The 66,850-nt window shown below is 40.6% G+C and overlaps 3 protein-coding genes across 5 annotated transcripts; 1 reads left to right on the forward strand and 2 right to left on the reverse strand.

Annotated features, from left to right (window-relative positions):
* Positions 1 to 794: 794 nt before the first annotated feature.
* ccnj (cyclin J) lies at positions 795 to 5,472 on the reverse strand. The gene is made up of 6 exons (XM_033612854.2): positions 5,335 to 5,472; positions 5,010 to 5,099; positions 4,196 to 4,406; positions 3,810 to 4,109; positions 2,117 to 2,276; positions 795 to 1,838 (listed from the first exon to the last, which is right to left on the reverse strand). The coding sequence occupies exons 2-6, from the start codon at positions 5,076 to 5,078 to the stop codon at positions 1,481 to 1,483; spliced, it is 1,098 nt and encodes a 365-aa protein (XP_033468745.1). The 5' UTR covers positions 5,079 to 5,099; positions 5,335 to 5,472; the 3' UTR covers positions 795 to 1,480.
* A 7,979-nt stretch (positions 5,473 to 13,451) lies between these two features.
* On the forward strand, positions 13,452 to 18,607 carry znf518a (zinc finger protein 518A). The gene is made up of 3 exons (XM_033613581.2): positions 13,452 to 13,663; positions 14,566 to 17,256; positions 17,392 to 18,607. The coding sequence occupies exons 2-3, from the start codon at positions 14,580 to 14,582 to the stop codon at positions 18,051 to 18,053; spliced, it is 3,339 nt and encodes a 1,112-aa protein (XP_033469472.2). The 5' UTR covers positions 13,452 to 13,663; positions 14,566 to 14,579; the 3' UTR covers positions 18,054 to 18,607.
* Positions 18,608 to 18,615: 8 nt separating this feature from the next.
* Positions 18,616 to 54,288, reverse strand: blnk (B cell linker). Of its 3 annotated transcripts, none has more exons than XM_078176249.1 (24): positions 53,999 to 54,288; positions 53,657 to 53,719; positions 39,010 to 39,056; positions 36,105 to 36,170; positions 35,447 to 35,493; positions 31,523 to 31,560; positions 31,314 to 31,431; positions 30,898 to 31,001; positions 30,641 to 30,713; positions 28,907 to 28,990; positions 26,966 to 26,991; positions 26,837 to 26,871; positions 26,666 to 26,722; positions 26,528 to 26,555; positions 25,610 to 25,661; positions 24,812 to 24,872; positions 24,697 to 24,724; positions 24,559 to 24,580; positions 23,678 to 23,753; positions 23,510 to 23,538; positions 23,337 to 23,392; positions 23,160 to 23,243; positions 22,893 to 23,048; positions 18,616 to 20,338 (listed from the first exon to the last, which is right to left on the reverse strand). In XM_078176249.1, exons 1-24 carry the CDS (start codon positions 54,065 to 54,067, stop codon positions 20,222 to 20,224), a joined length of 1,536 nt encoding a protein of 511 aa, XP_078032375.1. In that variant the 5' UTR covers positions 54,068 to 54,288; the 3' UTR covers positions 18,616 to 20,221. The 3 variants fall into 3 exon arrangements, with proteins under 3 accessions (XP_078032375.1, XP_078032376.1, XP_033469474.1); XM_078176250.1 differs by lacking the exon at positions 53,999 to 54,288 and adding an exon at positions 53,809 to 53,838; XM_033613583.2 differs by lacking the exons at positions 39,010 to 39,056; positions 53,657 to 53,719; positions 53,999 to 54,288 and adding an exon at positions 36,442 to 36,599.
* Between the last annotated feature and the right edge of the window lie 12,562 nt (positions 54,289 to 66,850).

Consider the following 66,850-nt stretch of genomic DNA (forward strand, 5'->3'; position numbering starts at 1 on the left):
CCCTGCTATAACATCTGTCTTTATGAAGCTCATAATGTTCTGTGTAACTCAGTTCTGTAAATTATTGAGGTCACAGTTCCCTTTTCATTAACATGCATGAGGGAGGCAGAGTAGAAACACCTCTCAACAACGCATTCCAGCTAAACACCACCACAAACTATGACCTCAATAATAAACATAATTTAAAGGCAAACTATGGTGAATTGCTTGTGAACACGCTTGCTAACAAAAGTGAAAGTTAAAGCCAACACCAGATTCACTCTCATTTGGCATTTCACCTCACTATATTTGTTTTTTCAGTACTGTCTCTTGAATGCCTGCTGCTTAGTCTGGCACCTAGATGCAACCTTTTTGTGAAGCCCCCACCTCACCTGAGGTCACGCCCATAAATGTACTGAACACCGAAAATAAGAGGGCAGACTCTTTGCAGATGAATACACCGCCACACACATCTAGTGAGTCATAAGTAATAATTGAGAGGGATTTCTGCACGTGTCTATACATTAGAAATGACAGAAAACGTCTAAGTTCCACACCTTTGGGCCACAATAATCAAAAATCTTCTTAAAACTGTTTCAGCTGCAGTGAATGTTTGAGACACCTAAAAGATTTGTTTGTTTACAGCAGCACATCTACTTTTCTCCCATGGACACTTAAAATAGTTGCTGACTCAAGGCCGTCCTCAGTTACCCATGTCTTCGAGTTTTGTTAGTGCGATGTAATTACATGATTCCATTTTAAACCAGAGATTCTTTTTAGGCAATATAAAAGAAATCAGCGGGGCGAACATCTCATTTCAACTTACACAGATTTGTATTTTATTTAAAAATGTCATCATAGAAGTGCACAGCACTGACTGAAATCCTCTATGTGCAGAAGAGCTGCAATTTTCTCTGCAAATAAATTGTGAGGAGTATTTCTTTTTTTCTTAGTTTTACAAGTGACACACATCAAAACAAAACAACAACAAACAAAAAAGTTCGAGGTACAGAACACCTACACAAAAAGGGCTCTATAATCTCACCCACAAACCAACGGAAGTCCCTTTATGCAAATGCCCTTAACTTAAAGGCTATAGGCACGAGGTATTTGTACATTCAATACTTCTGAGGTAATTTGGCTCAAATAAATACAGGACTTTTGGTCTGCAGCTAAATTATACAGTAACACTACTCGGCACAGTGGTGCAAACTCTGCTTCTGGCAGCCTCACAACAACATTCATAACTGATATCTCAAAGAAAACAAAAAAACAAATCAAATCAAATATCCTAATGCAGGCTCTCCACAGAAAATGACAGCAAAGTATGCATATTGCACATTGTGTACGCCTTGTCTTTCAAAGTGCTGTACCAATCTCATCAAGTCTATTCAAATTAAAAACACTCTTTCCTTTGGTGAATTCTGTTTTGTTCAAGAGAAATAGATCACATCTCTTATCTCTTCTTCCTCAAAAATAACTACATCTATCTGAAAATCTATCATCTATCAAAGCATGGAGCAGCGCAGGTGTAGTGCATGCTGACTTGATAAGCCCTGTTGGGAATGCTGGACTTTGGATCCTGGGAGGCAGTGATGGCCTGGGTGTTGCCATGCTGGGGGCCATTAGGACCCTGCAGGCTGGCGGTGGAGTGGCTGAGGTAGGAGGCAGGCCTGTGGTTAGGGGCCAGACCCGGCTGCGGAACCTGCTGGGGGTACTGCACGCTGGGCCGGTGCAGGTACTGGGCCACAGTGGCTGTCTGACCTGAACTGTGGTACACCGTCTGGCCCTGCTGCTGCTGCTGGCCAGGCTTCTGGCACTTCTGCTTGTTGGCCTCTTTGACGTCACTGTCATGTGCACTGGAGAAAAACAAACAAAGAGTTGCACCCTGATTAGTGGAAAAAAATCAGTGCTGTAAGGTGACGTGCTCAGTGTGTGACTTAAATGTGTAATCTACTATCTGTAATGTGTGTGACATCCTATTGTCCTTGTGTAATGTAGCAGCATGCACTGTGTGTTGTGAGTATTGATCTTCAAGATCAACTCCTGTATGTTAGATTGTCCTTGGTCACTACAGTTATTTTCATTAGCGGTCATGAGCATGTATATATCATCTCAGCAACAGACTAATACACACATGAGTAGTTTCTCGGCACATGGGACTAGGTTCTCCCATGTGTAGCCTGTGAGGCGCTGCAGTCGGGGTGGCCATGTAGGGGACAGGTGGAGGACGAGGCGGGAGGTGGCCACACACGCAGCAGACACCAGTGAGGGGGCAAAACACAAAAACACATGATCTGAGGGAAGAAAGAAAACAGCAATCCATCATCACATGGAGCAAAAACTGCAGAACTGGTCAATACAGAGTTATGGTCCGAATCTAAGTTTTTAATGATTTTAATAATTTTACCCCATAAAATATTATTATTTCATTAACATTTCCATGGAAAATGCATATAAAATCAGCTGGCTGTTGAAGCTGCTGTTGCACCTATTGTCTCCCTGCCATAGACAGACAGACGACGACAGCTAAAACAAGAGGGTTATACCAAGTGAAAGCTAGCTAGTGAACTGAACATGGCTAGCCTTCGCTAAAGCTAAAACTACAACTACATTTACTTCTTGATTTCTCCCTTGCTGTTACCTGTAAATAAAAAATATCCTTTTTCACAAATCAATATTTTTCTCACAACTGCGTGTTTTTCCACATAACCACATAAATTCAGTCATGAAACAGAATAAAAATCTAGCTAAACATATGCTAAAGCTAACTAGCTTAGCAGAGTATCAGCAATTGCCAGCTCAGATTTTCTTTTGTTATGGAATTCACATGATTTGTTGTGGTTCAGCTGACTTTAAGTCACACATTTAAATGTTTTAAATTGTGAATCAAGTTTTTATATTGATTACAATATATTAGAAGGATACTTCACCTGCAAAATGACCATTTGCACATCAGTTATTCATCGCCTGTTATGTTGATTTTGTATAAAAAAGCTTTGTTTTTCTAGAGTTTAAACGCATGTGTCCAGGCCCGCTACGTGGCTGTGCATGAGACTGTTTGTACTGAAGTGTTTGCACATAAGATTTTATAAATGAGACTTGGATTATACCCCACAAATTGCTTGACAACTTGTAAAAAGATGTTTTGATATAGTTTTGCTGTTGTTAAACATGGTTCCCATTGACTTAACTTAATAAAAAATTGTCACCTTTTTTGGATTCTCCGTTCACTGCAGAGCATGCAAGAAAAACAAGGTTTTCTTTATAAATTAAAAGGTAACACATGGTGAGTAACTGATAAACAAATGGTCATTTTGCAGGTGAAGTATTTCTTTAACCACAGATGGATGGACACAGGAAAACAGAGTTACATTTAATTACTATAGACTGTAAACTATCTCAAGAGCTTTATTTTCTCATACCATCTGGATGAAATAAGGAAAAAAGCTAAAAGACACATTTTGTGGGTCGACATTGTTGTTCCCCTTGTATTCTGTTAAGAATAACCCAAGGAGGTATTTTTTTTTATACATAAAATAATCAGCCAAAAAAGACAGCATTAGAACATTTGTGTTTTTCACACAGGTTGCCTGCCAGCCTTAAAAACCCTTTAAACTCTCATTTGATTTCCTTACAGTATGTAGGAAGGTATGAGTGGTGATAGTTAAACCTATGTCATTTGTATACATTCTCAAATCTGCATAATATCTTTTGAATTAAATTGAGGGAAACTGAACTCCAACTTAAGGACCCCAGGACCCCTGTTTGTCTTCTGATCACACGAAGGAGGGCCATTTGTAAGACCTTATGGATGGAATGAAACTTACCTTGCAAGGAAACCTCCAGGAAGTAATCAGCATACTTGGCCATGTATAGTTTGGTCTTCTCCAGGAGGGTCATGGGCCAGCCATCATGGAGGTCTCCCTCGTGGACAGCAATGGACAGGTAGTACTCTATGAAATGAGCAGCAGTAGGCAGGTACAGGTTCCACTGGAAAGTTTCCAGCAGGAGCAGCTCCATGTGAAGTAAACCCTGCTTGGTCAGGACCAGGTTCATGGAGCTCATGCAGCCAAGGCTGTTCAGGGTCTCCAGTTTAGGCACCCGGTCCTCCCTTTCCTCAAATTTACCTGCAATGAAAAAAAGTTACAAAACATCACACCATGCAGAGACTGAGCAATCACATGCTGGAGTGGAGGGTCAGCTACAGACTTACTGGACAAAAGAAGACATGAGAGTGAGATCATGTGAAGCTGCTGCACCGTGACATCATAACGGTCCATAAAGAGGTCCAGCAGGTAGACTGCCAGGTGTCTGGCTGCAGGACACAGCTTGAAGCGGTTGCTGACGATGGCTATGAGGTCTGCAAAGTACCGTCTGAAGTTGAGCTGAGGGGACTGGCCTTTGTAGGGAGGCAACTTGAGCTCCTGTTGGACAACATGTCAGACTTGACGGTCAATAAATTTTAGTTTGGTTTTCTGTTTGAATACTGAGCACATCCATCATACTTGACATATTGACAGGTATATATTGGCAGGTAAGTCACAAGACACTACAGTGTAGAGCTATCAAAATGTGCTTTGCTTTGCATAATTCAAAAACTGTCTCCATAATTTTGTCCACCAGACAGCAATTTTCATTTTACACTGCAACATTTTTCTCTTACTTTCTAGTTACATATTGTGAGGAATATTTGTTTATGTTATGCTTTTATCAAAACAAAACAAATAAAGAAAAAAATCTACCAATGCATCAGATATTTTTATGGATTTATTTGGTATCTGCCTAAAAAAAATCCAAAACAGAGACATACATGTTACAAAGAACACAGATTCATCTGGGGGTGGCAAATCTACATAAAGACAATAATAACTACATAAAACAGCGTGACACAAAGAAAAGATGTGATGCAACATATGCAAAAGCAAATAAAGCACGACAGAAGTTAAAAACACTTCTCTCCATAGTGGTTAGTGGTTTCATTTTGTCTATTATGGCAGCCATCACTGAGTTTATTGTGTCACCCTCACTTTGTATCGTAGCGCCTGGTATATATCTGCAGCGAGTTGTCCTTTCCACCATTGGTCCTCTAGCTCCATTTAACACAGTGCTTTGAAACCCTGTGAAAGGCAAATCATATGAAAGACAATCAATCCGAAGACAGACTTTGTTCTGAGGATGATCTACACATAGAAAAACTATCTTAACTTGCTGAAGTGTCCTGTAACGCCACATAACTGTTCGCGTTAGCGGATCAGGAGTTGGCCCAGTGATCAGTCGCCTATCGTTCATTGACTTTTTCCAAACTAGGAAATAAAAACCATTGAAGCTGGCGTATGAAAAGTGGAGACTCACCCAATTAGCACATATAGTGAATATTACAGGCAGTTTCTCTGAAGTAAACTTCAAACTAGCCGGCCCTGCTTGCTCAAACTCATTGTTGTAGTCACTGAGGCTATTCGCCACAGCACGAGTTCGGCAAACACCACTGCTGCCTTCACGTGCTTCAGGAAACGCCAGCTTTATGTCGAGGACCCGTTAACAATCCATGGAAATGAAGCGGAGAAAGCCAAAAAGTGGTGTTAAGCGGGTGAACAACACACAACATGTTCTAATATGCATCATTTTTGCTACAAGGCTACATTGTTATTACATCTTATAATGGGTTTAATTTTTATCAATACCGCTCTAGTACAACCGTCGTCATACATGGTTTATTCATTGTTGAAATAATCCTCTAAGTTTTGGTACAATTTCATTTTTAACCAGAAATACTAAGTCCGATTTTTCTACTCTCTCCCAGAAAGTTTCTAAAGTGATTCAATTTCCCGATTAGCACTTGAAAGCATTACTCCATTCCCAGGTACCGCACACAGGACGCAGCCAATCACAGGCCTGATGCAGGCAATCCATGTGAAAGGGAAGTTGAGAGGATCCAGTTTTCCACAGCAGAAATATGCACATGCCTCTGATGAGGGAAACATTAATAGTGATTGAAAATCTGGCCAATAAAAAATTAAGATTATTTTTGAAAAACATTCAAGGTGAATTTATTTAGTTATTTTTCATTTCACTGGCAACCTTCACTCTGTGTTCCACCAGCTCTTTGGTGTGGAGTTCTGATAGAATACAGGTCACACTGCAGAGTGCAGGGGGTGCTGAAATAAATATGGAATGATAAATGCAATGTTGTTTATATACACGGGGTAGGTGGGTATGACAATATAAGTGTTCCTGACATATATTTACAGTGTTTACAATGTTTATACTATAAAAGTATATACTTTACTGGTAAAGTGGATGCTTGGTGTTTCAGGGTTATTCCACAGGGACTGTTTCTTGGACTGCTATTAAATGGTAATCATAGTGATTGCCTGTAGCAAGAAACTGCTCCTCTGTTTGGCTGTTTTTGCCATAGACTGTACAGACGTAGTTACCATGATGTCACCCATTGGTTTGTGGACTACCATTTTGAAACCTTGAGTTTGGCATTTCAGCTGCCACCATCTTGTTTTGTTGATGCCAGAAATGACCGGTGGGTGACAGGCTGGGGCTGTGGGGGAGTAAGTGGTGGATCTGACTGAGAAGCTGAGGACACTATCAGTAGCCTGTCACTCAAAGCGACCCGCCCTTAATCATGCGTAACTTTAAGCTTTAATATAATTTAAACAGGTGAGTCATATAAAAAAGTTGTGCATTTTAACATGGGGGTCTATGCGGATTGACTGGCTTCTGGACTGTTCAAGGACTGCAGTTTTTGGCACTTTGTGTTGGCTTCATTTTTCAGCCCCAGAGGTTGCCTCTTGGTTTTGGCGTACAGTACTCTGTTGTGCCTATCAGAGGGAAGAGGTGGGAACAGGAACAGATTTTTTCAGCAACCCTGAGTGCCTGTTGTTGTCTGTTCCTGCCCTGTTTGCTAGCCAATTTAAACCACACAGATGTGCAGACAACAGACTGGAATGGCAGAATTGTATCCACAGCTACTGAGGCAGCTTGAACTTCCTGAGCTGGCCAGGAAGTACATCCTCTGCTGGGCCTTTTTCCTGGTGGTGTCATTATTGTACATCCACTTTAGGTCTTGGGGGATTGTGGATCACAGAAACCCAAAGGATTCTGCAGAGTGCTGTTCAGTGTGGGTTTTAGGGGCACCAATTCCTCTGTCATCTCCACAGATTTTAAAGTGATGAGCTCCATGTTGGTTTGACAGTACCAGAGGGCTAGCTATTCAACCTCCTGTCTGTGTCCAGATTCATAGCTGCCCCGAATCAGGCCGATGACCCCTGTGTCATCTGCAGATTTCATGAGTTTAAACAGATGGGTCTCCTGAGGTCCAGTCGTGGGTGTGGAGGGAGACGAGCAGTGGGGAGAGCATACATCCCTGGAGAACACCAGTGCCAATGGTCCGGGTGCTAGAAATGATTTTTTTCCAGCCTTACCTGCTACCTCCGATCTGTAAGGAAGTTAGTGATCCACTGACAGGTGGAGGCTGGCACAGTGAGCTGGGTGAGTGTGGAGTAGAGGACATCTGGGCTGATTGTGTTGCATGTTGAGCTGAAGTCTACATGGCGAGACTAAGGTGTTGCAGGATGTACAATGTTGACTGCCGCATCCACTGACCTGTTTGCCCTGTAGGCAAACTGCAGGGGGGCAAGCAGGGGGACAACACCAGTCTTTTACAGGAGCCATGACCACAGACATCAGGGTGATGGGCTTGTAGTCAATTTATCCTGTGATGGAGGGTTTCTTGGGGATAAGAGCGGAGCAGTTGAAGCAGGAGAAAACTTCACACAGCTTCAGTAATCTGTAAAAAATCTGTTTGAAGATGAGGGCCAGTTTGTCAGCACAGACATTCAGGCAGAATGGAGACACACCGTCTGGGCCTGGAGCCCTTCTGATCTCCTGTCAGTCACACTTCCTCTTCACAAATCCTAAATGCAGGTGGGGGGTCAGGAGTGAGGGGTAAGTGGGTGACAGAGGGGGGGGGGTTCATTGTGTGACTACATCCACACTAAAAATTTGTTATAAAACATACAGCTATTTCTACATTTACACCTGGCATCCACACTACTCTGGCATTTCCGAACCCCTAAAACAGAGAACTTTGAAAACGCTGCCGACCTCGATTGAGTTTGAAAACTCAACAGACACCCATGTTTGCTTCCTGCTTTGGTATTATCATTTACAAGTTATCAAGCCAAACTGTTATAGATAGGTCTACATAACTTGTGATTTGATCCTTCTTGTGTGGCTACGCCTTTCCCATTGTCATGTCTTCCTCTGACGATGGATAATACTCCTGGTACCACTTCAGTGTGTTGCCATATTTGATCTGCAATGACTCCCATTTTGTTTTCCGCTGCCTTGTCCACCTTATACTCATCATACGTTCAATAACTGTTCCACCTCATTGTCGGTCCAAGCGAAGAAATCTCTGGTCTTAGTTTTCGCCATCTTTGTAGTATTTTCTGTAACCAAGCAACCAGCCAAGGAGTAGACAATCTACTTCCTGTTTACACTGGCATGTGCATGCCCAGTGTACATGAATGGTCATGTGATTTGCAATTTTAGGCATGTTGGTATGGATGGAAATTATTTCTGAAACAGTGCTGAAATGCTTGTGTTTACAGAGATTGTTTTAAAATGAAAGCGTATTAGAGTGGACGTGGTCTGAGTCAGAGAGGGTGAGGGGTGTGAAAGTGGGTTTATCAAAGCTACAGTAAAACACATTCAGATTGCTGGCCAGTTGATGGGTCTTCACTAAGTGTGGAGGTGGTTTCCTGTAAAGAGTGATGTCCTACAGGCCTCTCCACACTGATGCAAGGTCGTGGGCTGAAAACCTGTGTTTCAGCTTTTCAGAGTATCTCCTCTTTGCTTCTCTGATCTCCTTTGTCTGTGTATTTCTGGCCTGGTTGCACAGGAGTCTGCCCCCACTTCTGTATGCCTCCTCCTTGGCCTGATGAAGCTGTAAATAGTGGTTACCCTGAAAATAAACTGAGACATGGTTTTCATGTGTTGGGCTGTAGATATCCTATTTGTTTTAAACTGATATTTTACTACAGTACATAACATTCAGTGAACACCCATCTATCACTATCCCATTTGTCTTGCTCTTTTGCATTAGCCCCGAGGCACCATGAGCATCCCTCAGCTCAGCTCATCATGATGCTGGTTTAGGCTGGATGATGCTGGTGGGGATTTATCTGTTTTGTCCCTCTCTCTGTCATGAAGTACAAAGTGGCAAAATAGTTTGGGAGGAACTGAAATCTACAGTAAGTGAATCCATGTGTGAAGTGTTGTGTTAAATGAATGAAATATGATGCAAGTCTGACAAAAGGCAAAGAAATTACATGTGTACATGTGTGTTACCATGCATGTTTATGGGTAAATTGCTGTGAGAGCAGTGTTACATCAAGGTAAGGTTACAAAAAGCGAAATTACCTTTTTTTTGGCGCATTTCCTATAACCAGACTGGTTTAATCTACTACTTATACCCTTTGACTCTAGCCTGCTTGTTCATTTAAACTAAATGAGATATATAACAATATAAATACTTTATGTGTACTACCTTTTCTGTACTATTTTGTATGTAACTAAATGTATTCCTGTGCATGTTCTCTCCAGAGAAGACACAAAGTTTCACATTGGTAAAATAATTCATTGAGTCATTTTTTGTAGTACAAATTCAAAGTGGGTCACTCTGCCCCAGCAGCACAGCACAGTTCAATTTGACCCAAATAGGTTAAAGCGACATCAATGTTACAATGGCTTCCCTGTCTTTCAAAAGCAAAGGAACTCATCTAATGCACTGTGCTAGAGAGATGTCTACTTTGTTAATCTGGCAGCATTAGGAGGAAATGAGCTTTGTAAATGATTCTAAATGGTAAAACTAGTGTGTCGACTCCTCTGTGGCTTCCAAGAAAGTGTATTCATGGAGCTAGTATGATCCAGCTGTGTCATATCCATTTTCCAGTCATCTTGTAACAGTGGATTGGTCACAAAATTCCTCCTGTAAAGAGTTTTCATAAATACTTAATTGAATGTGTGACTTTGAAAACACTACTGAAATCTAGGAACTATATCTATAATACTGTGTCATCTGCTAGTTACATTTCACTATAATTTTAGCAGCTGTATTGTGCTGGAAGCTGCTTACATTCTTCTGTTCTGCAGGGAGCACTGGTGCACAGACGTCAAAGTGTTTCCATGTTGTGCTTTAACAATATATAACAGCAGTCCAGATATTGTGGCTGCATGCAGGGGGTGAGTCTTAAGAGCATTGGTAATGCTGACTGCTCTGTGGTAAAGGCTATTGAGGTAGTGGGTAATCTTGTTCTTAATGGGCTGGAAATGTCTCCTAGAGGAAGCAAATGGTGTCCTGGGTGGAGGGAGCTCGTGTCCGTCCTTTCTGTGATTTTCATCCCCGTGGTGTCATGCAGTGCCTCGGTGGAGGGCAGCTGACGGCCATTGACCTGCACAGGAATGTGAACAACCCACTGCTGTTCTTTCTGTGAGCAGACTGAGAGAAACACCAAAGCAGAGGATGTAAGCTCTCTGTCAGTTATTGATATAACACTGGATCAGTACCGGCAGTGTGGGCATCATCTTTAGGTCCATCTACATCATCAAAGATCATGAATGACTCACCTGGTTTCTAAATCTGAACCATTGATTTTTTTTTCTTCTTCTGTACATCAGACATTCCTTGGTCAGCACCAATGCTCATCTTTACCTTATCTAAGTTTTGGGAAGGCTCTGTTCCAAGCCATTGACAGCACAAAGGTCACTCTCCCCATATAGACTCATATACATAAGATTTAATAACAAACTAATTAGTCACACAGAAATGATGGAATGCATATCCATAGTAATGTCTGACAAATTTCACAATAAAAGTCAAGAAATTGCAGGCTGCCTTAGAGTTTGTAAGCTGTAAAGTATTAGTAGTAAGTTGATCCAACACATATAACGCCAGTAAATACAAGATGACACATTTTTAAGTACACAAAGTTACATTTTAAAGGTGCCGTATTTATGCTTATATCACCTCTTTCAGGTTCAGGTTTCAGGTTCATACCTGTACTTTGGGTTTCTATTAGATCATGTTTACATGCTTTACTGGTCAAAAAAGACATTATTGTTCTCATACTGTCTGCCTGAATATACCTGTATTCACCATCTCTTTGAAATGCTGTTTTAGTGCCTGTGTCTTGAATCCTCCCTACTGAAAAAGCCCAGTGTGCTCTGTTTGGTGAGTGTTTCTGGGTGTTCAGCATCTGAGCTCTTGGTGTCTTTGCACCGTCATTGCAGCTGGTGGAACTGTAACAGCACTTTCGGGTCATTTTCAATCTTTATAGACAGATTCACTGGAAATGTGTTGCTAGGCAACAGCTTGTTTACTTCCTGTCGTCTGATGTCATCCACATACAACATCGCAACATCAGTATGTCATTCAGAGTAGGCTCTCATCACCATGCTGCCTTTTGGGGAAAACAATCCGGCATTCTGCTCAGACAGCATCAGTGTACACAGAGAAGGTTGAAACATGTTTCCAAATGTCTACTTTAAACAAAATGGTTTAAGATAAGCCGAAGAGTTGCTGTGTAGTTGGTTGCGCCAATATAAATCCAGAAATGCTGATCTCCAATTTGTTGATGTAAAGTGATTTGGAGATATCAGCCCTGGCTTTGGATCCAAGTTATAGCCAGACGGGCCAACTCTGTGTCTGCTTTTGGGGGAAAGAAATGCACTGTTGAGAACAATGTGAAAATGCACAAACACTCTTGTGTAGTGGGTAACCCAGGCTTTCACACTGAGATTTGTGGCACACAATATATGTGAACATTCACCCTCAGAGTGGTAAAGCTCTAGAAATACTCTAAGGGTATACAGTAGGCTATTGTAACATCACAACTTCATAGAAATCCTGACAGATTGTTTAAAGACACAGTTGACTGTGTGCATTTCTCTGTGACTTGAGCATTCTGATACTCTTACAGTATTCTATCTATCTATCTATCTATCTATCTATAGATTAAATAGATTATAAATTTACTAAAGACCACTAAAAGGTCACTGGATCAAATTAGTCTACAGATTACATCATCTAGATGCAACAAAGTGTCTCACATTCACTGAACTCAAGGCTAGTGGCCTATTTTTGTGGCTGTTATTGAACTGTGTGGAGTAGCCCGTCATTGTATGTTAATGTGATTTGTGAACTGCAGAGATGACCCAAAGGTTGCCCTGTTTCAAGCAAGAGTAACCTGCAGCCACACTCCCTGAGTAATGGTCATTACATTACTACTGTATCTCCAGCGCTGGCACAGCGTGAGATAAGTCTGGCTATGAGAGACTGAATGCTGGGAAGTACAACATGGCACATAAAAGAGTTTATGTATTTTCTTATAAACAGTTTCCATTTAAAAATCGTTCAGTTTCATGTTATAGTCTTAATGCTCCCTTGTTGAACTCATTGAACTCTCGCAGATTTTCTCTGTACATTTATTGTTATGAGTTCTGTACCAAAGTTTGATTATGTGATATTATAGATCATTTATAGATTATTTAAATTGTACAAAATGTGTTTTTAGTTATTTTTTTCTTTCAATCTGAAGCCTTTTACCTCCAATGCCCAATTTAATGCTTTATGTACAGAGGCTGGTAAATGTATGTTGCAGCATGTTTTAAGGGACTGTTCATTACTTATGGAGGGGGAGTATGTCAATTTTTTGTGAACTGGGGTGGGACTTGTGTTTTTTATTTTGGCTTAGGGGAGGGGCATACAAATTTATAGGTTGCATTTTGTATTTATTTTACTTAAGATTTTTTAATATATTATAGCCAGAAATTGTAAAAACAGAAATTATTGCTGGATTTTCAAGTTTCAAATGATCCTTGGACACACCATGTGCAACAGAAAAAAATGAAATAAAAATCTGAGTTTAAAATAGTGATATTTTATGAAAATCATCAGCTTGCATAACAAGAGTGAAAAACCAAGGCTATGTTCAACTCCAGGATTTCGTCTTCGACGTTTAACTTTTAACTTTCAAACATCAAAAGGTGCGTTTTTAAAATCTAACAACTAATTTATGGTGGAGGGAAGGTCATTCAAGGGTAAAAAAAAAAGAAAAAAAAAGAGACTTCAACCCCAGCCACTCCTCTCCTCTGATAAGTAAAGAACAGTCCCTGAAGGCTTAACATATAATTCAGTGGTCCACACTTATCTGGGGCAGATACAGTGCAGGGGGCACAAACTACTTGCCTGGCAGCTTGTACACTGTATTACTGTGGTATTTGACAATGACATATTAATGTTTCAGTCCAACAGTTTACCATCGTTCACTCTCCTTTATGCAGCATACAATTTTAACTTGAGACAGTTTATTTGATGGATGTAGCTATCAGCGGATGTTAGATTGGTTATTTTATACCGCTTGGGGGTTTCTTTACTTTACACTGACACACATGAAGTATTCCCATGTGAATAAATCTGTACATGAATGCAATGTTTGCATTAAAACAGCTCGGTGTTTGTGTAGAGCTGTAGGCCCAGGACAACTCGGACTGCTCTCTCTGTCGGAGGCACAAGGCTAAAAGCTAAAGCAGCTCAGAGGCTGTAATCCCCGTATGAACCATCATGGCTGCCACTCGCTGAGCTGTCAAGCTCCCCACAAAAGAAAAGGTAAAAACCAAGACAACTACACACACAACTACAGCTTTATGATATGTCTACACAACCCGGCGGGTTTATCTGCACTACTAACTCGATGCATGGTTGAAAAACTGTTGTGGCGTAACTTTGTTGCCACGCTGTTTATTCTCAAAGTTATTTCGTCTTTGTAAGCTCTCGTCGCGTCACGTTAATTCAAATCACACAAACGCTGTTTCAGAAAACGTTTTAACAGTTAGCTCATTTGTTAAAGAACAACATGTGCTTTCATGCTAAAGGTGAAAGGCTGTAACGGTATCATGGTGGGATAGTTTTATCGTAACTTCGCAATTCCCAGGGCGGTCGTTGCTCTTTACAAAGGCAGTCTCATCACTTTGTTGTGGTCAACTCAAACTGCACAATGGCCGCACAATTCACCGATTAATCTGCTACAAACAAGTGTTACCTCAAGCCTTTCTTGTCTTTTTATTTGTACCTTTGTTGGTTTTAGGAGGTTTTTAATATCGCCTCCCACCGTAGCGTGTGTAGCTGTGTTTTCAGCAAGTTCAAATCTATTGTGTGGGCAGGTGAGTTAAAGTGCAGTTTCCTGCACCTGGGGAGCAGATAACAATCTGAAGTCGTTGTTTTAAACCTGGTTTGAGTGAAATGAATAAATATCCATGCACAGGCATTTTGAACCATAGCCAGCAACAGGTGGACCAACATTAATAACATGCAGAGTAGGACTGTGAAAGCAGCCTCTTTTTATGGCTTCACTGTGAATAATGAAACAGCAATCTAAACACACAACATGCTGTTCATTAAAATGAAATTTATGCCAAACGTAAATGCAGTTGAACCAGCACCCCTCCATTTGTTGCATTTGCCTTGAGGCTGCATTATTTTGTCGCTGATTCTTGCTTTTTTTCTGTCAGAGACCTGAAAAAACATGGATTTGGTGGATATTTGCGCAGCTACCTCCAGAGGAGATAATAAACGGCGCGTCAACAAGAAGAATACAGTTTGGCAAAAACGGCCCCACCTCAGGAAGACTGCCGTTCAGCCTCCAACTATGCAAAGTGAAGATAAGCATGGACCAAAGAAGATAGCAGAGGAGTGGGAGCAAAGCACAGTGTGGCCTTCATCAAAGAAGCCCCCACAGGGAACACAGCAGGGTCAGCACAGGACAAATGACAGCGGCAATACACTCAGGTTCACATGCTCCCAATGCAGGGACAACTTGGAATATGTTCCCAAAGACTTAGTGAAACACTTTGAGGAAAAGCACAGAGGGAGCCCACCAGTTTTTTCCTGTCATCTGTGTGCTTTCCGTACGCATGAGTTCTCCTTCCTTCAGGTTCATCTATTAAGCCACAAAGACACTTTTTCTAGTTGCAGCATTTGTCATGACAATGTTCAGCGCACATGGCCTGAATTCAGTGGACACCTGACTATGTATCACTGCCAAAATGGCAAATATGCATGTGACATGTGTCAGAAATTCTCCACAGGTGATGTGAGACTATTTTTAGAGCACACATATGCACATGATTTGTGCAGAGCACAGAGAACAGAGAAGTCACTGCAGCTCTTGGGCCTGGAAGGAGCTAATGATCTATCGCTTCACGTAAAGGGCGAGAATAAGTATGGTCCCAAAACAACCACTCGATCTTTACGTTGTCAGCACTGTGACTACGCGACTTCTCACAAATGGTTACTCACTAGGCACGTTAAAGCTATCCATTTTTGCCGGAATGGTAATCGGAGCAAGAGGAAGAAGAAAGAGGATAAATGGACCAAAGCTTCCGAGACTGATCTGGACGACCCCTCTGAAGCCATCGCTTCCAGTCCACAGTCAAAGCCAGGGGAAGAACTAACCCCCAGTTGTGCTGCAAAGCCAATGGGGTCCAAAAACGTGGACAGAAACACGCCTGTCGTGCTCGAAGGCTTGCCATCATCACATCAAGAAATGCAAGATGACACTGAGAAGTCACTGCAGCTCTTGGGCCTGGAAGGAGGTAATAATCTATCACTGCACGTAAAGGGTGAGAATAAGTATGGTCCTAAAACAACCACTCGATCTTTACGTTGTCAGCACTGTGACTATGCAACTTCTTACAAATGGTTACTCACTAAGCACGTCAAAGCTGTCCATTTTTGCCAGAATGGTAATCAGAGCAAGAAGAAGAAGAAGAAAGAGGAGGTTCGCTCCATAGCAATGAAACAAAATGACCCAGTCCCAAAAATTAAGCCTAGATTAACAAGAAGTGCAGTTAGGGAAATGTGCTGGCTGACAGAGGACTGTCTTTCCCTGCCAGGGAGAGAGTTCCTGGATAAATACTGCCATCTGTCAGATCCACAAACAACACTAGAGGAGACTCAACAGTTCTTGATGAAATCTGTTGCCGGGGAAAACGGTAATCAGAAATGGACCAAGGCTCTTAAAACCGTTTTGTCAAATGTCCCTCAAGACATGAATCTTCACCCGAGGTCAGAGAATGGCATCGTGTCTAACTCATCGGATCTCACCGTCCTGACTGTCAAGAACAAGATAACAGTGGCTCAGAACGGTGCTACTTACGCCAAAAGGTTGAAAATGATGACATCATCAGACAAGGAAACCCCTGAAAGTACTCCTGATGATGCTCGTTGTGTAGTCGACCAAAATGAATGTCAGTCAAATCTGAGCAATCATACACCTTGTCCACAGACTGAAACCAAACTAAATAACATTGTCTCAATGCCAGTCCACAGTGAGCCATCTGAGTGCACTCAAATGCAGGAAAACAGAGAGAATCAGGAGTTAAAGATTGATCAGGAAATCAAGGAATATAATAAAAAACCAGAGGAGCCTATGCATGAGGATGGGATTGATATCTCCAGTGAGCTGAAGCTGACAAATGACAGCGAAGAGCAGATTCATAAAGTTGCACCAAAAAAGAAGAGACGAAGACGAAAAAGAAAGGCCAGACCTAGAACGGTGGCTAAAAGAGCATCAGGTGTGGCTTTAAAGATAGTGTTGAAGAAGAATCCAGTGAAGGAGAAGCAGTGGGTGTCTCAAAGCTCTTTGTCTCCATCAGGAGGTGGTCTGATGGATGAATATCATGGACTGCCAAGCCCTCATACGACAACAGAGGAGACAGTGCAGGTTCTCCAAAACAAGCTGCTAATAAAAGCACACCAGAAGAAATGGACCAAAGCTTCTGAGACTGATCTGGACGACCCCTCTGAAGCCATCGCTTCAAGTCCGCAGTCAAAGCCAGGAGAAGAGCTAACCCCCAGTTGTGCTGCAAAGCCAATGGGGTATAAAAATATGGACAGAAACACACCTGTTGTGCTCGAAGGCTTGCCGTCGACGCATCAAGAAATGCGGGATGACACAGAGAAGTCACTGCAGCTCTTGGAAGCAGAAGTTGACGAGAGCGGTTCAGCTTGTATGACAGCCCAGTCAGATGTGAGGACTGAAGTAGAGATGTGCCCTGAGAACGTACAGCTCCGAACATCAGGCAGTGGCACAGAGTGTCATGTGTCAGACAATGAGATGAGTTCAGCTGCTGATGGAGCGACTCCCCATAGCAGTTACACCAAGTCTTCCCCTGTTTCCCAACCTGTTATTACAGCACATGGTAAGATGGCAAATTACTGTTCCTGCATAGCCATAATGGCTAAGGTTTTAACATGCAGTGGCATCTTCTTTACATACATTTGCAATAGCACACCTGTCTGTTTTGAAATGAGTATTTTCAACTTTTGTCTTGCAGGTAATGCTCTCATTTCAGAGCACAGTGACCAGAGTGTTGAGGTGGTGAGAGACAGAGAAGTGCCCACTGACCCCTGCCCAGATCTCCTCAGCAACACCAACTTGCCTGCCGGAAAAGCCATCCTACAGGATCCCTCACCAGCCCCTGTGCATCAGAGGCAGCCATTCCCAAAGAACCTGGAGAGGACCCTGAAATTAGTAGCCATAAATCCATCTCAGTTGGTAAAGCGTCCAGCGGGAGACCAGCCTGTTGTGGTGCTAAATCATCCAGATGCTGACATCCCCGAGGTCGCCAGGATCATGGAGGTCATCAACAGGTACAGAGGAGAGGTGCAGAAGGTCGTACTGTCACGAAGAACTATGAACGCTCTCTCAGCCATGGACGGCAAGGTCCCTGAGATGAATGACTCATCGGATGCCCAGCCTGATTCTCCAGGCTGTGCTGAAAATCCAGTACAGGAGAGATTTATGTTGAAATTGAAACTTCGTAGGCTGAGCAGGAAAAAGTATGAAGTTGTCGGTGCGGTCTCTCCCAGCGGGGATGTCGCAAGGAAGTTTCGTTGCTGGTTTTGCGGCAGGGCCTTTGCAAGTGAGGAAACGTGGATGGTCCATCGGCAGCGACACCTGATGGAGTGGAAAGGGCCAAACTGTGAAAACTCATAATGTCGCACACACTGGATGAAAAGCAGTCTGGAAAATCATGACTTTTCAGTACAAACAAAACAATAATGGAAACAGTGATAGCCAGTCTCCTCAGTTTTTTTTTTAAGTCTTAATTTTGTTTGGTTGGTTTAGAGGAGAGTCAAATCATTCTCACGCCTCCTGGAGGATTCACATTCTCAGGGTGAACATTTACCTGTTGTCTCTCTCACAGTTGGAGTAGCTTGATACAAACTCTTCGTACATTAGTGATTCTTCGTAAAGCCACAAGGATGTGGTGTTGATAATTTAGTTCTTTGTATTGTTTGTACTTTGTCTACGCAATAGCTTTATTTAAGGTGATTTTTAAGTACACTGTCATATGGAATCTTTTATAGAACACTGTAATATGTATATTTGCCATACCATCTGAATTATATGAATCAGTTTATGTACGGGTAGGCTCTACAGTGTGGTAGCTATCATATTTATGTTTATGGAATGGGACGCAGAGACCCACAAGTTACTCAGATATACCAAAACTGTGTGTTTAAAAAAAAAAAAAAAAAAAAAAAAGAATAAGCTGTTTTATTCATCATTTATTTATGACTCTTAGGTTTAGCCTTTATATGCTTTTCTTGATGCTTTTTGGGGGCCATTGGAAGAATCAGTGTATTTGTAAAATTTTTGTATCAACTCCAAATTATGTTTAAATAATAGTATTATCTGTAAGAGGTATATTTTCTTGCATTAATTAAGTGGAGGCAGATAACCCTAAAGACACGATTAATTTAAAAAAAAGTAAACCTGTGTTTTGTGATGTCAATGAAATACTAAAAGTTTTTTTTAAAGGTCCAGTGTGAAGGATTTAGAGGCATTTATTGGCAGATATGGTATATAATATTCATAACTACGTTTTCATTAGTTTATAATCACCGGAAACTAGGAATTAATGTGTTTTTGTTACCTTAGAATGAGCTGGTTATATCTTAAGACATGGCGGAGTCCGCTACATTGTTTCTGTAGTAGCCAAGAGTGGACAAACTCAACACTGGCTCTCGATGCGGCTGTTTGTGTTTTTGCGTTGGCTAGCATAGTTCTCACGACACGCTTGACAGATGGGAGAAGTTTTAGTTCTGCAACCTCACTGCTACATGCTACTAAATCCTACACACTGGAGCTTTACATCTGGATTCAAGAGGCCTAGATGATTTGATCATGTGGTTTTTTTTCCTCAGTAAGTTTCCTCTTTTGACTTGAAATGATAATCTTATCTTTTAATTGCACTATGAAAGGAGGATTTATATTTCCCATTACCTCACCTTATCAGGCCTGAGCTTTCGACAATCTCAACCAGTGTCCTACTGTGGCTCAATATTTCCTTATGCAGCCATGATCCCTCAGTATTCACAGCAAGGGAACAGTGTGTGTGAGTGTGTGTGTGTGTTTGTTAGATTATAAGCATTAGACAGATATACTTGTCCTATATGTACTGATATTGTGCATGTATCCCTGTTTCTGGAGTGCACATTTCAGTGTCAGTAAGTCACTGTATATATACTTTTTTCAATTTAGATAAAAGATTTATAATTGTGTACATAGTCCAGATAGAGGTACTGTAAAATATTACCTGAGAATTTTCACAAAGTGCCTAGGAATTCTTGTTATGCAACACCTATGCATGAGTATGATAGCATTACTTGTTGACCAGACAATAAATGAACCAGTCTGTCAGTCCCTGCTCGCATTTTGTGATGACTGAAGATGTGAGCTGAGTTATAACAACACCAGAAAAAAAGTTTTATTAAAAAAACAAAACAAAAACTTTGTATTTTTGGCTCCCCAAAGTATTGCTGTCATAAACAAATTCTTTGTCTACCTGCGTCCTTCAGCTACAGCCTCACCGTCTCATTCCTTGCATTAATTTTAACACACTGTTTACTGACTGAGCATTAAAAAAACATCTTAATAAAACACAAGTTAAAAAGTCATCTGAGTCAGTGCTATTTTGGCTCTGCATGGCCAGCAATGCAGACAAGTCCAGCATACAATCCTGCTGACAGGACCGCAGATCAACACTGAAGGAGGAGAAAAGCGTCGCACAGTGAGTTCTGTGAACAACAGTCTGACGGTACACGCAGCAGGTTGGGATGCACAAGTTCAGTCGGCTTTTTGCCACCAGCAAGGGTCATCTAGGGCCTGGCAGGGTAGCACAGTTTGGTGGCATCCTTGGTGTTACTCTGGCTGTCGATCAACACCAGAGGATGCTTCTGGTGGTTCTCGATGATGTGGGAGACGCTGCTGAAATACTGCAAAAGAGAAGGATGGTGATGAAGTTGGTGTCAGAAGTTTACATGTCCGTCTTAGTAGTCCCATCATCAAATCATGTTAATGAGGTAAAATTTAATATTTTCTTAATCTTCCTCTAAACATTTTAAATGATCTTGAAAGTTGATTTACAAAACCATTTGTGGAATAATCTTTTGATAGTCTTGGCATTGTGCACACCAGCTCATTAGCTGTGTCTGATATCAAACCCTATTTATTATATAGAGCACTTTATTCACTGTCCATCTTTTAATTTGAGCGTGGTAAATCTCAGCGTAAAATGTATGATCGATAAGCGTCCGTAAAAACTCCACGTCATGCCATAGATAGATATGAAAATGACTGTTATGACAGACTCCACAGCTGTCCATAATGACTAGCAAATATTGTTAGAGCCTACTATTTTTAAGTTATATAACATAGATAGGGTAGGACTTTGGCGTAAACAGCATTACTAATGTTTAAACCGACTTTTATTATCCTTTGCTGGAGTACAGTTAACAGAAATAAAGTTAAGCTCACAAATTTGCTACATTTGATTTCACATATTTCATAATAATCTGGGCTGCTCTAATTGGAAATCAAGGATCCCCAACAATGTCAAGTAAATATCATTTTCAATACTCTGATTTAGATAACAGAACAACAGAATAACTTTTACTCAAATGTATTCAATTTCTTTAGGGAATAGTTTAGGATAAACCACCTGGACATAGGGGTGGGAGACACTGCCCTAAAATAATATCATGATATTTCAGGGTATTCTTGGCAACATTACAAATTACTAAAAAAAAATGTTTATTATTAATTTAAGAAAATAGAATTGAAACAAAATAAGTGATATCGTTTTACATGTTAACCTAACAATTTACCTTCAAATATTCAGTAAAAAATGAGCTCTCATTTCTATAGTTTGTAAACAACAGTAACTCAGAGTGAAATTTAGATTCTGTTTACAATAATAACAGTCCAACAAAATAAAATTTACCAGAAATTACACATTAAAACAGCTTCCAAATACAAAAAATTAACCCTGGGGTCTGTATTTATAAATCATTTGTGTGTTTGTCTGTCTTTTGTAATGGACCTGGAGTCTAAATAAAAAGGTTGATTGATTGATTGATTGAAATCAACAGGTGATTTCCTTCTTTTAGCAAAATCCCAAATGACTGAGTTGTTTTTTTTTCACCTGGACCTTTATGCTCTCTTTATGCTTCACATTTTTTCGTCAAGCTGCGATTGTCAGGTTATGTGTAGCTTTACATCACCAAATTCTTATGACAAAATCACTTGAAGACACTGATTCCTATGTGCACACAGCAAGAGAGGAGAGGGAGAGACGCTGTGCTGCTGCCGGAGAAGCCGCTGAATGAGTTCATTCTGAGTGGTAACTCGCTAAAAGAGAAGTCCGCAGCTGTTCATAAAACATTCAGGACGCTCAGGTCTAACAACCCCACAGTTTATTCCACACTGCTGGAGCTGCTCCTCTTTTTGGAATCGGTAAAAATTTGCTTTCAGCCATGCTTGTTGTTGCCATGCAGAACAGTATGACGTCAATATGACAACAAGCGGGAATACTGCGAGTATCATGATGTGAATTTTTCATATCATATCCTCCTGAGACCCTACGTCCTACTATGAGGACATCACAGTTTGGGTTTACTTGACCTTATACTTCATTCTACTTAAGTTAGATCTGTTGTCCTCATTCATGGTCACTTTTTTGCCATCTGTAAAAACAAGATGGCAGCCATCTCTGCCAGTCAGTTTGCAGCTGAACCCGACACTACAGTGAACCTGATCAAAATATATGGCTGAAACTTGTTTATGTTTAATGTTTCTAGTTTAATATGGCAACAAATTTGACCAATTTTAGCAACAGTAACAGGCTAAGACTGTTAGGAAATACTCATTAGAGGACACTGGGACTTTATCATCATCTTGTTTGAGGGCATGTACTGGGACTTCATTATCATTGACAATGTTTAGTTTTTTCCACACTTATTGGGTTATATTGATCCCAAATAACTAGGAGAAATTAAAAATACATACCAAACAAAAGTTCAGGTCTCAGGAGGATATTAAAAATTATACCGGTATTATCGTGAACAATATGGCACACCCCTATCAGCATATATTATTATCTGAATGACACAAAGTTAATGGTATTTTAAAAACCTAAAATATTAGGGCTTTTGAGAAAACATTGAGGAGCCTTAGGCCTATATGCCACTCCTGCTCCGCTTCTGGTCTGCTGTGAAAAAAGCCTGTTGGCCAGGCAATAACTCTGAGCTCTGGTGCAGTGTGATGCGGAAGTCCTTTCTGACAGAAAGTCCTATCTGACAGAATCTATACATTCTAACTCAACCCCTAACCTTATCCTAGAAATCCCTTTCCGACAGAAAGCCTGCATATAATTAGACTCTAACTTTTTTTTTTAACATTGTGCAAAACATTGATTAATCCCTATAAACTCCATTTTGTCGTCAACAACTGGGCCACAGTGGCAGTCAAACTGAGAAAAATAAAGAGTACCTCCTCTCCTCTCTTCTCTCTTCCCAGAGCGTACTGCTGTGTCGCTGGTATGAAGCGGATCGGGATGTTGTACACTCTGCCCTTGTAAAACACCACTAATGTGTAGGGCTGCTGTGCATCCTGACCGGAGCTCTTCCTCACCATGAACGCCCCATCCTGAAACAGAAAGCACTCACAGTCACACCCACCTATAGGGGAGGTTATGGGAAACAATGCACATACTACTCATTTGGATGACTGTGCTCTCCCAAATAATGCGATCCTCACTTTGTTTGAGCGACACAAGGCATCGTCAGCAGTCTTGCGGTCACATTCGCTGGCATACCAAGTTTTCCTATAGACATCTGCGTCCTGAAAGAAAGTAGATGGAGGATAAAATGTTAAGCTATCACTGAAGATGCTGTATAAAAAGGTTCATCTTTCCAATATGATGGAAGTGCACACCTTGTCTTGGTCTATTGAGTCATTTTCAGCAGACACACTTCCTCTGTCAGCAGGTTCTGGGACAACAGACAACAACATTATAATAATGTGTGATATGCAGAAATGTAATTGTTTCTGAATTTCTTTCACTGTGCATATAGTTGTTGTGAGACTCGAGCAGGAGCTGTACTTACTGTGGGAGGTCAGCTGTGGAAGAGGAATTCTGCAAGAGAGACCACAAACAGAGCAGACCACAGTAAACACACAGCACCAAGCTGTGATTAAAGGCAATTTTCCTCAGTTGAGGAGCATTAAAAATGCGTATGCTCAGTGGACATAAACGTGTATGTTGCATTTCTTACTTTGGTCGTTTGAAGTCCAGTGAAAAAGCTTTCGATTGAGGCTTCTGGTCCATTTGCATCACAGGCAGTGTGTGGCCTGTGGAAATCCAGACATATGGTAACGAGACTATGTTTGCTGTTTAGTAATGAGTAGAAATTGAAGACACATTCCACAAATGAAACATGTAAATAGGTTTTTTAGTTGTTTCAAGGCTCATAGTGTGCATGTTTAACTGCCAGCTTTAACTTGAATAGGTTTAATGTGGAAAATCTTTAATGACTTGGCTTCAATTTACAGTAAGTCATCAATGTGCTGTACTGCATATGCAGCATGTGTATGTTTGTAATTACAGCCACTGAGTAAATGAAAGGTGCGGCCATAAGCAGATTATGAGACACTGGGTCCCTGAGCACAGATAAACAAAAGGCCCCACCATCCCTCTTACATGGGAGCAAGAAACACAGACTTTGTGGGTTTTAGCAACCTTTTGTGGTTTTGTGTTTCTCTGTGGTAATTTTGTGTCTTTTTTGTGTCATTCTGGGTCTCTTTGTGGTTGATTTGCCTCTTCTTGTAATCATTTTGGGTCTCCTTAGCAGTTCCTTTGCATCTCTTTGTGGTCATTTTGAGTCTCTTTTCCTATTCGTTGGTGTTATTTGAGTGACATTTTGCAGGGAGGGGCTCCCAACACTTTTGGACCCTGGGTCTGTGGCTGGTGGGCCCATTCAGTAATCCATCTATGTATGTGGTGGTAACAATATAGGTGAAATAGTGTTTCAGGAAAATATCTCAATCAGAAGTGGCTGGCACTAACTGGCTGAGTGTACAATGTTTAATAAAAAACCCTGGTGTGACTAGTGATGTGCACATGTAGTATCTGAATAAAACACAAGTAAACACTTACTGTCAAATTTTAAATCTGGCCTCTGCAAAAAACAAACACACAACAAACAAAATCACATTTAATGATTTTCTGTATAATAAAAAAAAGTCTGATAATCCAAAGTCAATCTTAAATTATGCGAATCTTTGACATCCTTACCGGCCTTAAAGGTGGTTTTGGTGACCTCCTGAAAGAAAAAAAGAGATGCCCAAACAATCAGTTATTCCCCTTTTAAAGCTTAAACAGGTTACTGTATGAAAAAAGTGCTGCTTACTCTCTGGGCAAAGGTTTGGGTCGAAGTATAGGCGGACCCTCTGCAGTTTTCTCTCTTGAACCTGGATGACCACACAATACAATAATAAGTGACTAGTTATTGTGTGTGCAGTTAGCTTTGCTAAACATCATATGTTACTATTGTCCATTTACCAGTGGTGGAATGTAACTAAGTACATTTACTCAGTACTGTACTTAAGTACAATTTTGAAGTAGGCCTTTAGTATTTCCATTTTTTTTCTACTTTTTACTACTATTCAGCTACATCTTCAAGGGAAATATTGTACTGATTACTTTTTACATATAAAAATATATGATTTGATGCAGCACTCTATGCAGCAGAAAAAAAGTTTAATATTGGCTCCTCAATGACTACAGTACAACATTAAAAATTCATACATGTTGTGTTTGTTGGTGATAAAAACAGAATAATATTCTATAAAAATGAAAAAAATAAATAAAATAAAATAAAAAATAAAATAAAATTATGTGTACTTTTACTTTTGATTCTTCATCACATTTTGCTGATAATACTTCTCTTCGTTTACTTAGGTAACATTTTGAATTCAGAACTTTTTCTTGCAGTGGACTATTTTCACATTGTAGTATTTCTACTTTCACTTAAGTAAAGAATCTGAGTACTTCTTCCACTGCTGTTTAATATGAGGAAATATATTTTTCTCTTTCCACTGCCCAACCTCTAGATGGCGTAGCACACCAGAATGATTTGTGGTGGCAGTCTTTATTTATAAAAAATTAAGTGGAAAACAATTAATTTACTGTTTGATCGAATACTCACTATCACTTGGATCACAGACTTCATACTCATCATCGTTTGTCGGCTCCTGGACCTGGAAAATTACAATACCATTAAGTCAGTGTCCTCCTAGTCTGACTCATTGGAGGTAGGCTGTGGCTATAAACCTGCCATGGGCCGGTTATTTAGGCCAGCATTTTCCTGCCCTACCGTTACCTGCCTGTTTTCAGAATCCACTTTGCTACTGGAAACAACAACAATAGCAACCTCTGAGCTAACAACTTAGACACAGAAAATGGCAGAAAATTTGACAAAAAAAAGGATCCTTTGTTGTTTCTGTGAATTGTTGTAAAGATCTACAACGAATAAAACAACTTGTTGACATGCCCTTCGATTTATTTTTACCTTGGCAGCGGCATATGCCGATGACATGCTTCTGTGATAACGTGGCTAACAAATCGACGGTGGTTTTAATGAGTCCAGTGAGCACCTCCAGAACTTAAGTACAGTTGGGTTTCATCTCCACAGCACTGATTGTCATGTTATGTTTGTCTTTTTTTATCATTAAAAGTCAAATCACAAAGTCGATATAACTTCTTTTACTGTGTTTTTTTTTTTTTTCATTTAAAAATGACAGTGCTCAGCTCCCCACATGCAAATGTTCAACCAAAATAAGCTCCCCCAGCACTATTCTGTGAGGCACTGTCACTGCATCCCTGGCCTAGTGCCTCCAAGATGATTATGATTGGTTGAAAGAAATACAAACAAGCCAGAGCAGTTTTTCCTCTCTAGCAGAATGATAATGGGTGCTTCCAGACCTTTCTTTAGCCCTGACACGTACAATGCTATGGAGAAAGGTGTGGCTGCATGAGACTACTTTCCTCCTAACTGTGCATCATACATCAAATATCTGTAAAATGCATTTTTTGAATGAAATTCAACACATTTGTCATCACTTACAGCAGTAGGAGATCTCCCCATATTCAGTCTGAAAAAGAAACACAACCCATTATTAGTGTAATGGTAGGAGAGTAACCAGACAGAGAGAGCTGCTCTTTATGACGTAGCTGCTTTGAATGTTGTCAGTGTGAATCGTACCTGGGGCTGGGCTTTGGTGGTAATGAATGCGACTGTATTGTAGGGATTGGACGGGATCTGAAAGGAAATGATGAGTCTCAGACTGTAGTCAAAATTATTTCCACAATACTGTCATTTTATATTGTATGTCTGTACAGTTACATGAATAGACAAAAGTCAAGAAAGACTCACACTGATGTGCTTGCTGGAAGAGATAATGAGTTTCCCTGTAAAGATGCCATAAAATGAAACCACAATGAATTCCACATGTAAATATACTTTAAAAAACATACTTGTAATTGCTGTTACATAAAAGCCTACCTCTTTGTCAGGCACTTCATAAAAGTCTGAAAAACAACCAGAGCCAAAATTAGACACACTGTAAAGCCACAAAAACCTTGTTTTGTTGCTGGATCACATTGTTTTCATTACGCCAAACATGTCTCCAGCATGCAGCAGTGCCTGCCCCTGGGCATGCTTTTGTGTTTGGACCAACTGCTTTTGACTGTCTCTCATTGTGTTGTATTTACAAAGTATTCTCGTGCATTGGCCAATAAGCTGTTCATTCAATAAACATAATGGAGGCCTCCTTTATGTTTTAGTGTTTTGTTACCCGAGCAACATGGCTGTAAAGAGAGATTAAACCTATTTTGTTTTGCTAGGAATCCAATGAAATACTACTACTCTGTTTTGTACAGATATTAATACTTCAGCTATGATGTATCTTAATGTCCTTGTTGATCCCTCTAGTGTCACCATGGAGTTGACATTAGTGGGTTTGAGTGAAATGTCACATATTCAAAGAGTATTTTATTTCTTATCATTCAGTTTGGTACATGTCTTCATACCTCCCTCCGAATTAATTGAAATAATTTTGGCGATTCCTTATTTTTTCACTTAGGGCCATCATCAGATCAATAGTTTTTCTTCGCCCAATACTTTGGTTTATGATCAAACACCTGTAAAACTAATGACACCAGCTGTACATTGTGTTCAGTGCTATGTTAGCATGCTAAAAAAACACAAACCTAAGCTGGTTAACAATGTAAACATTAATGCCTGTTAAACACCAGCATTGTAGCATGGTCATTGTGAGCATGTTAGCATGCTAACATTAGCATTAAGCTCAAAGCACTGCGGAGCCTTCTTCTGCATTCTATTTACCATGGAAATCGGAGCTCGTAGCCAGAGATGATGTCACATTGCAGTTTACTGTATTCCAGTACAACAAGTTGAAAAACCAAGATGTTAACAATACCAGTTCTACACAGGTTAGCCAATGTTATCAATACCTGTTGATAAGTATTATGCTGTACATGGTGCCTAGAAACAGCTTAGAAATATGTCCACAGATAACCTACTGTCTGAATGACTGTTTTAATGAGATACAAATAGAAGTGTCCATGAACACTATAGCACTCCAGCTTTCACTTCTGCTGATGCGCAGAGCAGCCATCTTAGATTTTGAGGTTGGTGTTGGTGGCGTTTTTCCAACTTTCTGAGTTGGAAATCTGACTTAATGTGTTTGTTATTTAAGAAGAAGCACAAATTTGCAATAGGTGTGACCATGTACGTGCATGCAGCCATGCCTTGCCCTTTTTTGCTAATCGGCATGAACAGTTGTCAGCTGTCCTTTGGCTCATGACCAATCTTTCCACAAAATCTTGGGCAAGTCTGTGAATCTACTTGGAAGTTATGTGCCTTTTTGCATAGGCCACTCCTATTGGCGTGAACACAAACACACATTTGACTTGCATGTCAAATTTCAGCCTCCTAAGGCAAAAACTGTGGTCGCCACAGGGTGGGGAAATTTTTGTGTACCGACCGACCAACAGACTTACTTAAGAGCTGCTGGTCGCAGCTAAAAATATACATCACCCCTATCCACATGTTTCCAAAATGTCAGCTTTTCACAAACTTTTCAGAAAAAAAGTATTTTTTCAAAGCTAGTGACAATGCATTTCCTTCAAATAATCACATTCATGTCTTTGTTTAACCTCCATGACATCATTGTGCTTGGTGATACTTGGTACAGTGGGCAGCGACAAATGAGCAACTTATTAAATGCAGTCATACCAGAAGTGGTACTGTATCACCCGGTTATATCATGCACTATATCATTGTGTTACAAGTATTCTCAGGTTGTGAATTCAACACAGTTCGATTGTAAGAGAGTTGTGATGAGTACAGCGACCAATAATTCTAGTGGCTGACCACTTGTGAAATAGTGTTGAGATAAAACATTGTTACTGTTGTACTTACCAGGACTAGATGGACGCTCTGGTAAAGGTGTGGGCAACATGGGGAGGTCCCTCGCTGCTCTGCTCCCACCATGCATCATAGAATCTAAGGAGAGGCATGGCCTTATTATTATTATTAAATCTTTACAATAGTAGTCCTTTCAGATCACTGTTTTTCCACATACAGTTGCAATCAAAATTATTCAACCCCCATTGCATATTAGGCCTACTGGCAAAATATACAATTTCTCAGCTGTTTGCAATAAACAGATTACACAAGAACTGTTTAAGTAGTTCAGTGAAACCAATATTACAAGGGTTTTGATACAAATTCAACACAAAATGCTACTTTTAATGACTACTGCAGTCTCAAAATTATTCAACCCCTTCATGACAAGCATCTTCAGTACTTAGTAGAGCACCCTTTTGCTGTTATGACCTGCTGCAAACGTGATGCATAGCCAGACACCAGCTTCAGACAGCGTTCCTGAGGAATCTCAGCCCATTCCTCATGGGCAATGGCCTCCAGTTCAGTAATATTCTTGGGTGTGCGTTTTGCAACCGCCTTCTTCAAATCCCACCAGAGATTTTCTATGGGGTTCAAGTCAGGCGACTGTGACGGCCACTCTAGAATCTTCCATTTCTTCTTCTGAAACCAAGTCTTGGTGGACTTTGAGGTATGCTTTGGATCATTAACCTGTTGGAAGGTCCAATGACGCCCAAGCTTCAGCTTCCTCACAGACAGCATGACGTTTTCACCTAAGATTTCCTGATACTTGACTGAATCCATCGTGCCCTCCACACGCTGCAGGTTTCCAGTGCCAGAGGCAGCAAAGCAGCCCCAGAGCATCACTGAGCCACCGCCATGCTTCACTGTAGGCAGGGTGTTCTTTTCAGCATATGCTTCATTCTTCTTCTTCCAGACGTACTGCTGTTCCATAGGCCCGAAGAGTTCCAGTTTTGTTTCATCGCTCCACAGAACAGAATTCCAAAACTTCTGTGGCTTATTTATATGGTTTTGAGCATATTGGAGCCGTCTTTTCTTGTGCTTTTGGGTCAGTAGTGGTGTACGTCTTGGAGTCCCGGCATGGAGCCCTTCAGTGTTTAGTATGCGCCTTATTGTGCAAACTGAAACCTCAGTGCCTGCTGCCACCAAGTCTTACTGCAGGTGTTTTGCAGTCACTTGAGGGTTTTTGACCACTTGCCTTCTCAGGAATCTGCTGGCAGCTGCTGACAGTTTCCTCTTTCCGCCACGTCCAGGTAGTGTAGCCACTGTTCCTTTAACTTTGAACTTGTGAACTATGCTTCCAACTGTATCTCTAGGAACATTCAGAGCTTTTGCTATCTTTTTGTATCCTTTTCCTTGTTTGTGCAAGGCAATGATTTCTTCTCTGAACTTTCTGGACAATTCTTTTGACTTAGCCATATTTCTAACATGCAATCAAACGTCACTCTCAACAAACCCTTAGCCAGTCCAGGTATTCATGTGTTCTATCTCAAGCACACCTGAACTAATGAAGCCCTTGATTAGTTGCACCAGGTGTGCTTGAAACAGGGGGTTGAATAATTTTGAGACTGCAGTAGTGGTTAAAAATAGCATTTTGTGTTGAATTTGTCTACTTTGTTTATTGCAAACAGCTGAAAAATTGTACATTTTGCCAATAAGCCTAATATGCAATGGGGGTTGAATAATTTTGATTGCAACTGTATTCTAATCACAGAGTTTGTCTCCTCTCCATTCTGATGTGTATCTTACTGGAAGGTGGGGGCTCTGCAGGCTCTACGTAGTTGTCATCATCGTTACCACAGTCTGGATTGATGTAGTCTTCCTGTGAAACACCACATTGTGAAAAAGGAGCTACATCAGTTGTCCACACTCTTTGGAAGGTATTTACCAATACACAGGATATGGTGAAATTCTCTAAGACACAGTAATGTTTGTGCAAGTATCCACATGACACAGGCCTGCAGTACAGTATTTATGTGAGCGCGAGGAGGGGAAATTTGCTTTACTTCATCGCTCCCCAGTTGGGTGGGTTCAGGGGGCAATTCTTTGGAGGCTTTGTCTGGGCGGAGGGGCTTTCTGGGTGGCCGGCTGGGCCGGTTACGGCAGTTGTCTGGAAAGGAGAAGCAGAAGCAGAAACAGGACATCAGCATTTGCATAAAGCAGCGTTCTGAAGCCCTCTGTGTATTGTGGCTTTGGCTCCACAGTGTGAAGAGGCTAAATAGACCCATGCAGCTCCAGCTGGAAGAGAGTGATGACTGCAAAGGGGAAGCTATCGCAGATATAGAAACTGTGTGTGAAAAGGAGTTTGGCATTTCATCATCAGGAGAAATAATGATGATGGTAGAAAAATTACTACACAGTCAATTTTTAGCCCCAAAAAAGTGCAGATATAAACACTTCTTCATGTCAGATGACTACTGACCAAGATACTCCCCCCTTTGGAAGGAAGCTGACTGAGTTGTGGTGAAGTCTTTGTGGCTGGGAGGTGGCTCGTAGCTGTCATCATGGTCCTCACGTGGATCCTCATACATGTCATTATCCTGGGAACACAGTATTTTTAATGTTTCAAACAAATATCAGCCAAAAAACAACAATTTCAATCACTTATAATTAACATGTTTTCCATCTTACGTAATCAGGTTCAGACAGTTCATCATCCTCCCTGTCATCTGTAAACACAGAAATGTCAGGGGATTTCAGAACAAAGAGGGGAAATGAGCTTGAGATGGGTCCACAATATGTAAAAGCAAACATTTCAGTTGTGGATTTTATTAAACCCAGCTAACTACAAAAACAGAAAATACTAGCAGTAATTTCATTGGAGCAGGTGTCAGAGCACAGTTTCTAATTTTAGAACGAAGCCTACTCTTTCTCTGTCGAGGAAGCAGCGGAGCGTGACTCCTCACCTCTTGGACTATTAAATAATCTCCCAACATGTGACCTAATTGCGGTTTTTTACAATGCAGTATGAACAGAAGCTTCACATAATTAAGCACAGCGTGTTTCTCAAAAACAACATCTGGAAACAGGTGCAGTGGTGTCAATGTGTTTCCATACATTCTGGCCTTTCATGATCATGAAAGTAGAGAAGGCAAATGTAAAATGATACATGATGTGTAAGTGCTAATTGTAAGGGTATAAATAACTTCTGGTACAGTCAAGTTTAGTTCAGTAACACATCTGATTTTGAGGTGTTTGGAACAAAACTCACTGATATAAAACTTGCAAAGGGTGATTAGCTCACACAGCAAGAGCGTAGGTTTCGTTTCAACATTGGGGGAGGGGGGGGGGGGGATTATATGAAATGGGGATTTTGGGGTCCTCCCCTGGGAGATTTTGAGCATCAAACCCAAAATTACCTGCATTCTGGTGAATTTTTATGCAACAGTTTGGGCTTTTTATAGTGGAAATGTCTTGAATTTTGTCCCAAAAACTGTTCACGTTCTTATCAAAGCTGCTCATTTTTTTAATTACTGAGGGGGACATGTCCCCAAACCTACTCCCATGACAAAACCTACTCCTATGACAGAGTGATTAGCTCAGGCAGAATGATCTCAATATACAATATCATCTACATGATGACTGAAATAAGCTTAAAATCTTAAAATCTAGGGGTGGAAAGTAACTAAGTACATTTACTATACTTAATTACTTGTACTTGTAATTTTTGAGTATTTCAATTATATGCAATACTAATAAACCTACTCCACTACATTTTAAAAAGAACTAAACTTTTTCTTTTTTACTCAGTTAAATTGATCTGACCGCTGTAGATCGTAGTTTGTTTTGCAGATTAAGATTTTGCATTAAAACCTATGATCAGCTTATAAAATATGATTTATAGAAATCGATTAAACTACCCAAGAATTTATAAAGAAGTTTAAATGAACTCTATCTTGACCAACTGTGGCATTTTATTACATTAGTTATAATATACCTGTAATACATACATAGATTATATATAGAGTTGGGACCGAGTCATTGTATTTGCAAGTCCTGAGTTAAGTCACAAGTCAAGACAGGCAAGTACCGAGTATTAAACTTTCAGTGTTGAGTCCAATGGGCTCTTCAACAAATGTAATGCCAATTAACAATAAAGTAATAATATATCACATTTGCAAAAATCACGCATGCTTTTTAAAATTTGTATTTATTTGTTAAAACAAGTTTGTTAAAAAGTTACTAACTAACTGTCGACACGACCCTCGACTTACTCTTCTTTGTGCAACTTGTGCAACAACTGTTTAACGAAGTTGGAATTTGTTGCGTCTCCATCTGTAATTTTTAACAGCGTTGTTTTTGTATGCAGTCAATTTGTATGTATCGTTTTTGTCCAACTGATGCTCAGTAAAATTAGTTCCCTTATGGTTCTCTGCTGCAGCCTGATTGGATGATGTCAGATTGGTTCAAACAAAGTAGATCATCTGGGGAATTAAGTGTGGACTTGTTGGGAATACAGAGTTTAACATTAAAAACACTCCATCCTGGTGGGTTTGGATAAGACCAAAGAAATCAGCCAACCACAGTTATACATTAAACACTGTGAATATGCTGGCCACAATCATCTACATTAGTAAAATGTGATATTATCTGTGGGAGGAGAGACATTATCACACTCCTCCTATTGGGTTCTAAAAATCCAAACTTGTCTGCACTCCTTTTCCCCTCCAGTTTATCAAGTCTGTCCAAGAACAATGCTCATATGCCCATATGTTATAGGTCAGTCTAATACTTCCTTCTGTCCATAGTGGATGTTAAAAGATTTCAGTAACTCTATTCCACTGTAAGCAAAAGGGGACAAAATCCACAGTCCTCTATGCAAAATACCTCCCAAGATCAACTCAAGGTAATAAGAGGATTCATCACGCTAAGGTAGCCAGATCTAGTGGGTTTTCTCTGAAGTTCCTCCTCTTTTATTACCACATGTTCACTTTGTTTCCTACATTGTTTCCTTGTTGAGCTTCATGGTGAGGTAGTAACACAAAGAATAAACACTTGAATTGGCAAAGCTGCATGATTACAGTGACCAGTGATTCTTTCAATGCACATATTGAGCACTGTTATAAGGCAGACATACATAAAAATGGGTATCGATCTTCTTTTTCAGCATCATACTGATTTACTGACCAGTGGTTGAACTCAAGTCAGACATAAGTCACAAAGTCGATGACTTTAGACTTGGCTTGACGAATCAAATCAGACTTGGAACTTTTGATAAGGAAATACTTAATACCTTCTCCCAAGCCCAAATATTAAAAAGTATGTAATTTAAAAAGTGTAACACGAATCAATTAATTTCCCTTTATTTCCTGAATAAACCAACATTAATACTATTCATTCCTGAGAAGTAAACACTTAATTTTCCAGATCCACTTTGTTTGAACCAATCTGACAGCATCCAATCAAGTTGCAGGAGAGAACCATGAAGAAGTGATGTTACGTTACACAGCCCGAGCTGGAAAATTTATCCCAAAGATCATTTTGTTCACATACAAAAACTTTGCCGTGTTCATCAAAAAAAAAAACAACAACAAGAAAACAAGAAAAGAAAAAGAAATGTGGTTTGTAAAACATGTGGGTCGAAAATCAAATGTGGATTGAAAATTCCCTCAAACTCATCCTAACAAATAACGCAAATTTTAAACAGCATTCAGAATTTTTTTTAAAATTTAATATATTACTGGTCTGCTGGTAGAGTCTCACTCTGATGTCACTGAAATCTGGCACTTGGGCAGTGACTTGCAGCGTTGGAAACCAATGAAAAAAAAGGCGTCCTTTAACGTCGGCATGATACGTGGCCAGTTGCCATTATAGTTTAACGGTGCGCGGCGGCATCAGGGGAAAACATGGGGGAGACAAGGATGAAAGTTAAGGCGTTGGATGGGTCCAACAAACACCAGCTTTCATACGACAGAGTGGTGTTTGCATCCTGTAAGATTCTAAAGCCAAACCCTGTTCTTTTTTCCTAAACCTAACCACATTTTTGTTGCCTAAACCTAACCATGTGCATTTGTTGCCTAAACTCAACAATGTGTGTTTGTTGTTGAGGGAAAAAAAAAGTCAATTTGCGTTGTTGTACCAACATAGTGCATTTATTTTGAAATAGACTTTATGTAAATGTTAAATTTCCTGTGAAAATGGAAGTGTATCTTGAAAGAAAAGAACTTGAAAAAGTGTCCCAGAACATCAACAACCAACGCACCCAGGGTACCTTGCATCGTATGTGGACGTGGAAAGTCCATGATTAAAATGTCAATATGTGATGAGGTCGGAGTGAGAATGTGTTGGCTGTTAATATGGCATTACGTTTGATGAAACATGCATTAGGACTCGGGAAGACTAAAAGCATGCATTGTTTAGGACTCAAAGCTCAAAGATTAGGACTTGGGACTTGTCAGTCTTGACTTGTGACTTGCCTCGAGACTTGAATGCTAAGACTTGAGACTTACTTGTGATGTGCAAAATACTCTCGGCCCCAACTCTGCCAATAACAGTTTGTATTGTACCACATGTGTGGATCTTGTTGTGTTGCAGTGATAATGACTCAGTACTTACCTCTGTAATCTCTCGCAGGTACTTTTGGAAGTGGTTTGCTTTTCAGCCTGCCACATAGAGAGATATTGACATCAGCAGCTGGCAATGAATGATTTAACAGTGATGTGACAGTGTGAACTCATCCACTAGCTATTAATAATAATTGATTTAAATTATTAATGTTGGATTGTTTGAGTAATGACGCTTTGTCTTAGTGCAAGAGACATTCCACCTGCATCCTTACATCTCAGCAGACACCTGTGCTGTAAAACTCAGAAAACCTCAGATATTTACATAAAGGCAGTTAGCAGACTGCTGTGCGTATTAACCAGTCAAGACGAGAGTAATCCGTGATGCATGTGTCATTACAGTGTCTATCCTTATGTGCCTTAAGGGGACTCATTTCAGGAAAGGAAATTGAAACAGCCATCTGTTAAAGTTATTTTTGGTGTATTGGTCTTACTCTTATTCCAACGGTTGTGAAAGAGGAATTGACGTTCTCCAATGATGCATACACAGACCACACGACTTTTACCCCAGTCAGACTTCTCAGGCATTTATCTCCTACTTAACAATACACCTACAGTAACACTGATAGATTTGTCTTTTTTCCATCCATAATATTATTGTGCAGTACCTTAAAAAGTGCAGTAAAGATTTTGAAATTTTAGAAACTGACCGTCTTAGTTTGTTCAGTAAGCCGCCGTCATTTTTCTTGATGTCTTGAACAATCTTCTGAAGCTGCCTGGAAAACACATAATTTGGCTTTGTCATTCAAAACGTTTTTATTCATGTAATAATAAATGCAGACAAGTTCTAACCCTTTTGCTGCTTCCAGAGAAAAGTTAACAGTTGTATCACAATGCTTTTACTGACACTATGTTGCAACAAATATAAGAAGTTTGTAGTTTTGTTTTTGTCCAAAGTGCCGAATATGTACATAGTTTTCTATACATTAAAAAGCATGAACAAAAAGCAATGTTGGAAGCAAAATATCAAAAACCTGATCTTCTTACCGAATCTTTGCTGTAGCAGGAGCAGCGAGTTTACCTAACGTATCCAGATTCATGTTTGATCCAGGAGTTTACATTTTCAGGCCTCATTCCTCGCGTACATTAAATACATGCTGCCACACTGTTGGCAGAAATGTAAATGAACACTGGTGTTTGGCCAAAAGTCACCACTATGTCACAGAGGGGAGGGAATTCATGCTAACCAGCCTCTGTAGGAAAAATCACTTCTCGTTTCCACTCCCCGTCTCACACATACTCAACAACAGATTTCAGTGAGCAAACCTCTTGCATCATATCTCTCTAGACTCTTTTCAGTTCCACTTCCAACCAGCTGTTGCCATTTGAACTGCTGCTAATAACTATACAGTATACACACCACCTGAGTGAGATCATCAGATGAGGCTTTCAAGTTTAAAGTCTCTACTGACTTTAGTTTCTCAAGATTTCCATCATCTGCAAAGAACTTTACCACAAGAGACGTTTCATAAGTGGTGTCACCTTTGGACACCCTTTTCACAAATACAGTATTTTAAGTGACACATTTTGGAGGGTGTAAGTGTAAAGTGGGTGCATGTTTACCCATCGTTGCTTTTAGCTTTAAATCAGGTGTAAAGTTAAATATAGTGTGTGACGGAAAGTTCAGAATTGTAATCCTGTTTTCTATTTATGGGAGGACAAGTCAAAAGTGACTGGGCGGGCTTTCCTGTTGATCCATTACACTGTGTGTGTGTGTGTCTGTGTGTGTTTGTGTGTCTGTGTGTGTGTGGTCATCACGGGGATTTTTGCTAAGTAAATGTCTGTTCTATTCGACCACAGCAGAGGAGGAGAAATGACCATTTGGAATTAAGGAGACAGTTTTGGATTTTAAGCACCGCGCTGTGTATGATTCATGATGAGAAGACAGCTTTTAGTCACCATTTCTTCTGGAGCCGCTGAGACAGAAACTTGTATAAAACCACTGGGGACACTTATGTGCTTATGGGAAATTTTAATTCCTGTCACCTCACTAAGTGTTCTCTAGTTCTCCCACTATTTAGAGCTTCACTGTTTAATCTTCAGAATCAGAGGCAAAACCTTGATGAGATACTGAAAAATATTGTGCTATTAAGTAACATTTGAAGTCTGTTCTGTAGCTGTGATATGTGTATCAATGACTCCAGATCCTGTGTGTGTTTTTAAACATGCATTTTCTACATTGTCAAAGAGGATCCTCTTCATGCAACAGCAGTAACGTGTTACTTCCTGGTTCAAAAAGTGCATGATGAACCACAGAAAAACAGGAACTAAAAGAGAAAAGTGTGGGAGCCCTGCACTGACAATACCACAGTGTAATTATTCTATTTAGTTGAAACTGAATTTGCTATATTTGTACAGGGTAAACAACAACAACAAAAAAAAATCACTTGCATATTAGCAGCATTACTGCTGAAATAAAAAATAATTTAATTAATTTAGTATTAGATTAAAAATGTATGTATCTATATATACATATAAATTGGTGCGCTCAAAAGCATGATCCACATATAATGAAACTGAATGTGAAATGGCCTTAGAAAAGGATTTGAATTTTAAAGATTTTAATCAGCAGGGAACAGGTTATACAAACTTAAAAAATAAAATGAAGTTTGCACTTGATTTTAGCTCATATTTAACCATAAATAGAATTTTTTTTTTTCTTCATTTTTTTGTGTCAGTAAAGTTTTCATTTTTATTTTTATTTTAGCAGCAATGGCACATTTTTAAACACAAAGATGTATCATCTTATTTTACATTTTTTTTAATATATATATCAATTACTGCAAATGCAAATTTAGTTTGACTGACTGGTTTCACTTCATCATAAATATGATCTAACATGTTTTTGTGAGACACACACACACACACACAGATACATGAACAGGAACATACCTTGCAAACAAGAACAAACAACATGCAGACAAATATGCAGGTGCAGTCAGGCAGGCAGACGACACTCTGCAGCTACATCAGCTCATACACGCACGCACACACACACACGCATGCACGCACACACACGCACACATACCCATGTATTGTGGTTTTATGATGTTTAAAACTGTATATTTTCAGGCACATTTTAGGCGTATATGTAAAAGCCCAACAAGGAACAATAGTTAAAAAATAGCAATAGCAACTATAAACTGTGCATCAGTCTCATACTCTGTATTGGAGCTACGCATGATTAACTGCATCGTCCCAATCAAATAAAATATAATACAATCCGCACACAGACTCATATTTAACACACTGTAATTGCATTTCATTTCTTTTCAAGTATGTGAGTTTTATATACTCTACTGATAACTCATGACCTCCAGCATCCTGTCACTTGGAATTCATTGCTAGATGCTAAGAATACTAAGAAGAACAGACTGAGCATCCCAATGGATTTGAAGAGTAGTCTACATTTTGTGAATAGCTTCAGTGTTCCTGAAATGTGTTACTGTCGTGACAACATTTAAAAAAAGGAGATAAGAGAAGCAGGGAGGTGGTGAAAAGAAAGGAAGGTGTGATTGGGGTGTGTGATGACAGCAGAATAAAGGTGTTACTTACGGTTGGTGGATGAGACTAAATTTCTTCACGTCACTGTCAGACAGGTTCTGTGAAAAGCGTCACATAAATCTACTGTAAGCACGTGATAACAAATTTGAGAACATTTTGAGCTTACAGAGTTCAGAGGTGATAATACGTGTGTGTCACCTTCACTAAATACACACGTCATTGTGTTAAGGCTGCAACACAGATACATCTGTGGTCATGCATCACCTCTTAGCTAACAGGAGATGGCAGCACCTCACTAAGGGCCACTCCATCAGCAAGGTTTGTCTTTCTAATGTAACCCTCATGTTATTTTTACACTAAACCAAAGAGGAAGAGAAATCACTTTATTGGGAGCTGCAGGGTCACATATGGTAGCAAACATTACATAAATGCCTAGATTAACACATAAAAGCACATCTTATAATTGTCAGTATTGTTTTGTTCCTTCATGAAGGACACACAGTGACAACACAATTCAAAATAAGTAAATAAATAAATAAATCATAGATAAAAATATGTGTTTTGTGTGCTGTTGCCTAGTTTCCCTTTTGTGTATTCAAACTGCCGACCTTCGAGTGAAGAACCTGCTCCTCTAACCAAAAACACCCCACCACCAAATTGCACAATTTCACAAATCAAGCATTTAAAAAGTTTACCCGGCTGCCCGCTGCACTGGGATTTTGTATTTAACGTCGGATTTGCATGGAGGCAATTGTGATTCGCAAATGAAAGGAAATGATTACCATAAAATATGCAACAAAATCCCGCTAAATTATGTATTCTCCTCTTCATTCATAATTCATTGCTCTGGGTCGTTACTTGCTCTGTCTCCTCTCTGTTTTATATTTGTTGTAATGTAATGAAGATCCATGACAACAAATGTTTGTAAAAGTTGGGGTATTTTAAGTTTGTAAGGTGTCAAATGAACAAATAGAGAGAGGCTTGTGATAAGAAGCCAAAGCAAGAGGTATGAGTCTAATATGGCCAGTTAATTTAGATATGAATAATGCATGGGTGGCCCTTTATCTGCAGTCTCCTGTGAAACAAGTGTAATGATGTTCTGTTAAGATGCCTACAATTGATTATATAGTCTTTTTTCAAGGCTGTTTATGGTTTGATAATGCAGCTCACATGAGTGCAGTGTGTGAATATGGGAACGTAGGTGCAACAAAAGGATGTGTTGCCTCTAGGAACGAGACCATAGTATTGTGTAAGCCCTTTAAGCAGAGCTTGTGATTTAATCATTTGTAAATCAGAGAGTGAGATCACTTAATATGAAAGGCTTTACCTCCTTCAAAGAACTGAACCTTGGCCTCACGGATACACACTTGATCATCCCACTGGCTTACAGGAGAATATCGGTATAAAATCAGACTTAGCCTTTTGACACCGAATAAAATATCAAATAGTCCACCCCAGTGGATACTCAGACACTGCTCCCACTTTGAATTATTTATAGGAGTGTCTGTGCTTGTTCAAATGAGACACAACAGCTCTACAAGCTGCAGCGTCTTTCCTTTGTACTACAGACCGCGAACTCTCACACAAAGCAGCACTCAATGACATCTTAAGTTTTTACACGTTTTTATAACGTACATACAGTCCAATTAGCATGTATGAACAGACAACTACTGTCTCTGTGGTCCACTCTTTCTCAAGCTTGAATTCTTGCTTGTAGTGACGTGCTTTGTGTTCATAGCAGTGCGTGTGCGTGCCAGTTTTGGAGCTGAAGATTATTTGAATGAGTGATTCACTGTACTGGGCGCTTTCGATATTTTAATCCCTATTTCCTTTAAAGCCACCATAGAACAGCTTTTCCTGGTGTTTCATAACGTGGCATTAATACATTGCTTTATCTGTATATGCATTTCAATATTGTTGTTGTACTTTGTTAGTATTATATTGTTTGATGTTGTCTTTTATTATGTGCTGACTGTCTTATCTGGTTTTGTAAAGTGTCCTTGAGTGACTTGAAAGGCACTTATAAATAAAACGTTTTATTTTATTTTATCTTTTTAATGTAAATCTTGGGCTGGCAGACTGAAACCAAAAGCCATAACTGAATATCATGAATTCTATGATGCTGTTGATGTACTGTATATGGGCTAGTTGTAAGAAATTGCCTATTGATACACTTCGGTTTTTCCATTTTACAGCTAATGTTACTAATTATCACCTATACAGTCAGCTTTCAGTGTTGGGAAGGCTACTTTTGAAATGTATTAGGTTACTGTTAAAAATGTAATAAGTATGTAATTATTTTCATTACTTCAGCAAAGTAATGTAACTCACTACATTTGATTAGTTTTCATTACTTCCCTAAAAAAGGTTTTAAATTGGGCAATAATGCTAAACAATGTCTAGATATATAGTCTGTGCCAAATGATCGCATTCCTGCATGGCAAAAAGATGCAAAGCAACAGAATGAATGTTATATTCTGCATATAAACTTTTTATGGAAAATAATATACTATAATCAACATTTTGATTAGTTACTGTAATTTAATTACAATCTTTATCTCAGTAACTGTAACTGATTACAATTATATTATTTGGTAATTTAACTACTGTAGTTACATGTAAGTATTTACTCTCCAGCACTTCAACACATTCTCACTCCGACCTTGTCACATATTGACGTTTGGTCATGGACTTTCCACGTCCAGATACGTCGTGCAAGGTACCCTGAGTGTGTTGGTTGCTGATGTTCCAGAACACCGTGGCAAGTTCTGCCTGTTACATGTATTGTCTGTTTTCAAGATACACCTCCTTTTTCACAGGAAATATATTGTTTACACACAGTCTCTTTCAAAATATATGCAGTGTCAGTGCAACACCGCAGATTGACTTTTTTTTTATCTTCAACAGCAAACACACATGGTTATGTTTTTCCAACACACACGTGGTTGGTTTTAGGCAGAAGCACATGGTTTGGCAACACCAGTCTGGCAGGTGAAAGTCAGTGTTTGTTGGACCCATGCACCCACCCTCCCATGTGTGCTTCTTGGATTTTTTTTGTTGTCCCGCTGTGTTTCCCCCTGACACCACCGGTCGCGGTTAAACTATTACAGTCACCGGCTGTGTATCATGCCGATGTGAAAGGACAGCTTTTTTTTGCCTGGGTCTGACGCTAGAGATCACTGCCGAAGCACCAGATTTTTAGAACTTCGGAGTGAGACCAGGTTGCTTACATACATGTGTTAGGAGATTCAATGATTTATAGGCTGGTTGTCCTTTTCCTTAAAAAAACAAATGTACAGCTTTAATATGAAGGAGTACATTGATTGTAAAGAACAAAACATTCACTGGGAACAAGCCTTCTCAATTTCAAAAACACCACACAGAGGCCTCAGAGTATTTTTTTGATCATTTACACTGGGGGGTGGGCTAGTGGGTAGGGATGGGTATTGTTAAGATTTTAACGGTACTACTACTCTTATCGGTACTGCTTATCGATCCGGTATTTTAACGGTACTCTTATCGATACTTTTTGAGGAAGAAAAAAACAAATTAAGAACATAAATTGCTTTATTTTCTAAATTCTCATTATGCAACAAAATAGTTTTTTAACAAAACATTTTACGAGTGACAGTATCACGGTTCTGAGTAGTATCACAATACCACAGCAAAAATGAGGCAGATGTGCCTTTTGTCATTTATAAAAAGATAAATCACTTTTCTATAATACATCAATGATATTTCAAAGGAATAAATTACTTATTGACTTATTCATACTTCAAAAACAGCATAAATAAGTGATTAACATAGGGGGATCAAAATAAAATAAATAAATAAAATAAAAATCAACCAGCCACCCTCCTCCTCTGATAAGTTAAGAACAGTCCCTTGAATGTGGTGAGATTTGTGGACCGTTACCTGCCACAAAGAGAAATGTGAACGACTCGTTTCTCCTCTGACACACCACATACCTGTGTGCCGCCACGGCTCAGCTGTTCAGGTACTTCTGGACAGTCATGACATCAACAAAGAGGAAAATATTGGACCTGGAGCCGGGCTTCTCCGTCGCCGGTAAGCCGTTATCTTGCGCCGCGGAGCACTATGGCTGCTGTATTTGACAGGAATACATAAACTTTTGACTGTTTGACTCTCTCCGCCATCGTTATCCATCTAAAGGTAGGCTACGAGTTGTGTGTGTGTGTGTATGTGTGTCACTGTAACAACAGCCCCGCCCCCCTGCTCTCCACTCACACACAGCACACAGCCAGGTTGAGCGAGACAGATCTCTCGTCTTCAGGGAGAATAGCGAAAATTATGATACAATGACGGATAATTGACAGAGTTGGTGAGATAAATGTGCAAGATAAGGTTTATCTTGCAAAAAAAAAAAAAATGCGACTGCTCCAGTACCGATAGCAGAACCGTTAAGGTCAGAGCTTATCAATACTGCGGTCTTGAAGAATGTAGCCCCGGGGCTCGTTCAATACCAGGGTTCAGTACCCATCCCTACTAGTGGGGGGGCTAGCAATTTTATCAGTGAGGCAGTGGCCCCCCCATGGCCACCCATTGGCTGGCCACTGTCCTTAGCAAGTATAATTTTTATCATGTTCACCATCTTGTATGTCAGCATGCTAACATTTGTTAATCAGTTAACACAAAGTACAGGTGAGACTACTGGTAACAAGTTTGAGGAAATTTCAAAACCAATGTATTGGACAAATTACAAATTTGACCAGCTGCTGGTGCTCGACAAAGAGTAAGCATCTCACCAAATTCATTAGGTTTCATCCTTTGGGCACTATCAGCATGTTCTCATGCATTGATCATGTTTTCCTATGTAAGGTGTGTACATATCCCATGTTATCATGCGCCAGTATTTCATGCATGACCCACATACTTGTAAAGGCTGCAATCTCGTGACTGATGCGCTGACAGGATTTAGGAAAGACGTGGCCATCAAGCAGGTTTGGGCGGTGTATGGGTCACAAAACACAGTAAAATGTTTCACCATGTTTGAACATGTTTGAACATGTATGAACCTAACCTCTGTACCTTTAAGTTACGTACATAACGTCATTTGTTGGGCTCTTATTCATACAATATCATACAAACCACTGAGTGTGCATTTACGTAGGTTATCATACAAGCCGTTTATGAGGATATGTTGGCACTATGAATCTATGTGCAAAATTTCATGTCAATCCATGTAATAATTGCTAAGTTCTACCAGTCTGGACTGAAGTGGTGGACCAACCAGTTGACAGGCCAACATTGACATACCTAGAGGTTTCACTAGCATGGCTAAAAAGACATTTGGGGTAGACATAGACTGCCAGGGTTGTTTCTTTTGTCTAGAATGATGCCTTCTACATATATCTACAGTACAGGCCAAAAGTTTGGACACACCTTCTCATTCAATGCGTTTTCTTTATTTTCATGACTATTTACATTGTAGATTCTCACTGAAGGCATCAAAACTATGAATGAACACATGTGGAGTTATGTACTTAACAAAAAAAGGTGAAATAACTGAAAACATGTTTTATATTCTAGTTTCTTCAAAATAGCCACCCTTTGCTCTGATTACTGCTTTGCACACTCTTGGCATTCTCTCCATGAGCTTCAAGAGGTAGTCACCTGAAATGGTTTTCCAACAGTCTTGAAGGAGTTCCCAGAGGTGTTTAGCACTTGTTGGCCCCTTTGCCTTCACTCTGCGGTCCAGCTCACCCCAAACCATCTCGATTGGGTTCAGGTCCGGTGACTGTGGAGGCCAGGTCATCTGCCGCAGCACTCCATCACTCTCCTTCTTGGTCAAATAGCCCTTACACAGCCTGGAGGTGTGTTTGGGGTCATTGTCCTGTTGAAAAATAAATGATCGTCCAACTAAACGCAAACCGGATGGGATGGCATGTCGCTGCAGGATGCTGTGGTAGCCATGCTGGTTCAGTGTGCCTTCAATTTTGAATAAATCCCCAACAGTGTCACCAGCAAAACACCCCCACACCATCACACCTCCTCCTCCATGCTTCACAGTGGGAACCAGGCATGTGGAATCCATCCGTTCACCTTTTCTGCATCTCACAAAGACACGGCGGTTGGAACCAAAGATCTCAAATTTGGACTCATCAGACCAAAGCACAGATTTCCACTGGTCTAATGTCCATTCCTTGTGTTTCTTGGCCCAAACAAATCTCTTCTGCTTGTTGCCTCTCCTTAGCAGTGGTTTCCTAGCAGCTATTTGACCATGAAGGCCTGATTGGCGCAGTCTCCTCTTAACAGTTGTTCTAGAGATGGGTCTGCTGCTAGAACTCTGTGTGGCATTCATCTGGTCTCTGATCTGAGCTGCTGTTAACTTGCCATTTCTGAGGCTGGTGACTCGGATGAACTTATCCTCAGAAGCAGAGGTGACTCTTGGTCTTCCTTTCCTGGGTGGGTCCTCATGTGTGCCAGTTTGGTTGTAGCGCTTGATGGTTTTTGCGACTCCACTTGGGGACACATTTAAAGTTTTTGCAGTTTTCCGGACTGACTGACCTTCATTTCTGAATGTAATGATGGCCACTCGTTTTTCTTTAGTTAGCTGATTGGTTCTTGCCATAATATGAATTTTAACAGTTGTCCAATAGGGCTGTCGGCTGTGTATTAACCTGACTTCTGCACAACACAACTGATGGTCCCAGCCCCATTGATAAAGCAAGAAATTCCACTAATTAACCCTGATAAGGCACACCTGTGAAGTGGAAACCATTTCAGGTGACTACCTCTTGAAGCTCATGGAGAGAATGCCAAGAGTGTGCAAAGCAGTAATCAGAGCAAAGGGTGGCTATTTTGAAGAAACTAGAATATAAAACATGTTTTCAGTTATTTCACCTTTTTTTGTTAAGTACATAACTCCACATGTGTTCATTCATAGTTTTGATGCCTTCAGTGAGAATCTACAATGTAAATAGTCATGAAAATAAAGAAAACGCATTGAATGAGAAGGTGTGTCCAAACTTTTGGCCTGTACTGTATATATATCTATATCTATATCTATATATATATATATACATAAAGATGCTATAATTATATATCAAAATTCTCCACATAGCAGCTTTCAATCATAATCATTATGCCAAAAATTAGCATATTCTCAGTAGATACATCTGTGGCCTTGAGGTTCAAAGAGGTCTTTGCAGTGAACCACAGTTTAAAGCACATAACCTGGAAAGTACACACACTGTGAAATCTCAGTTTCTCGTGACAGGCACATGCACGACCACTGTTTGTTTCTGTTCACATGCGGCTGTCTGTCGTGTGGGAATGGCAGCACAGCACATGAAGGGGTATCATTTGTTAATGCTTTCCTTTGAAATGAGTTTCATTTCACGATAGAGAGAACAGCTTTGCAGCTACATGCCCACAAAATTAGCTTCGGTTCTTTCACAGCAGCTGTGCAGAGTCTCATGACTGTCGTTAGGTGTGAGACTTTCCACATGTTCACAAATCTAAACTAAACGTTCCAAAAATCACAAGTGGAGCAAGCTCATTCTGGTTTAAGGTGTTTTTCTCCTTGAATTCTTAAAGACGTTGCTCTGTTTTGTCTGTTATCCATTACAAGGGGACTGTGTCAAAATTCAAATTAGATTTAGTGAAGCTACAGCTGGACGGCATAAACACATAATCTCATCTGAAAATTATATTTGCTCTCGCTCTTTTTAACTACAGCCTACATACACTTCACAAAGCACATATCACTTGTATTTCAGCATGCCATTGTAGATGTTTGATACCCAAAACAAAGCAATCATGTGATATATTTGCCAAATATGTGTGCATAGGCCGTCCTTTACTTTGAGTGTGACATGCAGCAGCCGCACACAGGCGCTGTCACAAAGATAGAGGCTGACAGTTCTTTTGATCTGCTACATATCTCTTTTAACCTGTCTACCTGTGTGAGCGAACATGGCATCAAAAAGATGGAGAATACCTTTATCTACGCCGCGCTGGCTGACTGTCATTCCCATCCGCGCTGTAGTATACAGCCACCCACCACTCAGACAGAATTAGACTGTTGTTTTTTTCACTGCTCATTCTCGCCACTAAATGAAGAGATGTTGTAGGTGGACTGCAAAGAAGGTGCATTCGAGGCAGAGCCTGTTGTTGTCTTATGATAGCAGTTTAGCTCTGCATTGTCTATACTAACTTGAGCTTATTTACTTGAGGATTTTTGTGACCTTTGCTCCATCTACTGTATAAGCATCATATGAATATGCAAACTAAGCCAAAGGCAATGCTCAGCAGCAGCAGCAGCAGCGCACTCGCTGGATGACATTCAGAGCCCACGATACATGCCCTCTCTGCCCTTAGACACATGCTGAGTTACTGATGAGTCAAACAGAACTTAACATAAAGACTTATCCTTCATTTCCTGCTGCATTTCTGGTAGACTGATAGCAGCGGAGGCACACTGCTGCCCTACATAGGGTGAAAGTTAATTTCCAAAGACATATGGAAATATCTTCCATAGAATAACATTTTGTATCTGTTCGGGTTCTTCAGAAAGATTCATTTACAAGATATCGCTTAGGTTTCCACACCACACTTATGTAAGCTGCACACTGGACCGATGATTGGCTTCCAAACTAGTTGTGAAAATACTGCTTGTGCTTACATGTCTTAAACTCTGATTTAAGGAAGTAATGAAAACTAATCAAATGTAGACAAACTGTCACCTTTCAGATAATGTAAAAGCCCTCTGCACATCCATCATTCTGCACAGTAAAGCTCAAATAAGCTTACTGCTAGCAAAACACACACATAAAAAAAACACTTGTAAATATGCACGTGAGTAAAGATCTGATTTGTTTCACTCTAATTCATAACATGACCGTGATTCAACCTACACTAACACATCAAAGCTTACAGTTGTTGTTGTAAAATCCTCCTGCAACAGGAAGTGACATTTCTCTGCCAGAGACAACAGCAGGCTGTTTGTGAAAAATAAAAGAGGAACTGGATACTTACCACAACACTCATAACTGAAGAGATAAAGAGTGCCACCTACTGAAAGTCACTTCATCAAGAGGAATACTGAGATAAAACATTTCTGAAACTGACTAATGCCTTTACAGTAATGATGTTTTAGAGCTCAAGATGTCAAAACAAAAATCTTTGAGGATGCAGATGGCAGATTAAAATATTAACACTGATCTGCCTGACACACACAGGGTGAAGTGTGTCGTAGAGACAAGGTACAAGGACACACAAGGACAAAGAGACAAATCACTCTTTATGTTTGCAGAAGGCGCTCTCTTTACAGTATTGTTAAGGTAATCAATCAGCTATGGTTCTCACATATTTTCTGTTATGCTGCCCTTCAGAAAACAAAACAAAACAAACAAAAAAAATCATGTTCCCCACCCTCTCCCCAGCAATAGCAGATTTCATCTTCATCTTTCATTTAACAATATACCAGGGAAACTACTAATAAATCAAGTCAAGCTGAATTTTATTTAATTAAGCAAAGGATTCAAGTTAGCAAGATAGCCTTGCTAACATCAGATCAATTTTCTTTATGTCACCACATGGTTCAAATTTATGCAAATTCAGGTCCCCTCAACATTCTTCCCCCTGGTCTTCCACCTATCTTCTGGGGTCAGTGTTTCATTTATCCATTCTGGGCTACTGTAGAACAACATGGCGTACTCTGTTGGAGAGCTTCGTTCATACATAAATGGCTCATTCTAAGGTAACAAATACACAATTCGATTCTGGATTCTCATTGCCAAGCGATTATAAACTAATGAAAACACTAGGGCTGTAGTCTCCTGGTCAACTAGTCGATTATTTGGTCGCTATGCTCTCCAGTTCTTATTAGTCGAATAATCACCGTTACTTTCATAAGAAGAAAAGTGCTACATCAATAGCTTTCCAGGATTAATCCATTATTTCCTGCAGCGGGGGGACAGGCTACCTGTGAAAACACAGAAAGTTGGACTTGCCCACCCTCACGCTCAGCGTCACAGTGACGCAGACCTCCTGTCAGTTTCTGTATACTGACACCATTTCCCTCAGTGGAAACAAAGCTTGTATTTACTTGTATTTCACAGATAAGAAACAATAAATTGTGGAGACAGTAAAGCATCCACTAAAATAGCATTTTAAGTCTTGTGTGATTTATCCTTCAGGGATTTATTCTGGCTTCATATGAACAGAGGAAATCTCTGCTCGTCGCTAGGCTAATTTATACAATGTAAAATGGCATAGGCTGGCGCTAATAATGTTAGCATGTTGTATTTGTTTGGAAAACGTGTTTAGTATAAGACAGTTGTTTTGTCGGTGAATGTTGTGAGTTGTAATGGAGCCAAACTGTGTGCCGCTATCTTTGTTACATGTTGCTGTTGTCCCTGGTTTTATAGGCTATGAGAAGATGAAAAGATTGCTAGACGCTAGGCTAATTTATACAATGTAAAATGCCATAGGCTTGTGCTAATAACGTTAGGATGTTGTATTGCTGGGGGAAATGTGTCCAGATAAAGACAAGTGTTTGTCTGTCAGTTCGATTTATAGTGAAGCCAATTTGCATACTTGTGTTTGAAATTGTCTCTATTAAGCCATAGCTATTTAATGTATGCTGTGAATCAACTATAAATAAAGTTTGATTTGAACTTAACTTTACAGCACTTAACACAGCCCTCCACCACTGACTAGTGTTTTGGAGATGTAACTGCTGAGTGACACAGACACACCACCGCAGAAGTAAAAATATATATTTTTTACCACGACTAATCGATTAGTTGACGATTGTGTGCGACTTTAGTCGACCAAGATTTTCTTTGGTTGACTACAGCCCTAGAAAACACAGCTGTGATTATTAGGCTATATACCGTTTCTGCTATTACACACCCCTACATCCAACACGACACACTGGACTTTTAGTTTGTCTCCATTACACCACATTCAGTGCAGCATAGGCGTAGTTTTAGGTATGGACGCTATGGACATGTCCATATCAAAGCCACGGAAACATGAATTGTCCCTACCAAAAGTAATGCTGAGTGAAAACTGTAGCCTACTTTGCAAAATCACCGTTTAAGAATTACCATTCACAACTTGCGAAACCTTATCTAGCCTGGTTGACAGCTGCGTTCAACAAGCTATCCAATCAACAGCCTACTTTTCCTCCCTCCCTCGCTTGGCGTCAATACCATAGGTCAATACTCGACCAGCGTGCTTGTCACTGACAGGCTGTCAGTGTCTCGAGACGAGAGCCCCGCAGCTCAGAGTCAACGCACAATCGATCGGCAACAGCGAGGATTTTGATTAGGCAGCAAGTAAGACTTAAGTTATTGAGAATAGGTAATAAAATGTTGAACGACTATTACTTTTCTGTACAGAGTTGTATCAATGCTAATAGTTTAGTTTGCGTCCTAAATGCCTATGTACACTGTAACGTTGCTAGCCGGTGGTGCAGCTAGTCAGAGAGCTAGCACTAGCTACTGTAGCTAGCTATTAGCTAGGGAACTGCCCATTGGTTCGACATCCCATTGTTCCGACCATATTAAACTCATTGTTCCGAAGTCCGTTCCGAAATCATCATGATGCCCTGTGGTTAAGGTCTGGTTAGGTTTAGGCACAAAAACCACTTGGTTAGGGTTAGGAAAAGATCATGGTGTGGGTTAAAATGAAAAAGAAAGTGGCAAACACATAAGCCGTGAGCCTGCTCCGCCTCAAGCCGGTCGCGGCGCACCATACGCCCGCCGGGAGCCGTTCAGCACCGCGGACAGTCGGACTAATGGGATGTTGAACCAATGACATGGACCCATTAGCTAATAGGGTTCGTAACGTTTGCTGAGGCAGAGATAAGGTGCTGTCATGTTGCCATAACAGTTGTCTTTAGCTAGTAATAAATCAGTTTTGGTATGTAACGTTATAAATAACTGTTGCAAACTCATAGGTAAGGTTTAAGCAATGACTAGGTTCACTCACCCACTGAATTGTGTCTAGTAGATGTCTGGTTTGTCTATGCAATTCAATTGATATCTGTGACTGCAGAATAACTAGGCCAACGTAATTATGTTCATATTACATAGGCTACACAGAATAGGCTGTAGGCTACACGGAAAAGAGTGTTTCTGTCTGCAAGTAGTTTGATATTGTCAATCATTTCCCTTTTATGATAGGTGGTGAGTGGAGGGCAAAATGGACATTCAACACTTTTTTTGCCAAAGCAGCAGAAAGGAAAGATCGGGAGAGGCAGGAGTCTGGAGATGCATCAGGGTTACTGGTGAGATTAATGTCTGACACATATATGAGTCTGACTATATCATCTGTAGGCCAAATGCATCAGTTCAGGAAGCTGATTAAAGAAACAGTCATCAAGATCGTCTGATCTGTAGCTCAAAACAGTATGCACGCAAATTAGTGCTGAAAAGTTTTTCAGCTCGCGCCATGTGGGCGCTCGCGTGGTCCCTACCAAAGTTCAAATCAAACCTACGCCCCTGGTGCCAAGACTACATCATCATTGCTCCTAAACAAGGCTGTACATAGGCACAGTTGTGCTAAATGCTAACTTCAGCATGCTATCATGCTCATATTGACAATGCTAATGCGCTGATGATTAATTGGTAATATTCACCAGGTTTAACATCTTAGTTTAGACTCTGTACATACTAACATTTATCAAGGGATCGCCAAAGTCCTTCATCGGGAAATGATGAACATCTGCACAAAAGTCCTGGTCCAGGTAAATGTTGAGATATGTCACTTAAAAACTAAATATGACGACATGGTGGTGGCACTAAATGGAAAGTCAGGCATAAGGGATTAGGCTTTATCCACTGGGTACGATGAATATCTGCACAGGATTTCATGGCAACCATCCAGTTGTTGTTGAGATATTTCAGTCAGTGGTGGACCAACAGACTAATGTAGATCTGCAGCAGTAGTGTGGATAACAACAGAAAAAAGGTGGCCTCCATTATGTTTGTGTTATTGAGTGAAAATATTAAGGCCAATGGATGAAATCACCAACGTCATCAGAATTTATCCTCAATGGACCTTAAATATCTGTGGCAAATTGCACTACAAAAAACCTGTCGACCTCATGGTGGTGCCAGATGACCACATCGTCAGATTCAGTAGCATTCATCCTTTGGGGATCATCCAATAATTGTTGAGATATTTCAGTCTCAATGTGGTGGACCAATTCTCTGATATTGCCTTAAAGCCAAGCCGCCAGCGAGGCTAAATGTTAAATACGGCAAACAAAATTTCACACAACTATGCGCACCCATCGTGAATGTGAATGTTCAACTCTGCAGCCTTGAAGCTGCTTAAATGAAAGGTGCGTGTTGCCAGATGTGCAGCCTTGGTGAGATATTCTCGTTCAATAGGAGCATGTGGGTTTACCTGAGCTTAATAGAGCCTGAGTGTGCTGGCTGGGTCTGTAGCTATGGGATCCATCAGTCAATACACATAGTGTATGTATATGTATTTTTCAGATCTGCACTGGTAACTTGCACATCAAAGCCTCTGCTCTGAAACATTAATCATTCTGACTCATAAAAATCCACAGTGAGCATATTTTGGGGGAGATAAGCCTGTGAGATATAGGAGAAACATTTCCATGATGCAATATCCCACCTAAAGTGGAATCAGCTCAGGGTCAGTGAATAATGAATACGAGAGTAGATTGATGCTCTCATTTGTTAGTGTGGCAGGAAGTGTTTTTAAGTGGCCACTAAAAAGACGCATATGAATAGACGCCTCTACACGCAAGCCAAGAAGTATTACTGAGGTATTATTAAAATCCTGAAAATACAAAATATTAGGAAATTATAAACCCATGCTTCAGTTATTTCACGGCATAAAATCCTCGTTAGAGAGTTTTCACCCTCCTGACTAAAGCAGATTTAATGATACTTACTTAAATAAGTAGGGATCACAGCTTTATTATCCCTGAGTCTCATTTCACAGTTCTTACTCTCTCCCACTGACACAGAGACAGTTTCCACCTGCATTCATTGTGTCAGTGTGCGTCTCAGAAACGTTGGAAGGCCCTCAGAGAGAGTACACACAGCAACGTGGATGATGGAGACAAAGCAATAAGGGGGAAAGCAGAAGTTGCAACCTGTGTACGCACTTCCATATTAGGAGGGCCACTGATTACACACCGAAAGAGTGTGGGAAGTAATACAAGCGAGTGAGTTTACATACTAGTCATGTTTCAGATCCTATAAACTGTTAACTGTTTTTCACCGTTGGAAATCTGTAGAGCTGCAGTCTAATTTACGATGCATAGTAAAAGTTTATTTTTCAATTTATTCAAGAAATAAGATTCAGCTGTATCTTAACAAGGAAAACAAACTCCTGCACACACATTTGCCTTAAAAAAAATAATGAGGATGATATAAATGTTTGGCATTGTAAACTGGATTTGAAGTTTTACAGTTGTTTATTTTTTATTTTTTTTAGCGAAATAGACACAAATAGCCGGAGGAAATGTAATCATTCTGCTGTTTTTAATGCCATAATCATAATAATAATTGCTCGGGAGGATTTGTCCATTTTGATGTAATTAGAATAACAAACTGAGCACAACCACAACCCAGATATGATCCTGAACGGATTAGTAGATTATGTAACTGTGAGAGGAACAGAGCAAGTATTTTTGGGGTAAAATTCAGGTGAAAGAAGCAAACAATGTGAGGCAGTAACTCACCAGAAGCCTGTGTCCATTAATTTTCAGTCTGCTTACGGTGGCAGCACATTCTTGCATGTTGTTCTGAGGGCAGTAAGGACATATTGATTTACCTTCCTGTACTGACATTTACATTTAATTACTCAGTTAAGCTGAATATAATTCCATAATACTTGTCTTTCTGTCATCCTACGCCATGCCTTGATCTGTATTATGTACAGTGTGCATGAAAACAATCAAATATGAGAGTAATCATGATCCACATTAGCTAGAATGAACTACTGAACTTTTAAAATAGGTCCATCTCCATTCATTGGTTTTCTGATAGTGCCTTTTTTGTCTCCTACATTTTCTTGTACTCACCTTGCACATAAAGAAGGCTACTTGCGCCTGGTCCCACCCCTCACACTCCTCTCTGGACGGCAGGTTCATTTTAGTCTCAACAGGGAACCTCTGAGCAGGAGTGTGCTTTTAGAAGTACAGTAATAGACTGACCCGTCACGCACCAGCCAGCTTCAACAGGGAGAAGTACGCACAGGGAGGTCACCTCATTAAAACCAACACATATTCTCCGTCTCTCTCACTCTCTTTCCCCTTCATCCATAAGTAATGTGGCAATTTGTGGCATTTTCGAAAAAATCTAGATTCGTCCCCAAGATTGCAGCGAGGCGTCTACAAAAGGGAAGCAGGGACTTCCTCAAAGTCATATATAAAAGTCTTAAGAAACCAAAGTGTCATAATAAAGTGTGAGTTGACTTTCACCACCTAGAGCACACTTCATTTAAAGTCAGGCAGAGTGTGTAATTTATTGTACATTTATTTTCATTTCAAGGTGTAATCTTATTTAAGGTGCGAGACTATTCCGACTCCAATATACAGGTGGAGAGATTGCAGGAGTGGTAATAATAGCTGCACTATCTTTAATGAAAGTCGTGTAGAGAGTGTGTTCAATCAACTTTCGGAAATTTTCAGTCAGACAGGAAATGGAGTGTTTTTTTGACTAGCATCACTGATACCAGAAATAAGACTGTGGTCAGGCATGTCAGATAAAATAGAGATCTAAAAATATGACAGAAGACCTCAAATCAAATGACTTTTTTTTTTTTTTTTTTTTTGGTTTTATCAGACTGAGTCTCGTAATTTTGGAAATAACAAGGGGCTGCTGCCAAATTTGAGAATTTCAATGTTATTTCTGGATGTACCGGTCAGGACTGGATGGTTTGGGCTTAAAAAATCAGACGGAGAAGTATCTAACTTGGGATTTAAAACAAATATCAAAGTCCTTGCTGGCTGGAAGTTAAATGACAAAATTGATACCAATCTCTTGTCTGTGCAATATAACGCTACCGCTAACAGACTGGATATGTATTTTGTCTATTTTAAAAACAACTGTTGATCAATGTTAACCTTCACTTAGCTCATAACCATAGTGCCACTGCCAGGACATCTACGTCACAGCTGCTAAACCTTTTTATTCTCTTGGGGGCAGCGGACAAACAGATGAGGAAGAGTGTCTTGAAAGTAATGACCCACACGGTTTCAGTTAAAAAAAACAACAAAGAAAAGCTGAATTATGACACTGATACCAAGCTGCTGCTGTCAGGCATTTGAACACTTCACACCTCAAAAGGTCTGTAACAAACAGTTTCAGTAGGCCTATCTTTAAGCAAAATACACACACCAGAAAGTGTTACACAGTTTTGTTCAGTTCTCACAAACATCAAATGAGCCCACAAGGTCTGATGTAAAACTAATTTATGCCAAGGATGTCCTGGGGCACAGGAATAACGAGTGAATTCAAAATAGAAGAGGCATTATCCCTTAAGGAAACTTGGAGACCATTCAAACCTCAAATGATTAGATATATAACAATCACATAAACTGACATACCTATTTGACAAGAGACCTTGTGGCACTGCAAATGAGCCATAAGGCCAGAGTTGTCCCCTGGCCTGTGACAGAATGGGCTCTGGAAAGTGTTGAAGTCCAAGCTCTTAAACTCTGGACATGCTCCATCATGGAGTTCTGTGTTGTTAATCTGTAAGAGGATAAAATATTGTAATTTTCGTGTGTTTGATATTGGAAATCCTTCTTAATTCCTCAGACAAGCTGCAATGACCGCATTAGTCTGTTGGATAAAGCTGGCCATATTTCCTCACTTTAAAAGGTTTAAAAAGAAACTGAGAGGGAAAACTCAAAAGTAGTTGATAAAGCTCGCTCGATTAATCGCTGTTATCAGGACGTAAGGCTACTGGTTAGCAAGTTTAATTGATGAAAGTTCAGTCAGGACCACTTTGTCAAAAATAATCTTTATTTACTTGCACAAGTTATATTACATTTGGCGGTATGGTTCTGTTCTGGGACCCCCTGCTTTCTGCGCGCTTGCGTAGAAAGCCTGAGGCAGGAAGAGCACACCTTCCTGCCCTTCATGAGCCATCATGAACAGCTGGAGCAGGGGGCGCAGCAGCAAAAGAAAACCCAGACAGAGCAGAGCAAGCAAATGAATACAATAAAGTTTGGACCCGCATAGCAGGAGGATCTGGGACCCCCTGCTCTTCCACGCGCTTGCGTGGAAAGCATGAGGCAGGAAGAGCACACCTTCCTGCCCTTCACGAGCCATCATAAACGGCTATAGCAGGGAGCGCAGCAGCAAAAGAAACCCAGATAGAGCAGAGAAAACGGCATGACAGGAGGAGCTGGGGTGGAGGTGGGTTGCGATTACCAGCAGAGGAAGCAGCAAAAGGGGCCATGCTAGAGCTGTTTAAATAGCGCGCTCTGAATGCAATTTTCCAATAGGAGCAAAGGGGCAGTCAGCTGAGCCATCAGCTGATTGAGGATTGCTTGCTTGCCGTTAAAGGCTAATTTAGAGCTTGACGTCGTGGCCTGCCAGAACTAACGCTACGCTTGATTTCAGTCAGGACCACTTTGTCAAAAATAATCTTTATTTACTTGCACAAGTTATATTACATTTGGCGGTATGGTTCTGTTCTGGGACCCCCTGCTTTCTGCGCGCTTGCGTAGAAAGCCTGAGGCAGGAAGAGCATTCCTGCCCTTCATGAGCCATCATGAACAGCTGGAGCAGGGGGCGCAGCAGCAAAAGAAAACCCCCCAAAACGACCATACCAAGCAAAAACTCCCTGGCCCTTCTTGCTACAAGAAGGAGCCAAGAGAGGCTATTTGAGTAGGAGATAAATGTATAATATTAGAATTTTAGAAATTAAATCTAATTAATCGAAACCCTCAACCTACTGGAAACGTGGAGAGATTAAAATAGTCATACCATGGTCTATATCTTTATTATGATAGCCAGCGTTTACAGAGCACTCATTGCTTTTTGAGCATCTAGGATGGCTCGAACCTCGGGGCGCAGATAACATTCATAGGCAGATGATTACCATCTGCCCATGGCTTTTAAGGTGGACACAGGCGCTATCATTGCTGCTGTTGTAGCTGCTCCTATGCGGAACGAATGAGCTGTGTAGCGTTCTGGTGGGAGTCCGCAGGACTGGCAGGGGAGGCGGAGACGAGCGGTGAACCAAGCACGTGACATGGGCTCCCCTCTCTCTGTGGCAAACAGCGGCTCTTGCTGGCTGGCTTGAGCACGGCTTCTCAAGTAGCGGACCATGGAAGAAAACGGACAGAAAGCAGAATTAGTTTGAGCAATTACAACAGAAGTTCCTTTCCTGTCTCTATCAGTTTTGGAATGTTTTAAGTATAGACAAAGGTAGTGGCTGTTAACTGTTAGATCGGCTATAGTGAGGTCGTGCGAAGGATCAAAAGATCGTGTGCGTGTGGTGAACTCTCCGCATCTTAAAAAGCCGTAAAAAGCTGTGAGGAAGACAGTTTCTAAAAGTAAGTCTGTATATGAATCGAAGCACCCAACCCTCAAGTGTGTGATTAATTTGTGCAGTAATGGTGGAGTGAAGGACGGCTGCATTTTGCGGGACTCAAAGCAGTGAACCAGGAAGGCACATACAGTGGGAATATTTACAGGAAAAATAGCAACTGAGAAAGTGGAACAAAATGAGGTGAAATAGGACCATGCAGAGTCATACAGTTTTAATGTGGATTTTGCTAATCCAGAACGCATATAATGAGCCGCTGACAGCATGTATGAGTGCAGGGTCAATCTAGCACCGTTTGGCAGAAAGGAGGGCAAGGCAGGCTGGATGGCGTAGCTTCTGGACACATTCTGTGGAATTTCTGAAATTCAAATCGAGATAATGCATCAGCAATCTTATTATCTAATCCTGGAATATGGACTGCTCGAATAATGAAATTCCCTAGCACAGATGCCCAAGTAAGTCGTCTTACGAATCTGTTAATGAATGGTATGGAGGAACGCCCTTTGTTAATAATATGGACAGCTGCTTCGTTGTCGCAGAAAAAGAGGATTTGCTTCCTGGACCAGTGTTTCCCCCAAATAAGACATGCTATAACAATAGGGTATATTTCCATTAATGCAGAAGAAAGAACATTGGCTGGTAAAGATGACAGTTCTTTTGGCCACACATCAGCGAACCACTGGTTATTAAAGAACCCCCCAAAACCAACGGAAGGAGCTGCGTCGGTGAATAACCTAATGGCCACAGAAGATTCTGGATTATCGTTATAGAAAAAAGAAATGCCGTTCCATTCCTGGAGCAGCAAAGACCAGAACCGGAGCTCTGATCTGCACCCTTCATCCAAATTAACCATGTCGTGTAGATTTCCGACAGTTTTTGAGAGGTCGAGAAGTCTGGATATGAAGGAGCGGCCCTGAGGAATAACGCGCATGGCGAAATTGAGATGACCTAGCAGGGAGAGCAAATCTCTTTTTGAGATGGTTTTTGAACACTGCTCCTTCATAATTTCTCTGATGCGGTTTAATTTTTCGAGTGGCAGGGACGCTTTCATGAGATTGCTATCTAATTTAATGCTCAGAAATTCAATGACTTGGAGTGGACCTGAAGTTTTTTCCTCAGATAGGGGGACTCCTAGATTTGTGAAAGTATCTTTAAGCATGGTGATAGCATGATCTGGCTTGGCATGAGGGTAATCTACAAGAAGAAAATCGTCTAACAGGTGAAGCACAAACGGCAGCTTGCAGTTATTTAACAGAATCCAGCAAAGAGCCTCTGACAATGTATTGAATATTTTTGGGCTGCTGCGACACCCGAAGGTGAGTCTAACTGAAAAATACATTTTCTCTCTCCATTTAACGCCAAACAGATGCCACTGAGAAGGGTGTAAAGGCATAACTTTAAATGCGTCAGTGATGTCAGCTTTTGATAACCACGCGCCTCTACCTGCTTGTTTAATGAGCTTAATGGCATCGTCAATAGAGGCATAAAACAGTGAGAACGGCGGCAGCGGAATGAGACTGTTAATGCTTTGGGCTTCGTCATTGTGAGGAGCAGATAAATCGATAATTAAACGCTTTTTGCCAGAATATTTACGGGTAGCAACATCAATGGGGTTAATGCGCGTTAGAGGAAAGGGTGATTTATCGAAAGGTCCGATCAGGAAACCCTTCCTGATTTCTTTCTCCAGTAAAGTATCTACTGTCTCAGGCTCTTTCAAAGCAGATTGCAGATTATTACGCACATATGACACCTTAGGCAACCAAATTAGACCAGCCATGAAACCTTGGATCAGTCCAGTGATCAAATAATTGACAAAACAGCGGTTTGGATGCTTCCTTAAAGCCTTTCCCAGCTCAGGCCCGTTGACTGGGGTTGAAGGTTTTATTTTTTCTTTTCCGACCTCGAAAGGCGGGTTCGTCTGGGGCACACTGACTTTGGATGCCCGTCCCCATAATAGCTGCAAGCATGGATATATTTACAGTTGACAAATCTGCACACATTCTCATTGAAATTATTGCACATTGGAGTCCAAGATGGTGTCACCTTAGGCTCAGATTTTGAACCCGCCGGCAGATGGACTATAGCCACGGATTTAGGGCACATATTGGAGGAGTGTGAGAAAGAGCCGCAAATGGAGCAGGAAAGAGCTTGACGGCCAGTGCAGTGCCTGCTAATTAAAGCCAGATCAACCACGGACCAGTCCAGTCTTTGATTAAACCTTTGAATGAACATGGCAGCTTTTGCAGAGAATGATTTGTGGTATTCATAGAACAGAGTTCCACCGTATGTCATGGCAAGATCGGCAATGATGGCAAGATAAGTGTCCAGTTCAGCTCTGCGGGATGGATGGACTTCACAGATTACATCTCTGAACACGCCAAAAGCTACAGTGAATTCTGCTAGAGTCAGAGTCTTTGAAAGTCTAGGATCACTATCTTTTAGCATCACAGACACATCACCACAGTCTACTACGCGCCTATCGCTGAAATCTGAGCACAGCAGGATTTTTACAAGATTAACATCATTACCTGCGAGGATCTGGCTTCTCAGATTGGAGGAGATGGCAGCAGCAGGAGGGTAGAATGGGACACCGGTGGAGATTGGAACTGCACATCCCAGAGATCTACGGGGGATTGTGATGCCGTCGAGGGGTGCCGGAGTGACGTCATCGGTCCGTGACGATGGTCCCGCAGCCGAGGAAGAAGCAGCCTGGTCCCGGGATGTAAACACGGCGGCCTGGAAAGAAGAGCTGGACGATGGAGCGGAACAGGCCTCTAAGGTCTGGATTCTGGAGTTCATGTTTGAAAGAGATGACTGGATGGATGACAGCGCTGACAGGATGGCGTCGTTTGCCGGAGCCGCGGAGCCGACTGCTGAGGCCGGGGCTCTAGCTCTTTTGGGCAGCGGGGCAGCGGCTGGAGTCAGTGCATCTGCTGGGTTTCGGGAGCGGTGTTTGCGTTTTGCTGGAGCTTTCCGAGGGGCGGAGGAAGGAAGGTGATCAGCAGGTGGAGATGGGAACCCAGCGCAGCCCATGAATAGTGTGAACAGTTCCTGGTGCGACGCTCCGACTGGAGCGGTAATGTCGTTGCAAAACAGAAACTCTAAAAGCCTTGGAATCGGCCAGTCATCAATCAATGGAATATTTGCAGCTTTGCTTGTCAGGCGAGAGCTTCGACGGCGAGAAGGAGGCCTCTCGTCGTCACAGAGGGCTTCCTCTGCCTCGGAGTTTTGTTGCGACTCCATGATGCAGTCAATTTGCCACGGATCCTCATCGTGGACGGAGGCCAGCGACATCAGGAGCAGCAGGGTGAGTACAACCACGAGTATTGATCTCTTCTTCATGCGTGAGTTGTCTTGTGCGATTACTAGCAGAGGAAGCAGCAAAAGGGGCCAGGCTAGAGCTGTTTAAATAGCGCGCTCTGAATGCAATTTTCCAATAGGAGCAAAGGGGCAGTCAGCTGAGCCATCAGCTGATTGAGGATTGCTTGCTTGCCGTTAAAGGCTAATTTAGAGCTTGACGTCGTGGCCTGCCAGAACTAACGCTACGCTTGATTTGAGTCTATTAAAACTGCATGAAACACCAAGGTCTGTAATACAATAACAAAAAACTAAATACAATAGATCTTACTATATCTTACTATTTAATGACGCAAACTCTGTCTGTGGGTATGTCTGTTCCATGTTTTCTCATCACTGACTTGGTCAGTCCATGTGAAATTTGGCACAGTGGTAGAGGGTCATGGGAGGATGCAAACTTTGAATGGGCATATCTCATGCCCCGTATGTCGTAGAGACGTGAAACTTTGCACAGAGATGCCTCTCCTCATGAGGAACAAATCTGCTTCAAGAACATAACTTCTGGTCATATAGATTTTCCGCCATTTTGAATTTTTTGAAAAACACTTAAAATCGATCTCTAAAACTGAGCTTCTATAAGGCAATGAATATTGCGGAGGGCGTGGCTCATCACATAAAGGTGTATAACATCTCAAGGGTTTCACCAATCACCACGCAACTTTGTAGGCATATGACCACACATAATCTGAGGGGACCCCTCCATTATTGACCCCATCAAACAAAATGGGGGCGCTAGAGAGCTAATTTCTTATCTAGGCCTAACCGCCATATTGATTTTTACTAAACTTGGTAGATATGTAGAACAGGACGCCTCAAGGTGACTGGAGAAATTTAACTCTAATTGGCAACTGGGTGGCGCTATAACAACAGAAAAATGCTTAAAAATGGCTAAAATGTGACAGATCGCTGTGGCCCAATGTTGTTGTTTTTTTCTTCTAATTTTTTGGCATGACTAAGTCATGGTATGGTATGCTGTACGTAATCACGAAAACTGTCAGTGTGTCATTCTGTCAGTCAGTCATTCTGTCTGTGCCACGTTTTTCTACTCACTGACGTGGTCAATCTATGTGAAACTGCACATACTAGGCACTGAGGACTGGCATAGGTAGAAGGTGACAAAGCTACCAATGGGTATGGACTCATAAATATAAATAAGCTGTTCATTCACTATATTTTGTCCCCATGACACTGTGTTTTTGATTATCTAACCTTCCTTTGCTCCCTGTCAGATAAATTGCTGATACATTTCATCTTTCCTTCTTCGCTTTGTTTCTTATTTCATTCTCCTTCCTTCCTTCAATATTGTTGGTGCTTCACAGGGTCATCCCCCTCCTCTTGACTGTATTCTCTCACCTCTCTGCTCCGCTTTTCCCCTTATGTTTTGGCATGTTGGTGTCTTATGTTTCTCTCCCCCTGATTAACTCTATCATTTTAAATACAAATCAGCAATTTTTACGTGTTTTAAGAACTTAATTTAATAGTATTTATAAAAACCATTGCCTTAATGTGTGTATTTCCTTAAAATAGATGGTTGAACCCTCCAAGGCATTACCATATATTTTCGTATAGTGAAGCTATTTTTGAGAATAACTCAAAAATGCTAGCAAACACAGCTTTGAACAGCTGTACACACATAAAAACATATTAGTTTGCATTAAATCTCCCTAAAGTTCAAATTAATTGCAAAGAATATATGTTTGTTTTTGAAAATTCTCAAAGTTACACACTGATTTTCAGACACTGGATCACATTCACTTCAAAATTACAGTATTTTACTGTTATGAGGAGCCATTAGGGATAACATTTTTTTTAATGAAGTTGGTTAATTTTAAAATTAAACCCAAAATAAATCTAAATCTTTCAACATCTATTTACATAAATCAAAAAGACTTATTGAAGAACACCACTAGAAATATTTAAAGAAGAAATTAGGTGTAATTTACATAAAATTTAATTTAGTGGTAAGGATTTGGGACAGCTGTTTCCCAATAGAAAATAGGTTTAAATGAATCATAGCATAATGTAATATCCACGGTCTGAATACTGAAATGCTTTGTTAAAAAATGTCTTCGTTGTGGGACCATAGTTTCAGCCACTTCTGTATAATGGCCCACAGACACAAACACGAGAGTTGTATCAATCTTCTCATCTACCTTTCAGCAACAAAGCAGATAAGTGCATTTCTCAAAGAGTCAAACCCCTCTGTTAAGGCAGGACAATTATGAGGAACAGAAGCCTTTGTGATCGGAGACAGTGTTTGTATACATCTCTTTTTATCTCAAACTAAAGAATCATCCCTTCTCTAGATGGGATGATTCCAATTACTTTATGTCCTACATTTTCCAATTATTTCCAGTAATAGTGTGCATGTGTTTGATCCTCTCATTACCCAACAGCAAATTGATTCTTGCCCAGATAATGAATACAACTTTAAAACACAGCCGCACACTTCCTTAACGCATGCAAATTAATGAAGAAGTACATCCAATAAAACAAAAGGAAACCATTACTCCTTTTATATCACTTTGTTTTGTTAGCAGGGTGTTTCTTCAGTACAGCCTTTTACTTTGTTAGGAAGCATTCTCAGCCTGAAATATTAATGATACAAAACAGCAACTCTTCAGCGAAAAAACTAGATAAGACCTACCTTCAGGCAGTTTTCTCCCTGTTTGATGCTCTAGTGAGTATTGATTCAAAAATATTTAATGCAGAAGGCCTACTGGACCTGGCACTTTTTTTTTTTTATCTATGTAGATAAATCAATAGATGAGTTGACTTTTTAAGCCCTTGCCATTCAGTTTTTACCTTGTGCTTTCCCTCAGGTAGCTTTAAAGCTGCACTAATCGATATCCATATTGAAAAATAAATTAAATGATTGACATGTAATCAAGCAGCAACTTTTGGGGCTAAAATATGAAACCAATGCGGAAGTGCTGGAAACTGCAGTTCCTTGAATGACCACTTAAGGCTGGCTCCAGAATTGAGTCAGTGCCCGCAGAACCCCATTGAACCCATAAAGATGTCATGGCAGTTCCCCAACAGTGAAGCCAAAACCTCTTGATCGCCCCCTGGTGGCTGGCTACAGTATAGGTCATAAAGCCCCCTCTATTTCCACCACAGGCACTTTGGGGTAATTTTACGGGGCCAGGGCCGTTGGTGCGTGTCTCCACCGCAGGAACCACCCCCGAAGGACAGAGTTCCGGAACTTTTACAGGGGCTAAACAAGTCCCTGCCTCGGAGTAGGTACTCAGAATGGCCCCGAAAAACTCCTGGGTGGCGCTTGGGGTTTACTTGGTGCTGATTGGATATACTCAAGGCGGGATGTGACGTCAACAGAAAGCGACAAAATAGCCGGCATTTTTAAAACTCAGCAGACAAAGAGTCTCATTTTTAAAAGGAGTCGTAAGAAAGTCGTAAGGAGTCCATGTTGATAATCGCCTTTCTTATGTCTGCTTTCTTCTTCTTACTTCTGCTTTGTACTTCTGAATCTCCCTCTTTGTTGTTGTTCTTCTTTGTTTGTTTCTTTGCCGCGTCGCCCCGGTCAAAATGGTCGTGCAACGATTACGTCACATCCAGAGCCCGGTAACTTTATAGGAACCTTCCTCCTACTCCGCTCTCTCAGTGGAGACACGGCAGTTGAGAGGGCAGAGTGAGAGGACATTCCTGTAAAGTTCCTGCCCCCCAAATAGTACCAGGAACTTCTTCAGTGGAAACGGGCCTAATGTTAGTGGATGAGACATGGGCCAAACTAAAAACACACGTCGAATAATTTTTCCTGACATTTTAGACAGTCTTTTATAACACCGATGTTTGCTAAAGTTCTTGTTTTCCTGATAAGCTTCATTATAAGTTGTAATTTTTAAAAAACAACAACAGGTGATTGAGGTCATAATTGACAGGTGTGTGTGCAAATCGGTATCAGGAAGATACAGTTTGTCATGTGTAGATGTGAATGACACTGACCAAGTGGCGATATGTGATGAGCTGGGATGGGAATGGGTTGCACCAACCATGGCTCCAGCTACAGCAGAAGTGTTTGGAACTTAACTGTTTGCTACCGTCCTAGCACCAAACCGCTGACAAAGTTAGCAAGTACCTAGTGATCTAAATGGAGCATTTAGCATCAGAAGAGCTTACTGAACTTACATTTGTCAAGTAGCCACAAACACGACTATTTAATGATTACTGTTGATATTCCATGTTTGCTGTATGTGTTTGAAAGGGCAACTGTGTGCTTACATGTCAGCCATATTAATGATCACATCAGCTGCTTGTTGCCTTCAAGGGGCACAACACATTATTATGGGTTCAAAGTTCTTAAAATGATCAAGTTCACTTACTTGAATACTGGTAGGCTAATCAAATACTGATGGACCATTGTATGTAATGTTTACTTAAACTGCTGATACTTTATTGTGTTGCCAATACTTCTTTGTATGTGCTCTGCCCTTTAAGGGACTCTCACCGCCCAATCAGGGTGATGCACAAATGCAGCACTCGCCCCCTATAAAGCCCCAGTGCATGTGTTGCTCGTCTCCCTTTGAAACTCAGCAACAGCTACCGGGACCAGCTGGGCTTGTGGTTAGAAGGCTACGCACATACTCACTGAACTGTGGTTAGATCCAGGTAAGTACTGTTTCTATGTCTTATGTGCTTCACCATCTAACAGGCTTTGCTATAGGTTAAAACCAGGGTGAAAGCCAAAGGGATGAGATGTACTCCCACCTGGGCTTGAACCGACATGAGCTCAGACCCAACAAACAACCATGAAAAACAGTCCTGAGGCTGAGCATCACCTGCCTGAAGGTCTCGCACTGGGGCTGCAACCACCCCTGCAAAACATGGGTGATATAAAAAAAACCCACCTCAGTCTGCCCCAGACCAGGTCCCCCCAGACAGTGCCCCAAGCATCGATTGAGACACAGTGTCAGCAGTTATGTCCCTGAAATATGACTGTACAAATGTTGAGGTGGAGGACCAGTAGACCAATGTCCTCCACTGAGACACCCCTTACAAGTGCCATCGATGATGCAATGGCTCTAGTGGAGTGTTCCCTCAGGGCATTTTTATAGTATAGTGTTGCTATTTTTACTTAAGTAAATAACTTGAATGCTACTTCCACCACTGAAGAGGTATTAAGACCCTTTCCTTGGGTAAAAGTAATAATAAATCACAAATTAAATTACTCCTCTACAAGTTAAAGTAGTGTTCGTTGAATGGAAGTATTAGCAACAAAAGGTACTTAGAGTATCACATGTAGGAGTCGTCCACTCTTAAATGGCCCCTTTGAGAATATTATATGATATTCTACTGGATTATTATGACATACACAATAATGTGGAAGTAGCATTTTATAGCTGGTTGAGGTGGAGTTATCTCCTCTATTTAGTGTTGAGTAGATTATAATAATGAATCGTTTTTTATATAATCATCATTTACAGTATGAAACTTTTTATCTGAAATAAGTGATTATAGTGGAGGAAAAAAGTACAATAATATCTCTGTGTTATGCACATTCCCACATAGTTAAGCCTGACCTATTTAGTATCTTTTGGAGTAAAATAAAGTCTTCGAATTGGGCTCACAATCTCACTTGCCGTCACACTTGTTCTCTCTAAACCAATTTGACAATGATTCTAAACAATTATCGGACAATTTAATCATGCATCCACAGAGCTACTGAAGAAAGTTGGATGAGAAATTGGGTTCATTGCTCTTTGTGGTGATTGCTGCTGGCAGTGTCAGAGCCATTTGTCTTAGTGATGGTAAAATTTCATCGGTCTCAGTTTGAATAGGGGCCAGCAGCCTCATATACAGCTGAGCGACTGGGGGGGGCTAAATAGTCAAACAATTAGTCACGTCTGCCCTGTGACACCCGTTAACCCTCCGAACTCCTCGCTAATGAGAGCAGTGTAATAAATTCCATCTAGCTGACAGAAGCAAGGTGTGCTTATTAAAGTGAAGAAATGAACAGAGGCTTTGTAATTAGAGTAGAATCAAGGCCCTGTAATGG

This window comes from Epinephelus lanceolatus, chromosome 17, assembly GCF_041903045.1.
Source record: "Epinephelus lanceolatus isolate andai-2023 chromosome 17, ASM4190304v1, whole genome shotgun sequence".
NCBI lineage: Eukaryota > Metazoa > Chordata > Actinopteri > Perciformes > Serranidae > Epinephelus > Epinephelus lanceolatus.

Coding starts and splice junctions, on each gene's coding strand:
- ccnj (XM_033612854.2), bottom strand. CDS start 5,078: ATGGAGCTAGAGGACCAATGGTGGAAAGGACAACTCGCTGCAGATATA. Junction 4,110..4,195: donor CTCATGTCTTCTTTTGTCCA/GTAAGTCTGTAG, acceptor TTTTCATTGCAG/GTAAATTTGAGGAAAGGGAG. Junction 1,839..2,116: donor TGTGCCGAGAAACTACTCAT/GTGTGTATTAGT, acceptor GTTTTTCTCCAG/TGCACATGACAGTGACGTCA.
- znf518a (XM_033613581.2), top strand. CDS start 14,580: ATGGATTTGGTGGATATTTGCGCAGCTACCTCCAGAGGAGATAATAAA. Junction 17,257..17,391: donor ACCTGTTATTACAGCACATG/GTAAGATGGCAA, acceptor TTTGTCTTGCAG/GTAATGCTCTCATTTCAGAG.
- blnk (XM_078176249.1), bottom strand. CDS start 54,067: ATGAACCTGCCGTCCAGAGAGGAGTGTGAGGGGTGGGACCAGGCGCAA. Junction 26,992..28,906: donor AGAGCGTCCATCTAGTCCTG/GTAAGTACAACA, acceptor GTTGTTTTTCAG/ACTTTTATGAAGTGCCTGAC. Junction 24,581..24,696: donor CAAAACCACCTTTAAGGCCG/GTAAGGATGTCA, acceptor TGTTTTTTGCAG/AGGCCAGATTTAAAATTTGA.